The following is a 72,089-nucleotide window of genomic DNA, read 5'->3' on the forward strand; positions in this document are numbered from 1 at the left end:
CCTGTCTGCTCCCCATATACCTTCATGCACTGATTAATCACGAAAAATTAGCCTCTGCCTTGAATATGTCCAGACTTAGCCTCCACAGCTGCCTGTGGTAGCAAATTCAACAGACTCTCTACACTCTGCTGAAAAAAATCATCCTCATCTCCATTCTAAAAGGAGCCCCCTCTATTCTGTCCGTCCGTCTTAGTCTCGCCCACCATCCTCTCCACATCCACTGTTATCAAGGCCTTTCAACATTTGATTGGTTTCAATAGGGTCACCACTCATTCTTCTGAATTCCAGTGAGTACATGAAATGCTCTCCATATGACAAGCCTTTCAATCCCAGAACCATTTTTGTGAATCTCCTTTGAACTCTCCCCAATGTCAGCACATTCTTTCTCAGATAAGGAACCCAAAAGTGCTCACAGTACTCCAAGTTGGGCCTCACCAATTCTTTCTAAAGCCTCAACATTACATCCTTGCGTTTATCTTGTGTTCCTCTTGGAATGAATGCTGACATCACATTTGCCTCCCTCACCAGCGACTCAACCTGCAAACTGACGTTTAGGAAATCTCACACAAGGACTCCCAAGTTCCTTTGCACTTCAGGTTTTTGAATTTTCTGTCCATTTAGGAAACAGCCTGCCCTTTTATTTCTTCTACCGAAGTGCATGGCCACACAATTCCGAACATTGTATTCGATCTGCTGCTTCATTGCCCACTCTCCCAATCTGTCTTAGTCCTTCTGCAGCCTCTCTACTTCCCCAAAACTACCTGCCCCCCCACTCATCTTGATTCATACACAAACATTGCAACAAAGCCAACATTACCATCATCCAAGTCATTGACATTTTTCGTTAAAAGAAGCAGTCCCACTGCTAGTCATCGGCAGCCAACCAGACAAGGTTCCCTTTTTTCCCATTCCTTGCCTCGTGGCAATCAGCCACTGTATCCATGCTAGTGTTTTCCTTGTAATACCATGGGCTCTTAACTTGTGATGTAACCTCGTGTGCAGCGCCTTGTCGAATGCTTTTTGAAAATCCAAGTACACAATGTCCACTGATTCAATTCTGCTTGGTAAGTCTACAAAGAATTCCAACAAATTCCTCAGGCAAGGGTTTCCTTGAGAAAACCATGCTGACTGTGGCCTACTTCATGATGTGCCTCCAAGTACCCGGAAACTATAACCTTAACAATCGACTCCAAAATCTTCCCAACCACTAAGATCAGAATAACTGGCCAAGTAATAGGGAACTCGATAGTTAGGGGGTCAGACAGGTGTTTCTGTGGACATGATCAGGAGACCCAGATGGTAGTTTGCCTCCCTGGTGCCAGGGTCCGGGATGTTTCTGCTTGCATCCAAGATATCCTGAAGTGCGAGGGTGAGGAGCCAGAGGTCGTGGTACATGTAGGTACCAATGACATAGGTAGGAAAAGGGAAGAGGTCCTGAAAGGAGAGTATAGGGAGTTAGGAAGGCTGTTGAGAAGAAGGACCGCAAAGGTAGCAATCACAGGATTACTGCCTGTACCACACGACAGTGAGAGTAGGAATGAAATGAGGTGGAGGAAAAATGCATGGCTGAGGGATTGGAGTGGGGGCAGGGATTCAAGTTTCTGGATCCTTGGGACCTCTTTTGGGACAGGTGTGACCTGTACAAAAAGGATGGGTTACACTTGAATCCTAAGGAGACCAATATCCTGGCAGGTAGGTTTAATAGAGCTGTAAGGGAGGGTTCAAACTAATTTGGCAGGGGGATTGGAAGCAGAATGATGGAGCGGAGGAGAGGGAAAACAGAAATAGATCTAAGGTAGTGAGCAGTAAGGATGTCAGGAAGGACAGGCAGATGATGGAGCAAATTTGCAGCCATTGGGATGAGTTGCAGAGCAATCAATGCAAAACGTAGCAAATACTGGACTTAAAGTGTTATTCATAAATGCACGCAGCATAAGGAATAAGGTGGATGATCTTTTTGTTTGGCTACAGATTGGCAGGTATGATTTTGTGGCTTTCACTGAGATGTGGCTAAAGGATGCATATCCCTGGGAGCTGAATGTCCAAGGATATACGGTGTATTGGAAGGATAGACAGTTAGGTAGAGGGGTGGCGTGGCTTTAATGGTAAGAAATGATATTAAATCATTAGAAAGAGTTGACATGTTTTCCGGTGAATTCATCGTCGAGAGTGGCAGCTTAAGTCAATAGCTCCTCTGGAAAAACGTGTATTAAGCCCCATTAACCCATCAAATGTAGTATTTTTTGAAAAATATTTGAACTGAAAAGAGGGGCAAGAATGGGGGAAAAGAATGGAAATAAAAAAACGACACTGTGGAGCCTGCGGCCGAGAGGAGTGCAGCGAGTGGCTCTCCAACCCAACCGTGTGCTAGCAAGGCAGACGCCGGGCCTCGTTCAGGCGAAGCGGCAAATATGATCGAAATTTTGAAGGAGACAAGGGAGTTCCAGAAAGATATAAAGCAGCAGCTAAATGATATTAAGTGAGAGCTCGCCAACGTCAATCAAAAAGTAGTGGTGGCAGAGAATCGAATTGAGAAGGTGGAAGATCGCTTTCAAAACGTAGAACGGATACTGAGAAAGACGATAAAAATATTAAATCACCAAGAAGGTAAACTGCTTGACCTGAAGGGAAGAGCATGGCGGAAAAATATCAGAATATACAACGTTCCCGAAGGAGCAGAGGGCTTGTCTATGACGGAGTTCATCAGAAAGTTGCTGGAGCTTCCCTCAACTATGGAGCTGGAAATCGAGAGAGCCCATTCTGCGCTTAGCCCGAAGCCTACCCAAGATAGAGCAGATAAGCCACGCTCAACAATAATTAAATTCCTTCGTTACAATACCAAGGCGGAGATTCTACGAAGGGCCTGGGGTAAGAAGAGAGTGCTTTTCGATGATAAATTAATATATTTCGACCGAGATCCACCCCCCCCCCACCCCGCAGTCCTGCAGAAATGTAAGGAATACTCTGAAGTAATGTGAATCAAACCGAGGGAAAGCTTGGCAGAGGAGTTACCCTGCTCCGCTTGGGAAATAGTGTGAGAATCGAGAAGGCAGGAGATGGGAGGAGGCCGAGAGAAGTATATCAGGAAGAGACCGGGAGTTTTCCAAAGACAGCCCTCATCCCCTCCAGAAGAGCCATAATGTTTGGCTAACTGTTAAAAATGTTGAGAAACTAAATGGAAGCAAAAGTAGATGGTGATATACCTATCTCAAGAAATACTTATTATAATGTGGATTTTATATTACCTAGTTGTTATTCTTTGTTCGCTCACTCCTTTTCCCCACCAAAATGAGAATATATATATGTGTGCATATATATGTTTGTTTGTAGAAATTGTGTGTGTGTGTAGGAGTACACAGGGAATTATTTTCTGTGTAATGGATTTGTTCTCTGACTTTTATGAATACTGCAATGGGGGCCCTCAACTCACAAGTAGGAGGGGTTATCCCCCACAGCTAGACATTTCCTCTCGCTCAACGCAGGGTCATCTACTAGAGACCTCAGCCTTGGAATCACATGTTTGTTTGCCATTTTTGTTAGTATTTGCCTTTCTTGGTTCTTATTTGCTCAGGGAGTAGATTGATTAAGTTTTATTCTGCTAATTTCAAGGATATATTGACAGATAAATACAGATGGCTAAGGACAAAGTAAAATTCATTTCTTTTAATTTCAATGGGCTATTAAATCCAATCAAATGAAATAGAATTTTATCCAAAATGAGAAAAGAACAAGCCCATGTAGTATATTTACAGGAAACTCATTTAAGTGATAATGAGCATGGAAAAGTAAAGAGAATCGGCTTCACTAATTTGTTTTTCTCATAAAAATCAAGACATAGGAGAGGAGTAGCTATTCTTATCTCAAGTAAGCTAAATTTTGAAAAAGTATTCGAAATGGGAGATAAAGAGGGCAGGTATATTCTGGTAAGGGGGAATATAGACAGAAATTCAGTTACTCTATTGAATATATATGCACCCCCGGGAAGTGATATTGTTTTCTTTCAGAAAATTACTGATATTATGGTAGCGGAAACAGAAGGTCTCCTGATATGTGGGGGAGACTTAAATTTACAATTACAACCAAACTTAGACTCTTCTAATAGAAAAACCTATTCCAAAATCCTTACATAAGAAAGTTAATACACTTTTTGAGGATGTTTGTTTCATTGATATATGGAGGGACCTTTTCCCCGACAGAAGGGATTACACTCATTATTTTGCTCCTCATTCTGTATATACAAGAATAGATTATTTCATAACATTTGGAAAAGACAAAGACAAAATAAACACCTGTGGAATTGGGACAATAAATGTAAGTGACCATGCACCTATAAATCTGTTGATTTTGACCTACAACCAAAGAATACTATTTGGAAACTAAATTCAAGTCTACTCAATGATCCATACTTTAAGGAACAAATTAAAAAAGAAATTGGTCTCTACTTGGAATCTAATGATAATGGAGAGGTTTCACTTCCCATTCTATGGGATACTCTGAAGTCTGTCTTAGAAGGGAAAATTATAACGATATCTTCATACAAGAAAAAAATAAGGAATAAAACATTAGAGGAGTTACAAAATAGGCTAAAGAAAATAGAGCAAAAAATGAATTTGGGACAGGATACATTAGGGGAAATTAAAAAAAAAGTTAGGAATGAAATTAGTAGTTTGGCTACGCAAGAAATCAGGAAAAATGTAATGTTTCTGAAACAGAGACATTATAAAAGTGGATCAAAGTCTATGAAAATACTGGCGTGGAAACTGAACAAAAGATAGCAGAAAATACAATTCATAGAATTAGGGACCCAAGAACGAAAATGATAAAATAATAAGGTAAGTGAAATTCAAGAATCTTTTGAAGTGTTTTACAAAACTCTATATTCCAAAGTTCTAGGGGGAAGCATAACCCAAATTGACACCTTATTGAATTCTCTAGAGTTACCCACTTTAAGCGAAGAACAAAATACTTTGTAGAACGATGACTGCTGACATAACTGAAGTTGAATTAAAAGCTGCGATTAGTAGGCTTAAATTATGCAAATCACCAAGATCAGATGGATATATGGCAGAGTGATACAAAGAATTTCAAAATGAGTTAATTCCTGTTTTACTCCCCACACTGAACTGGGCTCTAAAAAAGGCACAAATGCCACCCAGTTGGAAGGAAGCAATAATCTCAGCTATACCGAAAGAAGTCAAGGATAACATGGAATGCGGGTCATTTAGACCAATATCCTTTCTTAATGTAGATTATAGATTATTTACCTCTATCATGGCCAAAAGCTTAGAGGAGTTTCTACCCATGCTGATACGTAACGATCAGACAGATTTTATACGACAACAACAAACACAAGACATTATACAAAGGATATTTCACATTATGGATCATATTCAAAAAAATAAATCGAAGCAATAGTGATAAGCGTGGACGATGAAAAGGCATTTGATTCGGTTAATTGGAATTTCCTTTACAGAATTTTACATAGATTTGGTTTCCAAGACACAATTATTAAAACAATACAGAAACTATATGAAAACGCTACTGCTAGGATTTAAAAAAATGGATATTTATCAAATAGTCTTACCCTAGAAAGGGGCACGAGACAAGGTTGTGCATGGTCACCGCTACTCTTCGCATTATATCTGGAACCATTAGCTCAATACATCAGACAAAATGAAGATTTCAGGGGAATTTCTATTAAAGGGACAGAGCATAAATCGGCTTGTTATGCTGATGACATTTTGATCTATCTATGGCAACCAACATACTCTTTACCTAAATTGATGCAATCCTTTGAACAATATGGTCAATTATCAGGATACAAGATCAACATAGATAAAACCCAATTACTTTCATATTACTGTAGCCCACCAAGGGAAATTGAAAGTAGATAACCCTGGGCATGGCAAAAAGAGTCTTTCAAATATTTGGGCATCATTATGCCAAAAGATTTGACAAAATTATCAGAATGTAATTATTAGCCTTTATATAAAAAATTAAGGAAGATATGGCAAGGTGGAACCTGATTCCTCTTTTCAGTCTCAGTTCAAGGATTGTGTCTATTAAAATGAATATACTGCCCAGACTGTTATATCTCTTTCAGACCCTACCAATAGAGATTAATCAAAATCAATTCAATGAGTAGAACAAGAATTTATCAAGGTATATTTGGCAGGGTAAACGGCCCAGAGTTCATCTCAAAACTGAGCAATCAGCCAAGGAAAAGGGGGGATGGGGCCTACCTTCTCTTAGAGATTATTATTTTGCTGTGATATGTTGGTGCAACCTATCATATGATGCTCAATGGAAAAACATTGAGGAGCAGGTACTTCCCCATACAAGCAATTTTGGCTGATAACAACCTGCAAAGGTACTTAAGTACTATAGATAATCCATGGGTGAAATATACTCTTAAAATAGGGAAAACTACTATAAAAGAATATAATCTAGAGGGAGATATTGTAATTCTTAAATAGTGTGCATATGACTCAGATTTTACACCAAATAAATTGGATGCTAGATTTAAGGACTGGACAGCTAAAGGAATAACAGTTCATTGCAACTTAAAGAAGGAACACTGTTCAGTTTTGAAATGTGTTACAAAATTCCCATAACTGGATCACTTACCAGCAAAGATAGAGAGGTCCGTTGAAGTCTGATGATACTATTTTTAAAAGTTTTTATTTATAAAGGGGCACAAAATAAGATTAATACAGACATTCAGATAATATACGTCATCAATACTCAATCTGAAAACGTGGGTATAATAAAAATCATCAATTAAGCAATAGCTCTATCATTTGTCTAGGGGATATTGTATTGTCCGATGGAAAGATAAAAGTCACTGCCCTTTCAAGCTGCAGCTCTTTGGGTTTAAGAGAGAGACGGTTTGAAACTTGCCCGGGTCTTTTGTGAGGCCAATCCGTTGAGTCGGGGGGAGTTGGTTCCCCGTTGTTAGTTCCAAGTCATTTTCCGTGGTACCAGCCACCAGGCAAGGGAACCGAACACACGTGGCTTCCTTCAAATGGTTTCCCGCTATTATGGGATCGCTAGCGTTTCTTCTGATGCATCTGAGGGGCAGTCCCTACAGCCCCTCTTTTATCTTAACTCGCAGGGTAGTAGATGTCAATCAGGTTGGGGTGATGCAATCTCTCTCACAACCAGCCCACTCTGCCCGAGGGCTTGCACGTAGCATAGTCCCCAGTCCACAAACATTGTCTCCAGGAGACAATGGCCATGTCTCTCTCTCATTTCCTGGGTCCTCTGACCCAACCCAATAATGCTCTTGTTATTCTCACAAAGGAGGGGGCTACCCCGCACCCTTTGGCCCCTCAGAACTGTGGTACATTTATAACACCCCCTTTCTTCAAAGCGCTTTCACCAGCGGTGAAACGAAATAGTACAGAGTCTTACAGGGTTTTAGAATCTAACACAATACAAAAGTTTTTTTTTCTCTCTACAGAGTAATACAGTGATACATTCAATTCAGGATCTAAACAGTTAACGATTTCAGTGTCACTTTCTTTTAATATTTTAACATCTTGTACCTCACTAAAGTCTTGTAGCATCAGACTTCAACTTAAATACCAACCATTTTCTTTTCTTCAGCAACAAAACTAAGGAGTTGTGATCTTAGCTTACGTGCATCTACAAAAGTTTATGTGCATACTAATCTTTTCGGTCATTTTCAACTTAACAGGCAGGCTTCCAAGGGGGTTGTCTTTATTATTCACAGGCTTTGGCAAAATCCCGTACAACCTGCTTTGCTATTTAAATTGGCATCCCCATTAACCGTCGCCCCTTTTCCAGTGAGTTCGCATGTGGGGAACTTGAGTAATCTGGCGAGGTAACCTCCCACCCGCCTTTTTCATAGGGGTTATTTTATCAACACCGTGTCCCAAACTTAGACCATTTCCACCCAATTCTTTAATTTTACACAGATGGCTAGCCCTCTCGTCAGGACCCTTCAGGCTATTGGTTTTTAATTCGAACTGTTTGTTCAAGCAGCATTTCGAATTCGGCCTCTTCACACCACATCCTGGCATAACAATAGAGTGGGGGGCCCACTATCTCCCGGCTTACTCTGTAAGCGATCTGCCGGGTTTAAAATTTCTTCATTCGACTTGGGAACTACAGATTTTCTGTTTCCTTCAATAATAGTTCTTATCTCCCCATTCTTAAATTCTGCATTAACTTTGAACACACCTTCAAGCACAAACACCTGGGAACTCTCACTTCCCACTGTTACCAAGGTTAACCCTTTTTTCACTGAACCAAGTCTATCTGACCCACAAGGACGGCCGCCCCGTTCCACTGAATCAAATACCTCAGACTTTTTCTGAGCTCCGTTAGTAGGTTCAGTACCACATGCATCCCCATCTTGGACACACTCAAATGGGACATTGACCTCTTCCAGGCTTTCAATACCCGTTCCCTTTTCAAATTCTAAGTTCCCCCGTTTCTCCCAGGTACTCTCTGGGCAACTCCATTCCGGAGTAAACTCAACCCTGCAGGCTGAAACAACCTCATCTGCCAACCCAGCAGACTTCTTCGAGGTAATGACATCCTTTTCCTTTAGAACTGCCCTCATTTCATTATCGGCAACACCTTTAGAATTTTCAACTTCTTCAAACAGTTCTGCCAAACCAGACAGATCATCCTTGTCCAACTCTGGACCTCTTAACCGCTCTATCGGTTCCTCATCTTTATTTTCTGCCTTTAGGACCTTTCTCTTCGCTAAGGGCAGATCTACCTCCGCTCCCTTACCCTCTTTCACTTTACTACTCTTCGTTTTCCCACCCTCTAAACCCTCGTGGTACAGGGTCGGTAGAAACATCTCGGCCAAATCAAAACTGGCCAGATTTAAACTGCTTTCGTTCTCAGCTGCCTTTCTCGACAGGCTGCGAGTGACCATGCATGCAGGATAGATCTGGGACTCGAGGGGCGGAGCCTCAACACCGGCCGGCTGGTCCTCGTCATGGCTGCCCAAACCTTACCAGCTGCTAAATCGTTACTGAGAAGGACGTCTGCGTCAGTACTCGGGAATTCTGTTGGCACCCCTATTTCAACGGGTCCAGACACCAGCTCACAATCCATAATGACCTCATGTAAGGGCACCATTTCTATCTTTTTATTTATTCCCCTCACTGCTACCATTCCCGTTTTCTGACCAAATTCTAGTACCTTTCTGCTGATCAACGACAGCTCAGCCCCCGTGTCTCTCCAGATTCGTACGGGAATTGGTGGGTCCCCCTTCCTCAAAGACACGGTTCCGTGTGACAGACAAGTCTCAGACCCTTCTTGCACTCTGTCTACCCGGGGCTCTCTTGTCAATTTACTGATAACCACTGCACATCCGAGAGGGACTGCTGCTTTCCCTTTTCCCGTCTCCCTCCTCAGAGCAAAGCACCGAGACGCAACATGCCCGCTCTTCCCACAACTAAAACAGGTCAAGCCCTGAAATCTCTGGCCGTCTGGCCTTTTCCCTTCACCTCTAACTCCTTTAGCTGGCGCGCATGCTCCCTTTGTTTGTTGGCCCTTTCTCTCTCTCTCTCTTTCTTGGCTCTTTCTCTCTCTCTCTCTTTCTCGGCTGCTTCCAGCTGCTTTAACTTAATTTCATGTTCCAACCTTAATTTCTCCAACTCTAACTGAGCCGTCCCACTAGCTGGTACTTTTTCAGGGATATTTTCCAATACCTCAGCTGCAAACACATTCTTCTCGATGTAATACTGAGTTATGGCCCTTCGCACCTCCCGCTTTTTCATTGACGACCTCACCTCTGCGAGGCTTAACCCCTTCGCCAAATTTACCAAGTCTGATTTGGTGGCCGCCTCTAGCGCCTCCAGAGTTGGGTTTTCTATAAATTCATCCACGTCCATCTTTGCTGGTTTCCCGTCTGGCTACCCGCATACCAGATCCAAGTTTGGACTTACAAGCCCGATTCACTGGCTCCCCAATTTGGTTTCAAATCTCGAGACAAGAACCCCAATTGTTACGAAATTCTCGTAACTGGATCACTTACCAGCAAAGATAGAGAGGTCCGTTGAAGTCTGATGGTACTATTTTTAAAAGTCTTTATTTATAAATGGGCACAAAATAAGATTAATACAGACATTCAGATAATATACGTCGTCAATACGCAATCTAAAAACGCAGGTATAATAATAATCATCAATTAAGCAATAGCTCTATCGTTTGTCTAGGGGATATTGTATTGTCCGATGGAAAGATAAAAGTCACTGCCCTTTCAAGCTGCAGCTCTTTGGGTTTAAGAGAGAGACGGTTTGAAACTTGCCCGGGTCTTTTCTGAGGCCAATCCGTTGAGTCGGGGGGAGTTGGTTCCCCGTTGTTAGTTCCAAGTCGTTTTCCGTGGTACCAGCCACCAGCCCCCAGGCAAGGGAACCGAACGCACATGGCTTCCTACAAATGGCTTCCCGCTATTACGGGATCGCTAGCGTTTCTTCTGGTGCATCTAAAGGGCTGTCCCTACAGCCCCTCTTTTATCTTAACTCGCAGGGTAGTAGATGTCAATCAGGTTGGGGTGATGCAATCTCTCTCACAACCAGCCCACTTTGCCCGCGGGCTTGCACGTAGCATAGTCCCCAGTCCACAAACGTTGTCTCCAGGAGACAATGGCCATGTCTCTCTCTCATATCCTGGGTCCTCTGACCCAACCCAATAATGCTCTTGCGATTCTCACAAAGGAGGGGGCTACCTCGCACCCTTTGGCCCCTCAGAGCTGTGGTACAGTCATAACAAATGCTTAAAGAGAAACACTATTAGAAAAACAAGATTTTTATTGATATTTACAGATGTGACAATATGTTAATAAGACATTTAAAAATGTAACCAAGGCAAGTACATACTTGAGCTATTTTGAAAAACATATAATTCAGATAATGGTTGTAGAATCATTTCAAGCATGTATAAGGGGTTATCAAATTTTAAAACACATTCGACTTCATACATAAAACAAAATGGTAGAAGGAAGGAAGGATAATTATATCTGAGGAAGAATGAACAATAATATGGAGTTATAAATGGAAGTGTACCAGTTCACAGAAATGGAGGGAGTTTGGATGGAAAAACTTCATAAGATATTTTATTACACCTCTCAGAAATCCCATTATGATAGTAACCTCTCTGTTTGCTGGAGAAATTGTGGAAGTCAAAATGCAAATAATTATCATATTTTTTGGGACTGCCCTGTTATCAAAAACTATTGGAGGGGGACACTCAATGCCCTACAAGATATCTTTAAATGTGAAATACCCTTAGAGAGTAAGACCATATATTTTGGATATATACCTTAAGAATGGTTGAAAAGAGATAAATATTTAATGAATATACTGTTGGTGGCTGGGAAAAAGACGCTTACTAGGAAATGGTTCTCGCAGGAGAGCCCAATTTTAAATGCATGGATGGAAATTACAATGGACATTTACAAAATGGAGAAGATAACAGCATCTGTTAATCATAAGCTGGAACAATTTGATTCATACTGGGAAAAATAATTTAACTACATAATGCCTCATAGGCCTGATTTTATTCTCATAAATCAATGAATATGTTGTAAAAAAATCACTCCCTACTTGTACATAGTTTTTTCCTTTTGCTTGTTTTCTCTTTCTGCTATTTTCTATAAGTGTATACCTCAAGTAACTACTTTCTGGGGATTTGTGCTATATTTGATTATATGATATATATGTACAATGTCTGAAACACATCTTATGGAAATGTTTGATGATCTTCAATATAAAAAAATAAATTACAAAAAAAACAAAAGAGTTGACATAGGATTGGAAGGTACAGAATCTTTATGGGTTGAGCTAAGAAATCGCAGGGGTAAAAGGACCCTGATAGCTGTTATCTATAGGCCTCCAAATAGCTGCAGTGATTTGGACTACGAATTACAATAGAAAATAGAAAAGGCTTGCCAGAAAGGGCAGTGTTATGATAATTGTAGAGGATTTTAACATGCGAGTGGATTGGGAAAATCAGGTCAGCACTGGATCTCAAGAGAGAGAACTTGTAGAATGTCTACGAGATGGCTTTTCAGAACAGCTTGTTGTTGAGCCCACTAGGGGATCTTCTGTACCGGATTGGGTATTGTGTAATGAACCAGAGGTAATTAGAGAGATGGAAGTGAAGGAACCCTTAGGAGGCAGTGATCACAACATGATTTAGTTCACTGTGAAATTTGAGAAAGAGAAGCCGAAATCTGATTTGTCAGTATTTCGGTGGAGTAAAGGAAATTACAATGGCATGAGAGAGGAACTGGCCAAAGTTGACTGGAAAGGGACACTAGCGGGAAGGATGGCATAGCAGCAGTGGCTGGAGTTTATGCGAGAAGTGAGGATGGTGCAAGACAGAAGCATTCCGAAGAAAAATAAATTTTCGAATGTAAAAAGGATGCAACCGTGGCTGACAAGAGAAGTCAAAGCCAAAGTAAAAGCAAAGCAGAGGGCATAAAAGGAAGCAAAACTTAGTGGGAAGACCCAGGATTGGGAAGTTTTTAAAAGCTTACAAAAGGAAACTAAGAAGGTCATTAGAAGGGAAAAGATGAACTATGAAAGGAAGCTACAAATAATATCAAAGAGGATGCTAAGAGCTTTTTCAAGTATATAAAGAGTAAAAGACAGGTGAGAGTAGATATAGGACTGATAGAAAGTGATGCTGGAGAAATTGTAATGGGAGATAAAGAGATGGCGGAGGAACTGAACAAGTATTTTGCATCAGTCTTCACTGAGGAAGACTTCAGTAGTATACCAGACATTCAAGGGTGTCAGCTAAGACTTTTACTGGAACAAATTATTGGAATACAACTTCCACATAGCCCAATATTATTTTTATTAGGCGATATTGAAGGGATAATATTGAAACCTAAATTGAATAAATATCAGAAAAAAATTCTAAAAATTGCATTGGCAGTAGCCAAAAAAGCTATTGCAGTTACTTGGAAATCAGATTCATACTTAACTATGGACCATTGGAATAATGAAATATATAGCTGCATTCCACTTGAAAAAATTACTTATAATTTAAGAAATGAATACGATATATTTTTGAAAATTTGGCACCCCTATCTACAAAAGATAGGACTAAATATATAGGTCCGTTGAAGATAAAATTATTAGTTATTTGGGGGAAAAAGATATATACTAAAGTTATTTTGAACTCCATTGAGCATGTGGGGATCCTCAGATATCCAGGCAATCCGTTTTTTCTTCTTTCTTTTTTTCTTTTTTCTTTTTTTTTAGACAGGGATGTTAAGGGGGGAAGGGTTAAGGGGAGAGGGAAGGCTAATATTAATTTTCATTACTCTGTTATTCTATTCATTTTATGTAATTAAAAATTTAATAAAAATATATATAAAATTAAAAAAAATTAAAAAGGGTGTCAGGGAAGAGAAATATGTGCAGTCACAATTACGACAGAGAAAGTACTCAGGAAGCTGAATAGTCTAAGGGTAGATAAATCTCCTCAACCAGGTGGAATGCACTCTCGTGTTCTGAAGGAAGTAGCAGTGGAGATTGCAGAGGCACTCGCAATGATCTTTCAAAAGTCGATAGATTCTGGCCTGGTTCCGGAGGACTGGAAGATGGCAAATGTAACTCCGCTATTTAAGAAGGGGGCAAAGAAGCAAAAAGGAAATTATAGACCTGTTAGCTTGACAGCGGTGGTTGGGAGGTTGTTGGAGTCGATTGTCAAGGATGAGGTTACGGAGTAGCTGGAGACATACGACAACATAGGCAGAACTCAGCATGGTTTCCTTAAAGGAAAATCCTGCCTGACAAACCTAGTGCAATTTTTTGAGGAAATTACAAGTAGGCTAGACAAGGCAGATATAGTGGATGTTGTGTATTTGGATTTTCAGAAGCCCTTTGACAAGATGCCGCACATGAGGCTGCTAAACAAGATAAGAGCCCATGGAATTACAGGAAAGTTACAAACGTGGATAGACCATTGGTTGATTGGTAGGAAACAGAGAGTGGGAATGAAGGGATCCCATTCTGGTTGGCTACCGGTTACCAGTGGTGTTCCGCAGGGGTCCGTGTTGGGGCCGCTTCTTTATACATTGTATGTCAACGATTTGGATTATGGAATAGATGGCTTTGTGTTAAGTTTGCTGATGAATCAAATATAGGTGGAGGGGCCGGTATTGCTGAGGAAACAGAGAGTCTGCAGAGAGCCTGAGATAGATTGAGGGAATGGGCAAAGAAGTGGCAAATGAATTACAATGTTGGAAAGTGTACGGTCATGCACATTGGTAGAAGAAATAAATGGGCAGACTATTATTTAAATGGGGAGAGAATTCAAAGTTTTGAGATGCAACGGGACTTGGGAGTTCTCATGCAGGATGCCCTTAAGGATAACCTCCAGGTTGAGTTGGTGGTGAAGAAGGCTAATGCAATGTTGGCATTCATTTCTAGAGGAATAGAGTACAGGAGCATGGATGTGATGTTGAGGCTCTATAAGGCACCATTAAGACCTCACTTGGAATACTGTGTGCAGTTTTGGGCTCCTTATTTAAGAAAGGATGTGCTGACGTGGGAGAGGGTTCAGAGAAGATTCACTAGAATGATTCCGGGAATGAGAGGGTTAACATATGAGGAACGTTTGACCGCTCTTCAACTGTTCTCCTTGGAGTTTAGAAGAATGAGGGGGGACCTCATAGAATTATTTCGAATGTTGAAAGGCAAACAGAGCGGATGTGTCAAAGTTGTTTCCCATTGTGGGGGAGTCTAGTATGAGAGGACATGAATTGAGGATTACAGGGCGCCCACTCAGAATGGAGATGCGAAAAAAATTTTTTAGCCAGAGGGTGGTGAATCTGTGGAATTTGTTGCCACGGGCGGCAGTGGAGGCCGGGTCATTGGGTGTATTTAATGCAGAGATTGAAAGGTATCTGAGAAGTCAGGGCATCAAAGGTTATGGTGAGAAGCGGAGGGGAATGGGACTAAAGGGGAAATTGGATCAGCTCATAATGAAATGGCGGAGTAGACTCGATGGGCCAAATGGCCGACTTCTGCTCCTTTGTCTTTTGGTCTTATGGGATGCAATACCCACTTGTACTTGTAGGCAGGTGAAGTCACTGCAGTGATGAGGGAACTAAGATGGGATGAATGGCTTCCCTCAGTTTTATCAACTCCAGACACTTCATTTTCTCATTGTCTTTGTTTATAATTAATACAGTTTCAAATCATGAAATAAACTCCAGTGGAATAATGCAAGAAGTGCTACAGGCAATGACCTCCGTAACGTCTGATTTACAAAATATGACAGAACAAGACACTGACCCCACCCTCCACCACAATCACCCCCCACATCAATTTCTTGCTCCTTAACAATAATATCCATTTCCTCACCTCCCTCTTCTCCTTCACTCATAAAGCTCCCATCCCCTGTTTCCCATTCCCAAGGCTTAATGCTGCCTTCCTCTCCCCTCCTTTATACCCCCTCCAGTGTCACATTATCCTGCCATTTTCCCAATGTATCATCCACTGTTGTCCCTCCACCCACCTAACCGGCTCCGTGCCCCCATTTTCCATCTGGCATCCCAGGAGCATCTAGAGGTTTATATTCTGAAATGAGCAGTTGCAGTGCAGTAGCCTCGGATTGCCGAGTGAGTGAGATGGAGTCTCCATTTCCAAACATCGCAGCCACACGGGGATTTCTTGTCTGAGTGTGGGGCGTGTGTCTGCTGGTCACTGCTGAACCTGAAATATAGACAGGAGAGTATGATATTGTGTGTGACAAGGTGCAGCATAGACCTTAACCTGTGAGGACATGTGAACAAAATAACAGACGGTCTGTCCTCATTGCAGGAGATGTAATCCCATGAAGAGATGTCTGTCATTATTCTCTGAGGTCACTCCAAAACAAAAATATGAATACCAGTTCAGACCTTTAGGGTGATCCACCGTTGGGCTAATGTTTCATTTCCTGAGTAAAACCATAAGATAAGATATAGGAGCAGAATTATGCTATTTGGGCAATGCAGTTGCTGTACCACTTAGACAAATTGGAAGAATGGGCAAAAAGTGGCAGATGAATTACAATCTTGGGAAATGTATGATAATTCATTTTAGCAAAAGGAGCAATAGTGCAGACTATTATCGAAATGGGAAGAAGGTTCAAACATCAGAGGTGCAAAGTGACTTAGGAGTCCTTGTGTGAGTCTCACAGAAGGTTAATTTACAGGTCGAGTCTGTGGTGAAGAAAGCAAATGGAAAGTTAGCATTTATTTCAAGGGGAATAGAGTATAAAAGCAAGGGGATAGTGTTGAGGCTTCGTAAGACACTAATCAGGCCACACTTAGGATACTGTCATCAGTTTTGAGCCCAATATCTCAGAAAGAATGTGTTTTCATTGGAGAGAGTCCAGAGGAGATTCATGAGGATGAGTCCAGCAATGAAGGGGTTAATGTATAAGAAGCATATGGCAGCTTTGGGCGTGCAGTCACTGGAATTTAGAAGAATGTGGGGCAATCTTATTGAAACCTACCGAATGTTGAAAAGAATAGATAGGATGGATGTGGAGTCGATGTTTCCTCTGGTGGGGGTATCTGGAACAAGAGAGTACAGCCTCAAAATTGAGGGGCAATCTTTTAGAACAAAGGTAAGGAACAATTTTTTTAGCCTGAGAATGCTGAACCTGTGGAATGCTCTGCCACAAACTGCAGTGGAGGCTAAATCGTGGATATATTTAAGGTGGAAATGAATAGTTTCCTAATCGATCAGGGCATCAAAGAATATGCTGAGAAGGCAGGTGTATGGGATTGAGTGGAGTCCGGGATCAACCATGATAGAATGGCAGGACAGCATTGATGGGCTGAATGGCCTAATACTGCTCCTGTCTCACGGTCTTACTTCTGATGTGGTCTTGCCAGAGAAAAGGTTAATACTTCTTTGTTCCTGTCTAATGCCCTTGTAAGTTGCCCTGTGTCAATTTAAATCTCTTCCACAAGGACCATACCTATCCTTGTCGACAGCTATCCTGAAAGTTAACCAGTTGTGGTCACGATTCCCGAACTGTTCACCCATTGAAAGGTCAGTCACCCGGCCAGGCTCATTCCCCAAAACCAGGTACAGTATGGTCCCTCCTTTCACTGGACTGTCACACATTGATTTAAGAAACCTGCTTAACAGATTCAAAACCATCTGACCCCTTACACTCAGAAGCTCCCAGTTTATATTAGGGAAGCTGAAATCCCCCATGACAGCAACCCTATTATTATTACACTTCTCCTTGATCTGATTACATATCTGCTCCTCAATTTCCCAGTGGCTATCAGGGGGTCCGTAGTACAATCCCATCAGTGGGATTGCACCCTGTCTATTCCTGAGTTTCACCCAAATGGACTCAGTTTCTGACTCCTCCATTATGTCTTCTCTGAGTGCAGCTGTGATATTGTCCCTGATAAAGAGTGCACCCCCCCCCCACCCCACCACCCTTACCTACTCCTCTATCTTTTCTAGAACTCCAAACACCTGGCACATTAATCACCCATTCCTGCCTGCCGCTCTGTCAACTAAGTTTCACTAATGGCTACAACACCGTAGTTTCATGTACTGATCCATCACCCTTACCCATAATACTCCCAGCGTTAAAATAGACACACCTCAAACTATCCGACCCATCCTACCCGTCATTTCAATTTTGCCTTTCCATACCTTCTCTGATGTCTAACTTCTGGTCAGATCCATTCCCTGCTGACCTGGGACTCTGGTTCTCAGCCCCCTACAAAACTAGTTTAAACTCTCCCAGGTAGCATCAGTAAACCTCACAGCCAGGATACTGGCTCCTCTCCAGTTCAAGTGCAAACCAGCCCAATCTATCTGCATATTGAAATTCCCGATGACTCTTTTAGCACTGCACTGTTGACTTGCATTTTCTATCTCTCATTGTAACTTGTAGACCACATCTTTGCTACTGTTCGGAGGTCTGTATATAACTCCCATCAAGGACTTTACCCTTACTGTTTCTTAGCTCTACCCACAAAAATTTTACACTTTCCAATCCTTTGTCACTTCTTCCTAATAATTTGATTTAATTTTTTCCCAACACAGCTGCACCATGTCCTCTGCCTACCTCCCTATCCTTTCAATACAATGTGTATCATTGCGCATCACCCAAATTTTCATCACCCTTTTCGATTTTGTCCCCGTTTTACATTTCAACTTATCCCATTGACTGCAATTTTGCCCTATTATCAGCCTTTGCTTACTAGCAGACTCACTACACACTGCCTCTGTTGTTAAACCAACGACTGGAAGCTCAGCCCTATCACTCCATTTCCCATCCCCTGTCAAATTAGTTCAAACCCTCCTGAACAGCTCCAGCAAAGCTGCCCACAAAGATATGTATCTTCCTTGGATTCACGTGCAACCTGTGAATATTCTTCCACCTTTTCCTTATCAAGACCCAGACGACCCAACATATTGATGCAGCTTCAGAGAAGGCACAAAAGCTGCTATATTTCTTTAGGAGCTTGAGGAGATTTGGTGTGTCACCGTGGAGAGCAGTCTCACTGCACACTGCCTCTGTTTGTAAACCAACGACAGAATATTATTACTATCATGATAAATGATATATTTTCCAATAGAAATACTAGTATTGGAATATCTTTATTTGTGGATGATGGAGCTATGTGAAAAAGGGATGGGAATGTGCAATTTATAACACGGAAACTTCAAGAATCATAGGTTAAGGTGGAAGATTGGGCATTAAAATGGGAATTCAGATTTTCAGCAGAGAAATCCAAAATAATGTTTTACACTAGGAAGAATACAGAACAACACTTGAAACTAAAACTTTATGGTACGGAATTAGAAGGGGTGGATACATTTACATTTTTAGGAATTTGGTTTGATAAAAGACTCACATGGTCAACACATATTAAAGAAATAATAACCAAAAGTAAGGAAGTGCTAAATGTTATGAGGTGTTCAACTGGAAAGGAATGGGGAGCTGATAGGAATCCCTTGAAAGCAATATACACAGGATTAATAAGATCAATACTGGACTATGGAAATATGGTATATGGATCAGCATCACATTGTGTGCTCAATAAACTGGGTATAATTCTAAGTCAAGCATTAAGGTTAATCAATGGGGTAATAAAGACAAAACCAGTGGAGGCAATGCAGGTGGAGTTGGGAGAGACACCTCTGGTACTGAGAAGAGCTCAGCTTGTGTTACCATATTGGCCTGGAGAAAATCATCCAACTCAACAGCTTTTAGATCCATGCTGGGAAAAGGAAAGAAGGAAATTCAGAAGTTTTGCATGGACTATTGAAGGAAAAGCAGGAAGGACAAGAATTAGTAATAAGGCAGTGAATGATACAGTGTCTTTTACTGGGCTGCCTCCATGACTCTGTAAAGCACCAGAGGTGGATCGTAAATTATTCAAAAAGAGACAGCAAAATAGAGAAGTGATTTTAAATTAAGATATAGTAGAAGCCCATGTAAATAATGATCATTATGTACTGTATATTTACAAATGCAAACAAATGCTTCAAAAATTGCAATGGTAGATTAGTGTAGGATTGGTAGTGCCTGATTTGAACATGAAAAAGCAGGTGAGGAAAAATGATGATTTCTCAGTGCATACAGGGGAAATGACAGCTGGACTATTCACATTGCAGTAGGTGGAGGAGGTAAGACCGATGAGAGTTGTAATATTGTCTGATTCAAGGACAACAATCAGGACTCAAAAAGATTTACATTTTGAGGCAAGATGAGACTTTGTAAGTAAGGTAATACAAACCTTATTTCGACCACATAATAATGTCCAGAAAGAAATGGGATAGTTGAGGAATGCAGGAAAGAGCAGGAGGTGATAACATCAAGATTGAGGTTTGGGCACAGATTTAAAGTACATTATTTTTCATGAAGAAACACAATACAGGGAGTTGTGAATATTGTAATCAACAAGACATAATCAAGAGAGGGGTTGATTGATCTTAGAGTTATCACAGAATAAAATTAAATTTAAAATTAACAGCATTTTGCAGAAAGGACTGCGGGATTATTGCATTAAATAAATAGTGCAGTTCCTTAAGAACACAGGACTTTTTATAAATTTGATACAAATATAAATATGGGGTCAAATTTAAAAATGTGTGTCATGATATGATGACCCCCACGCTGGTTCTGTAGTACCGATAATGCACCTTAAAGCTTTTGCCAACTGCTATAAAAACCTCAGAACATTATCAACTAGTGAAAAGCCCAGATGGGGTTGATGTGGAGGGGATGTTTGCGAGAGCGTCGGGATGTAAGTATACACAGGCTATTCCCGCTATAGGCTGTTTGCCGAGGGAAGACAGAGAAGGGAAACACCAGAGAAAAAGTCAGGCAGACACAGTAAACCAGACCTCCCACTTATCTGTTTCTGTCCTTGCTGCCATCGGTTAAAAGGCCCGTCTCACATCTGGCTAGAGAAATGCAGACCATCTACCTCTATTGGTTGAAGGTCTGCAGGTTCCCACTCTCCCTTTTTATCTCCATTGGTTTGCACGCAGATCCAACATATGGCTTGCCTTACCAGTGTTCATGTTTTTTAAAGTTAGGGGTTGAATCACATGAAAATTTTTCAGAAAGGTTCAGTTCCTCAGCACAGAGTCATCCTGCAAATTAACCATGAGGGAATCCTCAGAATTTTGTATTTTTTGTCCATTTAGAAAAGAGTCAACCGTTTCATTTCTTCTACCAAAGTGCATAACCATACACTTTCCAACATTGTATTCCATCTGCCTCATCTTTGCCCAATCTCCTAATCTATTTAACTGTTTCTGTATCATCTCTACTTCCTCAAAACTACCTGCCCCTCGATATATAATATAATCAGTGTGTCCACCATTTTCTTGTCCCCAATTATTACCTCTCCAGCATTGTTTTCCAGTTGTCCTATACCCACTCTTGCCTCTCTTTTACACTTTATGTATCTGAAGCAACATTTGGTGTTCTCTTTAATATTGTTGAGTAGCCTCTTTAGTATTCCATCTTATTCCTCTTACTGACCTTTTTAGTTGCCTTCTGTTGGTTTTAAATGCTTCTCAATCCTCTAACTTCCCACCAATGTGAGCTCAATTATATGCCCTCTCTCTGGCTGTTATGTTGCTTTTGACTTCCCTTGTTCACCATGGTTGCATCATCTTGCCTTTTGAACATTTCTTCCTTCTCAAATCCCCGTCTGAATCATCAGTGAGGCATTACGGAGGGTTATTTCCCTCTTGGAAATAGACTTTGAGGTTCAGCGTAAAGGAGTCTTTTTCCTTCCTTCAGAACTGGTGGCTGGATTTCATAAGTTTGGCTGCAAGTTCCCCAGACTGTTCAGATATTTCCTTGGTCCTCGGCTGAACTAGGGGACTTGACTAGAGAGTGTTGGGACTTGCAGAGCATTGACTGAAGAAGGCTTGTTCATCCTTGAGGACAGTATCGAGAAGGTCTCAGTTTACCTCACACTGAAGGCTGCCCTCTTATTGGTTGTTGGTCACGGGAGAGTCTGAGTCTCAGAACACCATGGCACAAACAAACCCTGTTATGATGACTGGAGAAAGCAATGATTTTCCCCTCCCTCCAGTCCACAGCCTGGGACATTTGGCCCACCAGTGACATACTTCCCCACAGTAAAAGCAGCGATCTTGACTCTGACACTGGGACCTATCATCAGCAGAGAGTCCTGTACAACCGACCTGAATGAGTTTGACTGGATCTTGAGTAGTGATGGGCTGCTCATGGTCCAAGGTTGGGGGGGGGGGGGGGGGGTGAAACTGATGCGTAGGGACTAGAATTGCACCGACTCACTTTGATTTCCTGAAGTGGTCCCACTTTCACTCTGCCACACGATTATTGAGATGGATGCACTGATCACTGAAAGCTTCTAAGATCTCAGCTGGCTCTCCCAAGGTGAGGTGTCCTTCAGTTCATTTGTGGCAGTAGAACATGGCCACAGCCTCCCTATTCCAACCACTCTCCTGGGCTAAGATCCAAAATTCAACTGCATTGTTGGCCGTGGACCGTAGCCCGTGTTGAATCTTCATCAACTGATCTGAGGCTCGCTGGCTCTGGTGAGGTGATCAAACATCTTCCTCCTAGCAGCCATGAATTCCTCAAAATCCCAGCAGATCTCTGACCTATGTTCCCAATGCGCTGTGGCCCAAGGTAGAGCTCTTCCGGTCCGGAGAGAGATAATGAAGGCCACCTTTCCTTGATCTGAAGGGAACTGGGAACAGCTGTTGTTCAAACATGAATGAGCATCGGGTGAAGGGCCACAGCAAGAACCCAAGTCACTGTCAAATCTCTCTGGGGTTGAATGATGTGCTGGCTCTCCCGAGCGACCTTGGCTTCCTCCTTGTGAAAGTTGTTGAATGGCGACCTGGAGTTCGTGAATCTCTGGGCCTTGTCTGGTAATCCTCGTCACCACAGAAGACAAAAGATTTTGATATCCCACTGGGTCCATGTTGGCTCAATTGTAATGTTACAAGAGTCCTTGATGAGGATGATTTGGACCCAGTTGCCGGGGTAAATGAAGCAAGGTTCTAAATGTGGTATCAAACTAGATCTGAACACAAAACAAATGCTGGATGATATCACCAGTTGGCTCACGATTGAGCACCAAACCTTTGTTCAACTGTTCCTTAAGTACTCAATTCGTGGTGCTCATACACGATTATCAATTAGCAGGACCATCATGAACCCTTAAAGGGGCCATGACAGATATCCGTTCCCTCGGAAACTGGTGCAGTTTGGAATGTCTTGTAACAAAGACTTCTGGATGTCCACATTTGCAGTTGAGAGTGCCATGGACACGATCTGTGACATCCCTGTTCCTGGCAGCAGAGATGAAACATATCAAGCTCTATCAAGCCCACAGAACCTCGTCCCTGTTCTTCTGAGAAAGGAATCTCCTATCATCACTGCATACTCTTAACCTCTCTCCTCTTCTGAGCCACATCACCAGACTCAGGGCCAGAGACCCAGTCATTCTGGATCCCCCTGGTAGGTCGTTTCCTCTCTGTTGTATCTAAAGTTAAATATTATTGAGCGGAACAGCCACAGGTGTTCTCTGCACTGGTTGTGCATTTGCCCTCCTTTTCCTGACAGTCACCCAGCTACCTGTCTCCTGAAGCCTTGGGGTAACTACCTCCCTGTAGCTCCTGTCTATCACCTCCTCAGTCTCCTGTAAGAGTCAAAGCTCATCGAGTTGCAGCTTCAGTTCCTTAATACATTCTCTCAGTTGCTGCAACTCGGTGCACCTGGTACAGATGTGTTCACCTGGGAGACTGGAGTCTTCCAGACTTCCCACATCACACACAGAGTGAAAAACACTGCCCCTGGAGCCACTCACTAAATTACTTTGCCATAATAGATGAGGAATGAAGAAATGAGAACAGAAAGGGAGAAACCTTATGGTCTTATGGAAGGTGGTGCAGGGATGAAATGGAGGAAATTCATGAGACATAATCTCCCACACACAGAGCCTTGCTGACTAATCCTAATCAACCCCAGTTGATTTGAAATAGCTCTTAACCCTCAGAACTTCTCCATTAAGACAATAAGTTATAGCAGTAGAATTAGGCCATTTTGCCCCATCAAGTCTGCTTCACCATTTCATCATGGCTGATCCATTTTCCCTCTCAACCCCAATCTCCTGCCTTCTCCCTGTACACGTTCATGCCCTGACTAATCAAGAATCTATCATCCTCTGCCTTGAATATACCTAAAGAATTGGCTTCCACAGCTGCATGTGACAGCAAATTCCACAGGTTCATCACTCTCTGCTGAAAAAAGTTTGTCCTTATCTCCTTTCTAAAAAAGGCCCCTCAATTTTGATGCTGTGCTCTCTGGTCCTAGACTCTTCCACCATAAGAAGCTTCCTCAACTCTGCCTGCCCCTCCACCTATCTTTCTATCATTTGCAACCCTGCCATACAAGCCATCAATTCCATTATCCAAATTATTGATATTTTACATGAAGAGATGTTGTCGCATATAGTCACTGGTCACTGGCAGCTAACCAGAAAAGGCTCCCTTTATTCCTAATCTTTGCCTCCTGACAATCAGCCAGCATTCTAACCACCCCAGTATCTTTCCTGTAGTATAATGGGTTCTAAGGCAACACCACAAAATGCTGGTTGAGCTTAGCAGGCCTGGCAGCATCTGTGTAAAAGAGTCAACAGTCCATGTTTCAGACTTGATGAAGGGTCTTGGCCCGAAACATCTTTTGTTTACTCTTTTCCATAGATACTGTCTGGCATCATCTGGCCTGTAGAATATTTCTTCTTTAGGATAGATCTATTTTGTGCATTCCAATTTTCTCCCAGAATCTCCAGCTATTGCTTATCTGCCATCATCCCTGCTGGTATCCCCTTCCAATCAATTTTGGCCAGCTCCTCTCAATGCCTCTGAAATTCCCTTTACTCCACAGTAATACTGATAAATATGACTTTAGCTCACCTTCTCAAAATAATTGCAGGGTGGATTCTATCATATTATGATCACTGGCTCCTAAGAGTTCCTTTAATTTTAACTCCGATTCATTGCACAACCTCAAATCCAGAATAGCTAATTGCCTAGTGGGCTCAAACACCAGCTGCTCTAAAAAAGAAAGCTAGTAGACATTCTACAAACTCATTCCCTTGGGATCCGGCACCAAAACGATTTAGTACTGCACAGGACATTCAGCCCACAATGATGTGCTGAACCAGCTGTAAAGCAAATCAAAACCATCCAGACATCAGTCCCTCCTACTTACACCATGTCCACAGCCCTCCTACTTCCTTAGAAAAACTGGGAAAGAAATACTTTCTGTCCACTCTATCTATGCCTCTCATAATCTTGAAAACCTCTATTAGATCCTTTAGCTCTGATGCTCCAAAGAAAACAAACCAAATTTATCCAGCCTCTCATGATAGCACATGCTCTCTAAACCAGGCAGCGTCCTCATAAACCTCTTCTGCGCCCTCTCCAAAGCCTCAATATATTTCCTATAGTGGGGCAACCAGAACTCTACGCAATACTCCAGATGTGATTGAACCAGAGTTTTGTAAAGCTGCAACATAACCTCCTGACCTTTGAACTCAATGCCACAACTAATAAAAGCAAGCCTTCCATAAACCTTGTTAACCCCCTTATTGACCTGCGCGGCCACTTTCAAGGAGTTTGAACTTGCATCCCAAGATCTCTCTGCTCAGCAACACGGTTAAGGACCTTACCCTTAAAGGTGTACCCTTGTTCCCTTCATAAATAGAGGCACAACATTAGTACTGAGGACTTATGTATCTTAATTGCTTTTTGGAGGCCCAATACTCCCTCCAATTTTACCTCAAAATGTCTGAATTTATTTATACACTCAGCACTGATCTCTTGATCCTCCACATCCTTTACTTTTGTAAAGACTGAAGCTAAGTACTTATTAAGTACCTCACTCCCATTCTCTGCATCCAAGTAGATATTTCTCCCTTTATCATTGAGTGGTCCCACCCTCTCCTCAGTTATCCTCTTACCATTGACATATGTATAGAATGCCTTGGGATTCACCTTATCCAACTTGCCAAGGATTTTTCATGGCCCATCCTGGCTTTCGTAATTCCCTTTGGTTCCTTTCTGGCTTCTTTGATTTTGTTTGATTTTACCCTCTGAAGATTTACATACATTATCTTTTTCTTCTTGACTAAATTCATCACCTCTCTGAACATCCAGGGTTCTCTTATCTTTCCATCCCCATCCTTCCTTCTGACAGGAACATACTTTTCCTGTACTCTGTGCAATTGCTCTTTAAACACCCTCCACATGTCTGATGTGGACTTGCCAGAGAAAAGGTGTTTCCAATTAACACTTCTTAGTTCCTGCCATATGTCCTTGTAAATTGCCCTATGCCAATTTAAAATTGTTCCACAAGGATAATACCTATCTTTGTAGATAGTTATCCTAAAAGTTAACGAGTTGTCACTCGTCCGTCACTGTTCACCCACTGAAAGGTCAGTCACGTGTCCAGGCTCATTCTCCAGTACCAGGAGCAGGGTGGCCCGTCCTTTCATTGGACCGTACACATACTGATTTGAGAAACCTTTCTGGATATACTTAACAAATTCAGCCCTATTGGAATCCCCTAATCTCTCCCATGTAGCAAGAGCGAATCTTGAAGCCAGGATAATGATTCCCCTGAGATTCAGGTGCAATCTGACTCAATCAACCTGCATTTTGAAATTCCCGATGATTATCTTAACATTTGACGTGCATTTTCTGTCTCCTGTTGTAATTTGTAGACCACATATTTGCTATACTGTTTGCAGGTCTGTTTATAACTCCCATCAGTGTCTTTCACTCTTGCAAATTCTACACCATCTGATCCTATGTCACTACTTTCTTGTGATTTAATTTTTTACCAACTCAGCCACACCACAACTTCAACCTATATTCCTGTCCTTTTGATACAATGTCTATCCTTGGGCATCAATCTTCTTTCATCCACAATTCAGTGATGCCCACAAGTTCATACATGCCAATCTGTAGCTGTGCTGCAAGTTCATCTAGCCTACTCCATATACTATGTGCATTCAAATATAACACCTTCAGTCCTATATTCATCACAGTTTAAAATTTTGTCCCCTTTCACATTGCAACTCATCCTATTGAGTGCAATTTTACCCAAACATCATCTTCTCTCTAGCAGTCTCACTACACACTGCCTCGGTTTGTAAACCAACAATTTGATCCTCATCCCTTTCACTTCATTCCCCATCCACCTGCCAAATTAAACCCTTCTGAATAGCACTAGCAAACCTGTCTGCAAATCTGTTTGTCCCCCATGGATTCAGGTGTAATCTGTCCCTTTTGTACACCTCATAACTTCTGCTTATCAAGGCCCAGAGGCTCGGAGTGAAGAGGAAAGGTGTAAAGTCCGAGCGGTTGTGAAAGGCCTCAGACTGCATTGTCTGTTGATTGTGCTGTCGTTGGGGTTGCAGTGTCAGAGAATGCAATGTGGTGAGACAAGGAAGGTGAAAGTTTGGGTTTCAGGGATGCCTCCATTAGTCAATTAGTTACCTTGACAACGGTGACGAAGGTGCTGTAGAGGAAACTGATGATGAACAGAATGGCAAAGGCAGCAACTGTAGGCAGATTGTCATCTCCATCCACGCGTCCCTGTTCTTCCTTCCCCTCCTCCCCTGTCAAGTCTGTGCAGATTTCTGAAAGATTTGAGAAAGTGAGAGAGTTAATTTCTCGTCAATAATTCTTGAAGATCAACATGGCAATAAACTTGAGTAAACTTGAAGACTTGGTTGCTGCCTATTCATTTCATCGATTATTATCTCTGTAGTTAAAACCTTCCAGATGCTGACAGATCTGCCAGCCATGTGTGAGTGGCAAAGGTGGTCATGTGTGTTTCTGCCCAATATCTAAACCATGAATAAATCCAGTGAATAGTGTCAGCACTCAACACATTGCTGCAGGTGCCAGGGTATCACTGGCTACATATTGTCCCTTCTTTCTCTAACTCTCCACTTTCTGAATGAATTCACCAAATGTCTTCACAGAGTTGATAAAGTACCTTTCCCTGTCAATTAACTTTGTATATTTGAAACAGTAGACCAATCCGGAATGTTTAGCCTCTCAAGTAGTCTATACAAGTTTCCAACAAGATCAAACCTGACACAAGGAAGTGTTAACAAGAACTGCAGGATCTCAGAAGTGTTAGTAATTTATTTTCATGTATTTAATCATGAAATTAGTCTGAGTACAGAGAGGAAATTAAAAAGCTGGTGGCATGGTGCGAAGACAATAACCTATCCCTCAAAGTCAGCAAGACAAAGGAATTGGTTGTTGACTTCAGAAGGAGTAGCGAACCACACAACCCCATCTACATCGGTGGTGTGCAGGTGGAACAGGGCAAAAGCTTTAAGTTCCTTGGGATGAATATCACAAATGACCTGATTTGGTCTGACCAAGCAGAGTCCACTGCCAAGCAGGCCCACTAGTGTCTTTACTTCCTGAGAAAGCTGAAGAAATTTGGCCTGTCCCCTAAAACCCTCACTAATTTTTATAGTTGCATCGTAAAAAGCATTCTTCTAGGGTGCATCACAAGCTGGTATGGAAGTTGTCCTGTCCAAGACCGGAAGAAGCTGCAGAAGATAGTGAACATAGCCCAGCACATCACACAAACCAATCTTCCATCCTGGGACTCACTTTACACCAGACGCTGTCAGAGCAGTGCTGCCAGGATAATCAAAGACAAGACCCACTCAGCCAACACAATTTTTGTCCCACTTCCCTCTGGGAGAAGGTACAGGAGCATGAAGATTCGTACGGCCAGATTTGGAAACAGCTTCTTTCCAACTGTGATAAGACTGCTGAACAGATCCTGACCCAGATCTGGACCGTACCTTCCAAATATCTGGACCTGATCTGCAATACCTTATTTTCCCTTTTCTATTTTCTAATTATGATTTATAATTTAAATTTTTATTATATTTATTTTGACTTGTACTTCAGGGAGCTTGAAGCACAGAAACAAATATCACTGTGATGATTGTACGCTCTAGTATCAATTGTTTGTTGACAATAAAGTAAAGTAATATATATGTGCACAGAGTTAATGAGAAGGGTCTTGCAGGTAGTCTTGCTTGTTTCAGTGATGTGAACTACACTGTTGTAGGATCAACTATCAATTGAAGGTTGACAATTGGAGTTGTCAGCCACTCTGTCCATGGGAATCTCTGCTGCAGAGAACCCAGTGACCCAACTTCTTTCCATCTCATCTGGTGGGGAAGGGTAACTTTAGAGGGTTCCTATTGGGAATGAACTTTTTTTTATATGATGTTTACTGGGAATATTCTGTTCCTACACCATCCAGGCCAATGTTTACATCACTTGAGATCTCTCTGCATCTAAAATATGAAGGATTTTTTCATTTGGAAATGAAAGGGAAATTGTGGAAAGTATTCAGCAGGTTAGAGAACATTTATGGACAGATAAAGGGATAACATTGAGTTAGCATCACAAGTGTACTGTGTACCATTGCTTCAGCACTAGTTCTGTGCCTGGTTGAGTACTGTGCATCTCTCTGGTTTACTGGAACTCAGCAACTGTCTGGTGTCCAGTTACATTCCACAATGCCTGCTCCAGTGAAACTCAGTTCCTCCAGTTCTGCTGACAGATAGAGTTGCTTCATGTCTCTGAGACACTGGTGAGCAAACGTTGATCCTGCAGTCATTATTTCATCATTCCCTCACTGACAAGGCCTACTGTGATGCTCCAGTAGGTGGATCACAGAGCAGTGAAGAGTTTGGTGTGGGACTGATGGATATGGGTAAACAGGGTAGGATGGCCAGTGTCCTTCACCAAAGAATTTCAGAGAAATAGTTTGTAATCTCAAACTAGAATCCAGCACAGTCACCTCTGGTTGTGTGTTCACGCCGTTGTCCTGAGGCTTGGGAACAGACTGCAGGTCAGTGATCCTGGTACTAGTACTGAGGGAGTGCTGCACTCTCACACAACTGTCTGAGATGTGACAGACGGGCCCAGACGGACACTTACTGATGGACAGACAGACCTTGTGTTGGTAGTTTGGAATAGAGTCAAGCTTTGAAAGCATCGGATGAACTCTGATTCTTTCCCACTCTCTGCCTCTGCATTATTAATCCACTCACACAACAACAACAATGCCACACTTGCCATTACCTATTGACCTTGCTTGGCCCTGAGTTGTGGCTGTGGCAGAGGATGTCAACAGTGGAGTGAATCTCAGAATCATACCTTGAATGTTTTTCACATCCAGCCTGACGCTGGTGTTGGAGGGGGGATGAGACACTGTGCATCTGAAAACTGAGCCTTCCTTCCACTCCTCTGTGCTCACGGTCAGGACGTAGCTGGCAATGAAAGTCCCCGCCTGTTCCAGAGCAGCTGGTCTCACACTGATGTTGGAAGAGATCAGAGAGTCCCCTTTCTCCCAGGTGATGGTTATTTGGTTTGGGTAGAATCCAGAAGCAATACACTCGAGGGTGACCGTGTTCCCACTCTTGGTCTCTCCCTCTGGCGGGGGCAGCAGTCTGACTTTGGGACCTTTTGTCTCCACTGGAACTGATGGGCAAACAATGGAAATGTCAAACATTTTTACTGAGGTAACAACGTTGTCCATTTTAATCGCTGACCTCTTGCCCACCTTTGGTACTTTTTGTCCGTGCTGATACTGGTGAGGTTGAAGAAGGTTGTTGGGCAGAGCAAGTGTACTCCACCCCACTGGCCCACTCCTCCACACTGGTCTGGAGTTGGCTGATCACTGTGCCTCGGGTTCTTTCCTCTCTCGGTTTTTTGGTCATGTTTGTTTTGATTTTCCCCCACTCGTTCACCTGCCAGTGGATTTGGACCTGGCTCAGATCAGTACCCACAATCATACACACCAGAGTAGCGGTCTGGTTGATCCACATCTCTTCAATGGAGGGGTTTTGGATAAAGACAGACAACTCTGCAGATGAGAAATAGAAAATTTACAAACTGGACAATATCTGCTGTCAGCTGGCTTGACAACTTCAGCTCAGACTTATCCTGAAGCTCAATTTGTACAGAATAGTACATTGGAATGAAATCAGGTTTGTTTGCAGAGTAGGTTGCTCATCTCTGCTTACAACCTTTGACTAAGAAAACAAAATCAAACATTAAGGATCTGATTTCCTCGGGACCCAGTCGGGTCACAACAGAGACTATAGGACAGTTGCCCAGCTACGTGACATTTAGCTGCTGGAATGCCAATGAAATATGCTATTGGAGCTGTGAATTGCAATGAGAGATGCAGTTTCTCATCAAAGACAACACTTTCTGCAATCTTCTTGTCTCAATGCATATGAGAGTCTGTAGATCCACTTATGACATTGATCTGAATCAATGAGCTGCCTCATATCTCTTTGGATAGAGCCTGGGATTCCTCCAGACTGAAAATTCTGATGCTGACTTTCGAGTCTCCCATGAAAAATCTTTCCTTTCATCTCTGTAACTGGTTTGCCACAGTCAATGATCTCACTTTGTCCCAGTTGTCCTGTTCACTTCATCTGTTTCCATCTCTACACTTTAAACCTCCCTGCCATTCTATTCACCATGGAGTCTGCTTTTCATTTGCTGGACACTCATAGACATGGCTTTGTGTCCCATCATCCAGGTCATCAGTAATATCAGTGAATCATTGCAGGGCCAGCAAAGATCATTGCAGGACACAGCTCATGATTAAATGCTGCTGGTTTCAGTCCCCTGTCAGATGACACAGTGATAATGGAGTTGTCGATGAACGATTGCAAACAATTTCAGTCAATTACTCTACAGCAGATCCAGGCGTGTGGGGGCAGCCTCCTCAGGCCAACATCGGGCAGTCACTGGAAGAGCTGAGCACCGTGATCACTAAACATGAAATAGCACACCGGGATTTGAACCAGGACATCTTGAGGAAGTCTCTGAACAACGACCACTAACATATCACCTGTGGAAACAGTGGAGCCAACACTTTACCACTGTTATACCACCATCAACAATGGTTACCGTGCCAGCCTATGGCCAAATTTTGGTAAGGCCGATCACCTGGCTGTTCTTCAACTCCCGGCATATAGGCAGAGACTAAAGTCCACAGTGCTGGTAGTGAGGATTAAGAAGATTTGGTCAAGGAAGGCAGAACTGCGCCTTCAGGACATTGAGTTGGTGAACTGGATAATATTCAGAGACTTATCTTCAAATCGGAATGAATATGCCACAGTTGTCACCAATTTCATCAAGACCTGTGTGGATGAGTGTGTGCCCTCAAGAGCATACTGGACATAGCCAAAGCAAAAGTTGTGGATGGACCAGGAGAGTTGTCGTCTGCTGAGGTCTCGATCTATGGCTGTCTAACCTGGTGATCCTGCATTAGACAAGAAGCCCAAGTATGACCTGCAGAAGAGTAAATAAACTCATCTTGGTCAAGATGATGCCAGAGTGCAATACTCCCTCGGTCAACCTCTTCCAGATAGCTCATGAGAATATCATTTTTTGGTCTTTTACGTCTGTCTTTCTCCTTAAATATGTTTCTGGGACTGTTAGAGTTAGAGACTGTGATTTTGCTTGGACATTGTTTCAGTGATCCAGCACTCTGCTGTCTTCGTGAAGAATCCGAGCATGTACTCAGATGGCTTCGATGTAATGAAACTTCAAGACAATGATTGACTCCATTTCAGCATTTAAACCGTACATTAAGCGAGCGAGAGTTTCAGTGCCGATTGCCTGTCTTCTGATCGGTGCTGGAGATGGATTCTGTGAGCTGCCCGTTGCTGTGTGGCTCGCTGTGACAGGCGGGTCAGCCTCTCTGCCTCGTGTGGTGTCCCTCTCTGCTCTTACAATGAATGTCAGTGATATCAGAGAAGGTGTTGTGGCTCTGTGTTTATGGACTGTGGACATTTTCTGACTTATCATTTTATATTCTGTGTTTTTTATTGCCCATTCATTCCTTTTTCCATTTTGTTGTATGAGGGAAGGGTGTTGGGGTCGGTGTTCTGTTAGTTTTTTGTGTGGGGGAGGGTTTGTTTTTTGGGGTTTGATTTTCCTGTTCCATTCTGTGAAGGGAAACGAGGATATTGCGGGGGTGAGAGTTTAACGGTCAGGATGCTGATTTTGTCGGTGTACAGGGTGGGTTTGATGTTTCCCTCTGAATGACCTTCATATTCATTCTTGTTTTCATGGCAATCTGGAGAACACAAATTTCAAGTTTTACGTGGATACAGGCTTTGATAATAAATGAACCTTTGAACAACTCCAATTGAACTTAGAGAAGGAATCAGATGCCCTTCAGCTCTGGCAGTTTTCAAGCCATTACTTCCTACAAGATGAAACCCAACTACATGAATGGCAGTGATGCTTCATTCCCAGATGAACTCAATGCCATTTAAGCACACTTTGAAGGGGAGAATAAAACTACATGTGTGAAAGTCCTAGCGGTGTCTGACAACCCTGTCATATCTGTGTCGGACACCAACGTCAAAACAGCTTTCAAGAGGGTGAACCCTCACAAGGAATTAGGCCCTGATGGTGTACCTGGTGGGGAATTGAAACCCTGTGCCAACTAACTGGTAGGAGAGTTCGGGGACATCTGCAATATCTCACAACTGCAGTCAGAATTTCCACCTGTTTCAAAAGAATGAGAATCATACCAGTGCCCAAGAAGAGCAGGCTGAGCTGTCTCAATTACTGTTATCCAGTTGCACTCACATCTACTGCTTTGAGAGGTTGGTCGTGGCCAGATTCGACTCCTGCCTAAGCAAGGACCTGGACCCACTGCAATTTCCCTATTGCTACAATAGGTCTATAGCAGATGGAATCTCACTTGCTCCCCATTCAGTCTTGGATCACCTGGACAATAACAATACCTGCAGTATGTCAGAATGTTGTTTACTTATTACAGCTCAGTGTTCAAAACAATCATACCCTCAGTTCTAATCTACAAGCTCCAAAACCTGGGCCTCTAGACCTCCCTCCACAACTGGATCCTTGACATCCTCACTGGGAGACCACAGTCAGTGTGGATCTGAAAGAGCATCTCCTCCTCACTGACAATCAACACTGGGGCACCTCAAGGATGTGTGCTTAATCCACTGTTCTACTCTCTCTGCACCCACGACTGTGTGACTAGGTACAGCTCAAGTGGCATTTATAAATTTGCTGATGAACTATTGTGGGCAGAATTTCAGGGTGATGAGGAGGCATACAAGAGCAGGATAGATCAGCTGGGTAAATGGTATCTCAATAACATCCTTGCATTCAACGTCAGTAAGCCGAAGCAATTGATTGCAGACTTCAGGAAGGGGAGGTTGTGGGACAACACATCAGTTTTCATTGAGGGATCGGCAGTGGAAAAAGTGAGCAGTTTCAAGTTCCTGGATGTCAGTATTTCCGAACATCTATCCTGGCTCCAACATATTGATCCAATAACAAAGAAGGCATGACACAAGGTTAATTTTATATTTTAATTGGAATTTGAGTAGTCTGGGTACAATAGACAATAGACAATAGGTGCAGAAGTAGGCCCTTCGAGCCTGCACTGCCATTTTGAGATAATGGCTGATCAATTACTATCAATACCCGGTTCCTGCCTTGTCCCCATATCCCTTGATTCACCTATCCATAAGATAGCTATCTAGCTCCTTCTTGAAAGCATCCAGGGAATTGGCCTCCACTACCTTCCGAGGCAAGGCATTCCAGACCCCCACAACTCTCTGGGAGAAGAAGATTTTCCTTAACTCTGTCCTAAATGACCTACCCCTTATTCTCAAACCATGCCCTCTGGTACTGGACACTCCCAGCATCTGGAACATATTTCCTGCCTCTTATCTTGTCCAATCCCTTAATAATCTTATATGTTTCAGTCAGATCCCCTCTCAATCTCCTTAATTCCAGCGTGTACAAGCCCAGTCTCTCTAACCTCTCTGCGTAAGACAGTCCAGACATCCCAGGAATTAACCTTGTGAATCTACAGTGCACTTCCTCTACAGCCAGGATGTCCTTCCTTAACCCTGGAGACCAAAACTGTACACAATACTCCAGGTGTGGTCTCACCAGGGCTCTGTACAAATGCAAGAGGATTTCCTTGCTCTTGTACTCAATTCTTGTATGTTGTTAAAGACTCGCGGAGTTCTACGGATGTACCATGGAGAGTATTCTGATTGCATTACCATCAGAAAAAGCTGCAGAAAGTTGTAAACTCAGCCAGCTCCATCATGGACACTAACTTCCCCAGTATCAATGACACCTTTAACAGGCGATGGCTCAAGAAGGCACCATTCGTCATTAAGATCTCCCACCACCAAGGACCTGCCCTCCTCTCATTGCCACTTTCAAGGAGGAGGTACAAGAGCCTGAAGACACACTCAACATTTGAGGAACAGCTTCTTCCCCTCCTAAATAGACAATGAATCCATGAACATTACCTCACTATCTTTTCTTCTTGTTTTGCACTACTTATTTAATTTATTTTTTATATTTATTTCATATACAAATTTATTGCTTTTTATTATTAAGTATTGCAATGTACTGCGGCAGCAAAACAACAAGTTTTATGACAAATGGCAGTAATATTAAAGCTAATCCTGGTAGAAGGGGTTGGTCACCATGGACTCAAAATCACCAACCACACCTCACGTCTGTACTTATGAATTACTGTCTCTCTAAACACACCAACATTGTGGAATACTCACAATTATACCTTTTTGTATTTCCTCTATTCATCTTGGCTTGGTAACACTGACACTTCCACACACTAATCCTCTCATTGGGTCGACCTGGGAGGAACATCTGTACTCAATCACCATCCGGGAATAACAGCTAATCTCTGACCCAACAATGAAGCTGCTGTGTTTGGCTCAAGTGAGAAATACAAAACACTCTACACTGAATCAGAACTGGTGTCACGGTTCCAGTCGCTTGAGCACAAACGTGTATAAGGAGTACAAGAATACAAGAGCAAGGACGTGATGCTGAGGCTTTATAAAGCACCAGTGAGGCCTCACCTTGAGTATTGTGAATGGTTTTGGGCCGCTCATCTTAGAAAATATGCCCTAGCATTGGAGGGTGTCCAGGGACGGTTCACAAGGATGATTCCAGGAATGAAAGGGTTATCATATGAGGAACATTTGCTGGCTGTGGGTCTGTACTCACTGCATTTCAGAATGATGTGGGGGATCTCACTGAAACCTTTCGAATGTTGATAGGCCTAGTCAGAATAGATGTGTTCCCCATGGTGGGAAAGTCTAGGACAAGAGGGCACAGCTTCAGGATAGAGAGGCGCCTTTTCAAAACAGAGATGTGGAAAAATTTCTTTAGTCAAAGTGTGGTGAATTTGTGGAATTTGCAGCTGTGGAGGCCAAATGGTAGGGTATATCTAAGGCAGAAATTGATAAGTTCTTGATTGGACATGGCATCAAAGGTTATGGGGAGAAGGCCGAGAACTGGGGTTGAAAAGGAGTTAAAAAAGGATCAGCCATGATTGAATAGTGGAGCAGAATCGATGGGCAAGATGGCCTAATTCTGCTCCTTTCTCTTATGGTCTTTTCGAATTCTGCAGAAAGTTAGGCACCTTGTGGATCACATAACATGTTCTGTGTCCTGCAGAGTAAGGGAGATTTTGTTGAGACACACTGAAGGTGAGGTCCTGTTTGAAGGGCACCGATGCCAATGATCCTTTTGAAGGTCTCCTTGTGACTCTCTCTGGGTCTGTCTGTCTCTGCTTTAGCCACTCAGATTGTCCTCTGCCTTCCCTCTTCAAACACTTGCACAGTTTCTTTATTTGCATAGTTCTGAATTTATCCTTTGTCTCTTCTTGCAATTATCTCTGTCTCTGTCATCACTGAACTCACAAGAAGAAAAGAAAACAGGAGAAAATGTAGACCACCAGATTCCATGCTCTGGGCTGAGATTTCTGGGGATTTTTTCCCTCTGAGAGAAGAAATTTCTCTGCACCTCAGTTTCAAATATCCGGCTCCTTATTTCTTAACAATCTCCCCTTATTCATTGCTCTCTGACAGATGACAATCTCTCAACATCAACCCTCTTGTGCCCCTTTTGTATCTGATATGCTTGAGTCCAGAAATCCTGGATTCTTCTAAACTCTAAGGAATGTAGACACAGACAGTCTTGTCGCAGTCACTGTCTGACAGTCACTTCAGTTACAGAAACAGGCCCTTCGGCCCATCCAGTATTTAAACTGCCCAGACACATTGACTTGCACCCAGAACATAGCCATTCATGCCCCACCCATTCATGTACCTACACTCCAAATTTATCCTCAGGAATGTCTTATACAACTTCAACATAACATCCAATCTCCTGTACACCATACCTAGATTTGTGAAGGCCAATTGCAACACATCACACTTAAATTCCATCTGCCATTTTTCTGCCCATTGAGTTGTAGAAAAGTACAGTCCAGAGACAGGCCTTTCAACCCATCTAGTCTGTGCTGAGTCATTTAAACTGCTAAGTCCCACTGACTTGCACCCAGACCATCACCCTCCATACCCTTCCCATCCATCTAACCATCCAAACTTCTCTTAAACATTGAAATCAAGCTTGCAAGCATCACTTGTTCTGGCAGCTCATTCCACACTCTCACAAATCTCTGAGCGAAGAAGTTTACCTCATGTTCTCCTTCAACATTTCACCATTCACCCTTAACCTATGACCACTAGTTGGCATTCTTCCCAACCTCAGTGGAAAAAGCCTGCTTGCTTTTATGTATCGATACCCCCGATAAATCTGTACTCCACCATCAAATCTCCCCTCAATCTTTTATGTTTCAGGAAAAACAGTCCTAAACTTTGTAATCTTTCCTTATAACACAGTTTCTCCAGTCCTGGTAGAATCCTTTTAAACTTTCTCTGTACTCTTTCAAGCTTATTTACATCTTTCCTGTAGGTTAGTGACTACACACTGTAATCCAAATGAGGCCTCATGAATGTCTTATACAACTTTAAGATAACTTCCCATCTCCTGTACTCAGTACTTTGACTTATGAAGACCAATGTGCCAGAGATTTGTTTATGACCCTATCTACCAGTGTCTCCACTTTCAGTGAATTATGGACCTGTATTCCCAGATCCCTTTGTTCTACCACACTCCTCAGTGTCCTATCGTTCACTGTGTAAGTCCTACCCTGGTTGGTACTACCAAAGTGCAACACTTCACACTTGCCTACATTAAATTCCATCTGCTATTTTACCATCTGGTCCATATCCCACTGCAAGCTCCGATATTCTTCCTTGCTGTCCGCTCCACCCCCCAATCTTGGTGTCAATTACAAATTTGTTGATCCAGTTAACTATATTACCATCTAGATCAGGGGTGGCCAACCTTTTACATTCCATGCATCAATTTTTTCACGCACGAGTTCAGATGCGCCATACAACTTTTGTACCCCCATTCATTTCTTGTAAAAATATGTTAATATAGACATATTTAGCATTTTTATATGATATATTGATTTAACATAAAAACAAGATAAACATTATTTACCTTAATGAGACTTTTGAGTCTGTTTTGATTTTGCCAAGATTTTAATATTTGGAGATAAATTAATTACTGAGAGCAGCAGAGAATTCTTTAAATTAGAATCAGTCAGTCGTGACCTCATTTTGTTTTTAATCAATTACTTGGCTGAAAATGCTTGTTCATATCTGTACGTCTTTCCAAAATGACAGATATAATTCTGGGCAAATTTTCTTAGCTCTGGAAAATGTTCACAGGGTAATGATCGCCAGAAATTAATCATGTCAGAAGCATTTGGGACTGAGGGAAGCTCATCAAATTTCATGTTCAATAATGAATTTGGTTTCAAGTCAGTAAGTTCTATACTTGTGTTACTAGGCATCTTCATGATCTTTGTTCAAGTGAAAATGGGTTTATAAATGCAAGTATGCAGTCTACTTCTTTAGCAAAATCATGAAAACAAATTTCAAAAGACTCTTGCAATAACCTGATTTTTTCAATATATTTTGTAAAATTGCCGTTAACTTCAGCACATTCACTCTGCTCTTTTAAGTGTGGAAACTGGCTCAAATCCTCATTTTCTAACTGAGAGGTGAACAGTTTTAACTTCATCTTGAAAGCATCGATTTCATTTATTAAGCTAGGAAACAATTTGTTCTTACCATGGAGTTTCAAATTTAGATCATTGAGATGCTTTTAACATCAACTAAAAATCCTAAATCAAATAGCCAATTGTTAAAAGGGCTCTTTCCTCAGGCAGCTCTTTTTTTTTCTAGAAAATTATGAACAGTATTTTTCAGTTTCCAAAATGTACTCAGAACCTGTCCTCTAGAAAGCCAGCACACCTCGTAATGAAGGACGAGATCACCATATTCCACATCTAACATTTCACAATATTCTCTGAATTCCCATCTGTCTAATCCTCTTGCTTTAACTTTATTCACACATTTCACAACCAGTAGCATACCATGCTGCAAATTTAAAGTTTTTCCACACAGTGACTCGGTGTATAATGTAGTGGTATTTTAGTAGAGGACAACCTAAAAAGTTTTGGAGCAGTAGTCCCAGCGGCTTTACCTATCATTACCGGCGCTCCATCAGTACAAACACCAATGAGTTTACTGGAATCTAGTTGTAGATTTTCTAGGCATGATTTCACTTTGTCAAATATGTCTGATCCTCTTGTTTTTCCATGAAGAGACTGAAGACCAATAAGTTCCTCAAAGACGCTAATATTATCATCAATTCCTCTTATAAAAATGCTTAACTGGGCTACATCACATACGTCAGCAGATTCGTCCAAAGCTGAAGAAAAGAAAGTACAAGCATGGACAAGGTCTTTCAGTTGCTCAGATACATCATGACAGAGCTCCTCAGTGCTTCTCGTAACTGCTTTGACAGAGCAATTTCATCTACAAGTACTTTCCTTTCGATACTTTTATCACCAAGACATCTTGCAAATATTTGCAGGCAAGGCTTAATAATTTCTTCTCCATCAGAGAAAGACTTCCGTTTTTTGGCCAACGCTAAAGTAATTTCGTAGCATGCTTCAGTCATTGCCAAACTTTAACAACTTCCATTAACAAATATATTTTCTCTCCTTTTGACTTCTTCCTTTTTATTAATCACTTATTCTTTCTGTAACTCAGACCCAAGTAGTAGCTTCAGTTTTCCTTCTATTTCAGTCTGATGTTGTGTTTTATAGTATCTATTAAGACCATGTCTTGTATTAGGTGAGAAAGTGTTTTCACAAACAATGCACAATGGTTTTCCTGACAGACCTGCTATAAATAAGAACTCATTTTCCCACTGTTCATTGAATTCATGCTTGCTATCACTTTCTGTTTTCTTTTGCACTATGATGGGTAACTGAATGTAAAAACAAGGCTTAATTTTCGAAAAAGCACACAACTGCAAATGTTCACAAAAGACAAACAAAGCACAACTCCATAGCACATTAGTGTCAATTGTAAACTGATTGGCAAGAGCCTGAGATGCATCACTGGTGCAGACGCCTGGCGACTGAGGATCAAATGAGTATCAAATGTGTATTGAACAGTTATGGAACAACTGCAGAACAAAAGTCTCTCTTTCCTAGTTTGACTCATTGAACATTTTTTTTTAAATTGAAAGCAGATTTAATGTCAAAGAAGATAATATTCACCAAAAGATGTGCACAAAATAATAAAATCACTAAAAATAATCGCTAAGTTTTAGATTTATTCTCAGTAAATCCCATTTCTAGATCTAAGCTACTTGAATTCCAGTTATAGTTTTTTTTCTGCAAATCAGTTTTTGGTTAATACTTTTTGCATGAGTGGGGTTACTTTTTTATTATTATCACTGCGGTAAAATGCGCCACTGGTTGGCCATCCCTGAACTAGATCATTGGTACAGATGACAGACAACAATGGACCCAGCACCAATCCCTGCAGAACTCCACCAGTCATAAGCCTTCAGTCAGAGAAGCAACCATCTGCTACCATCTCTGGCTTCTTCCACAAAGCCAATATCCAATCAAATTTACTGCCTTTTCTTGACATATCTGTCCAATCCCATAGGATTCTCCCTCACTTTGCCTGCTAGGGCAACCTCGTCCATTCATTTAACTCTTCTTATTTCTTTCTTAGGGTTTTTTCTGCAATTCTTATACCCCATAAATACCTGATTTGTTCCTACCTGCCTGACCCTGCTGAGCACTTCCTTTTTCTTCTTCACCAGGGCCTCAATATCTCTTGAAGACCAAGGCTCCCTAAACCTGTCATCATTGCCTTTTATTCTGACAGGCACAGACAAGCAATGTGCTCTCAAAATTTCACATTTGAAGGCTTCCCACTTACCGAGAACACCTTTCCCAGAAAACAATCTGTCCCAACTCACACTTGCCAGATCCTTTCTGATACCATCAAAATCGGCCTTTCTCGAATTTAGAATCTGAACCTGTGAACCAGATTTATCTTTTCCATATTTCTTTTGAAACTAATTGCATTTTGATCAGTAGATGCCAAGTGTTCCCTTACACAATCTTCTGTCAGCTTCCCTTAAAAGGCATCAAGTATTCCACACACTCTCGGTGGGATTTCTCCATGCCGATTAAGGAAACTTTCCTGTGTACATTTCACAAACTCCATCCCTTTTATAGAATAGGAGTCCAAGTCAATATGTGGAAAGTTGAAATGATCTACCATCACAACCTTATGTGTTTTGCAACAGTCTGCGATCTCCCTACAAATTTGTACCTCTAAATCCTGTAGACTGTTGGTTGGTCTTTAATATAGGCCCATTAACGTGGTCATACCTTTCTTATTCCTCATTTCCACCCATAAACCTAAATAGAGGAGTTCTCCAGTCTCTCCTGACTGATCACAAATAACACCATTCCTCTCCCTTTAATCCCTCCTGCATTGACATGTCTGAAACAATGGAACTCTGGAATATTGAGCTGCCAGTCCTGCCTCTCCTGCAACCAAGTCTCACGAATGTTTACGGTATCATAATTCCTTATGTTAATCTATGACATGAGCTCATTTGCCTCGTGTTTGCCCTGACAGACAGATGCTTAACTGCACCATTGCAACAGAACAGTTTCCAACAATGGTATGTTTCATTTAGTTAGCGTCACACATGAACCAGATGAGGAGCAGCAAAGTTAGTGGGGACAAGGAGCCCTCAAACAGTGATCCGACATCTTTGACACAAATATATTGTCTGGTCAGTGGTTGGCTCTCTCACCTCTTTGTCAGATGGCCGTAGGTTCTAATTTCTCTGACCATTAGTTGACAGCTGATCACTGGGACTCCTGGTGTAGGAAGGATTTAGACACCATAGATACAAAGACACCTATTTCGCCCCAAGTGTGCGTCACCTACCACACCTCATGTCGAAGATTCCTAAATTCTTGTCTCCAAAAATCACAGCTAAAACATTTTCAAATCATATTTATTGTACTTGGATCGGTACATTGACACAAACAGAGATTTAATACATTGTGCAGTCCCACACAGGGTTGAAATCCATTCAAACATGGCAGAAGAAGGTCTTAGGATGTACGTACAAACTCAGAGATTTGAGGTGAATCATGTTTGTTCCTTAATTTTGTTCTTGATCTTAATTTTATTCTTAGTTATTTCAAAAGGTCCAGATCTTAAACATGTTTTAATCAGCAAAATAACCCTCTGTGATAATTAATAATCGTAAAACTAACAAAACTAGGGTTTCATGGATTGAATCACACAGTGTTACACACAAGATTTAAAACTATCAGTCAGAACAAGTGAGACATTGACCAGAGTGGGTTTGCTGTGAGATTTATTGATGCTTCGGAACAGGTTGGTTGTGAGCGACTCATGACCCACCACACAGGAGAAAGTGGTGCCGCTCTTCCACTCCTCAGGAGAAACCTTCAGCTGACTGGTCATTGTGTTCCAGCCTTTTCTGGGGTCCTTGGTCACCGGCTGGTTCACAAACCCTGTCTTCAGGAGGGTGTCATTGGCCATCCAGGCCACATAGATCTCTGCGGGAGAGAACTTGGTGACCAGACACATCAAGGTCCCAGTCTGATCGGTGTCTATCTCATCCGATGATGGGGGGAGGAGGTAGACCTGAGGATGAGTCACAACACCACCTGGAACAGAGAGAATCTGTTAGAATGAATCTTCCAATAATTCCCTCCCTACCCAACACATTCTGGTCTTGTACCAACATGAACAATTTCTAAATCTGAGAGGCTTCACTTTATCTGAAACTAAAGGCTTTTCCCTTTCTGCTCATCATTGGGATTTGTGGAGTGGAAATCTTGAACCTGCTGCATTTTACAGCTTCCAGCGAGGTTAGTCCATTCAGTTCAATCAATGGGAGTCACCGAACACAGCAACTCGACAGAAAGTGGAACTCAGCCCCTGGACTTGCATTGTTACGCCCGTGGCCCCCTCCTTTTTGAGAATCGCAGGATCGCTATTGATTCGAGTCAGGAGACCCAGGAAATGAGAGAGAGACACACAGATTCCTCAATGGTTGGAATGTTTCCTTGGCCTCCGAGATAAAAAGCCGCGGAACAGGTCATTGTCTTTTGGAATTGTGTATTGAAAGCTGTACAATGCATCGAAGCCCCCCCAGGCAATGAACCGAGGGGGGGGGAGGTTGGTGGAGGGATTGCATCATCCCAACCTGATTGACATCTGAGACCCCGTGAGTCAGGATAAAAGAGGGTCTGTGGGCACAGCCCCTCAGATTCACGAGAAGAAATGCTAGTGATCCCATTTTAGCAAAAGCCGGTGGGAAGGCCAAATGCATCCTTTTCCATTTGCCCCGGAATCGGTGGGCCTTTACCATGGAAGAGCGGTTTTTAGCTAACAAACGGGGAAATCAACTCCCAACGACTCTCGAAGGATTGACATCATAAAAGGAATGGGCAAGTTTTAACCCGGCTTTCTCTCCAACCAAAAAGCTGCAGCTTGAGTGAACTAAAGTGACTTTTATATTTCCATCGGACAATACAATACCCCCTAGACAACGATAAAGCTATTTCTTATTGATTATTATTATACCCGCGCTTTTAGATTTAGTATTGACGACGTATATTATCTGTATGTTTGCATCAATATTATTTTTGTGTATTTTTATCAATAAATACTGTTAAAAATACTACCATCAGACTTCAACGGACCTCTCTATCTTTGCTGGTAAGTGACCCGGTTACGCGGTACGTAACAGCATCACCCTGTGCTGTTTGTTCCATCTCCCCTGGTGCAGGGGTGGCAGTCTCAGCTGTGTACGTGTGAGAAGGAGTGAGAACCTATGGAACTCTCCCCACAGAAAGCACTTGAAGAATTAACATGTAATATATTCAAGGATGGGTTGTATGTACTTCTTCATGTGAATGGGTCAAAGGATATCTGGAGAAAATAGGAATAGGGATTGAGTTTGGATGATCAGCTGAGACCAGACTGAATGGTTCAGCAGATCGAGAGACCCAATGGCCTGCTGCTGTACTCATTTTCTATCGTCTATCACAGTGCTGGATGGTGATAAATCTGTCAAATTGCTGAGATTAGACTCACACTGAATTCTGTCCACACGTACCTGTGTCCTTCCTGATGGATTTCTTCACTGGTGTTGGCAAACTCTCATCCTCTATCACACACGAGAACTCAGCCCCACTGTTCCACTCTGCAGCAGGGACTGTCAGTCTGCTGGTGATCATGTCTTCACCTCCGCTGCTGTCTGGACCCAAAGTCCTCACCCCATCTTCCCTCTTCCTTCCGTCCACCTGCCAGGTTACACTGAATCCCAGTAAATCACTGTGAACCACCTCACACAGAATGGTTGCTGTCCTCTTCGTCCAGATCTCTTCGAAGGAAGGTTTGCTTAAAGTGACTGAAGTGTCTGAACATTCAGCTGGGAGAAACGTCACAATTATTATTTCCCCATTCCCCAATGGATGAATTTCTCACTGTCAAGACCAACATTTCTGTTCATCTCTGCTCAATGATTTGCCAGTCCCATCAAGAGGAGATGAGACCAATCTACATTGGTGAAGAAAGGAATCTTCCCTAGGGTAGACACCCTGAGGGAATGTAAATGAGCAAGATTGACCCTTGCATTGTTCTTGCAGTTTCATGGTCACTTAAACTGTTTCCAGCCACTTATTAAAACAAATACAGAAAATTCCCAGTATTTCAGAGTGCGTTGGTGGAACAGGAAACAGAGCAAAGTATCACGTGAAAATCTTCCAGAAAATACACATCATATTGCAGAATTTATGAGAAACATTTAGTTTTTGTGACTAATATTAAATGCACTCTTTTTCTCTGTTAGATGTAACTAACATTTGCTGCTGCTTTGTCAGAATATTGTGTGTTCACGCTGCCCTCCAGAGGCTTCTGCACATTGTCCAGGCTGACTGTTCCCACACAGGAGCAGAGGGAGAGCTGCTCTGCTGGAAATTCAGTCCCAACTGTGGCACTAATCAGGGGCTGGGATTATGTTCAAAGGCAGAGGGAGGGAGCATTTGGATGATGAGTATCAGTGATTTCCAGAGTGTCTGTCCAGTGAAATGATCTGGATTCTCCTCCAGTTCTGAAAGTATTTTCTGGGATAGTATTGTGTCTATGGTGAAAATGTGGATTATGTTGGTTGAGAGCAGAAAACAGACCAATGATTGGCCAACTTAAGTGCCAAGCGAGATTAAAAAGATGAAGACATTGAAGCTGAGTCAATGGACAAACCGGTGTTCAGCTCACTACTCTATGAGGCTTCCCTCACCTCAGCACTGAACTGACTCTGCAGCTGCGGCCTGCAGCCATCGGCACTCACCTCAGCACTGAGCCTGGCTCCGTGGCCGTGGCCTGCAGCCATCGGTCTCCTGGACCGGTTGCAGTGCTGAACTGGTGACGTGGTTGTGGATTTACTTTAGGGGACTCTATGGTTCAGGTTCTGTGGATTGTTTGTTTGAATATTTTATTGTTTACACAATTCGTTCTTTCTTTTTCATACATTGGAAGTTTGACTCTGAATTCCATTGTGTTTCTTTGTTTTGTGACTGCCTGCAACAAGAGAATCTCAAGGTTGTATATGGTTCACATACTTTGATAATAAATATACTTGGAACTTTATCAGTTCCATCAAATAACTATACCAGAACAACACTGTGATTTAGTGCTGACCTTGAATTCATAGCACAATGTAAACAATTTCACAAATGGGGTGAGTCCCAGGACCCTACCTTGGATATTCTTCACTTGCTTCTTGATACGTGTGTTGGAGGGGGGATGAATCACTGTACAGCTGAAGACTGATTCTGATTCTGTCTCCCACTCCTGTAAACTCACGGTCAGGAAGTGTCTGGCACTGAAAGTCCACCCCTGCTCCAGAGTGGTCGGTGTAGCGCTGGTGTTGGAGGTGATCACAGTGCTGCCTTTCTCCCAGATGACATTTATTTGGTCCGGGTAGAATCCAGAGACCACACACTCCAGTATGGCCGTTTGTCTCTTCGTGGTCTCTTCCTGAGGTGGAGGCAGCAGTCTGACCTTGGGACCTCTTATCTCGACTGGAATAGACAAGAAAACAGGAAATGTCAAACATTTTGACTCAGGTAACTAATGCTGGACATTTAATCGCTGGTCTCTGACCCACCTTTGGTACTATTGGTCCGTGCTGACACTCGGGAAGATGAAGGAGATTCCTGAGCAGAGCACTCGTACTCCACCCCACTGAACCACTCCTCCACACTGATCTGGAGTTCGCTGAGCACTCTGTATCGGGACCCGTCCCTCTCCGCTTGATGGGTGTGAATTCCTTTAGTTTTCTCCTTCCCGCCCACGTGCCAAGAGATGTGGATATCTTCGGGATCTGTACAGAGAACCGTGCACTTCACGGTAGCAGTCTTGTAGTTCCACATCTCTTCAATGTCAGGATTTTGAATAAAGACAGACAATTCTGTGGATTACAAATGGAAATGCTCAGAATCGGACTGGAGATATTTCTTTTGGTTGTGTTAGGTCAACACAGATCATCAGTATATGACAGCTGCATTTAATGTAAACAGAATAACAGAAACACCCAGGACTGTATCGCGTGTCTTATATTCCTGTAAGTTTTGATTCAGAAAAGAAAATCAGAACAAAGGATGTGCTAATCGGTTTTGAATCCCTTTCTAATAACTGTACCAATTGGTTCACTGTGAGACAGAGAAGCATGCAGATTTCTCAGCAGAGACACAGCTCAGTATATTCTTTGCTTGGAGACTCAGTGCCATTGATCAGTAACAATGAACACTGAATCAATGAGAATCCCTTTCTCCATCTGGGCTGAGCCTGGGATTCACTCAGTTTAATAACTTCACATCCTGACATTCCAGTTTTACTGTGGCTGTGCCTCTCCCCATCTCTGCAACCTTCACGGCCAACACAAGCTTCAGAAGACATCATATTCTTTCAACTCTGCTCCCTCATACACCTGCACTACTTCTGCTGGTGCCTGTGGTTTTAGCATTCCTGCGTACAAACACTGAAGCCTCTGTCTCTCTTGAAATGAGCAGCCATGGTCAGAGTGTGTTGTTAAGTTGCTGGGCTGATGAACTGGGAAAAAAGTTTCAAATCCCAACCTGGTGGATGGGAGTTTAAATTCAATTCAACAATGCTTTTTGGAATTGAAAGATGTCTATGGAGGTATTTGTAGTGTCATTCCCTGTGATAACTTCCGGAGAGTCCCATCTGGTCCGGCTGGTCTGTGACTCCAGACCTGCAGCAACACGGCTGAACCTGAATCACCATCAGGAATGAGGCAGCAAGTCCCTCAGTTCCAGAGCAATCAGTGATTGATAGGAAATGATAAATGAATAAAACAGCTCTTTGATCAAGTGTTGGGTCACCTGTCCTCTGGGTTAGTGTCGGTTTTGTGTGAAGTTGTTGAGGCCGTCTCCCAATGCACGATCATCAGTTCACGGACATTGCAGCTCTCTGCACTTCGTGTACACCATTTACACACTCGGTCCCCTTTTGCTCTTTGACATTTAGTGTGGAGGCTGATTGTGTTTGTGTCATGGTTGAGACCTTCAGTGAGACTGTGAGTCAGTGTCTTTGTCTGAAGGAAGAGCAGATGTAACACACACTGTCCAGTCTGACTGGGACGGATCATCTGACAAAGTATGATGTGGAATTCTTAACCTATCTCATGTCAGTTAGATTATGAGCAATTTTCTTTTAAAACAGAAAGTCCATTGTGTAGTCTAGATGATCATTGCTGTTGTGTAATATCACAAATCTGTAAACCTTGGTGTACACTGAAGGGTCACAGAATTGTGAATCCCAGTTTAATCAGCACTGTGATGTTGTTAAACGTGTTTTGACAGGTTTCTTGATGTATCAGCCTGGTCTTGATGTTCAGCAGTCCCTGGGAAATGTGATCCTCTCATAAAACCTGACAGAGTCAAGATCGCTCCACTTATTGCTGGTGTTATTCCACAAGAAGCATGTATATCTGTGCTTGTGTAATTCTAACAAAACATTGTCCTTTCTGACATTCTTTGGGATCACTGAGTTTCCCTCTTGGACTGAATTCAGTGTCCTGCATGTGGATCAAAGTAACTTTAACAATTTGTCTGATCCAGGATTTATGCACAAAGCATATCAGATTGGACAGGAGACTGGTTAGAAGACTGTGTCTTGTCTCGCCAATTTGTCTTGTGCCCAACTTTATCAAAGGGTCATCCGTCCTTTGACTGAATCGATTTTGAATTTCAGCCCCGTTCACCTTCATCACCTCGTGCCTCAGCCACTGGGTGAAAAACAGGTTCCAGTTCTTGTTGACTGGAGTCAGACAGGAGGGAATCTGGCCAAGGAAACTGGAATTGGGATCTGAGTCACACTGAAGCAACAATGTACACAAATGAGTGAGTGTATGGACAACCAGAAACACAAGAGATACTACAGATGCTGGAAATCTTGAACAACGCACACAAAATGCTGTAGAAACACAGGAAGTCAGGCAGCATCTATGGTGGGAAATAAACAGTCGATCTTTCGGGCCAAGTGACTTCACCAGTACTGGAAAGGAAGTGGGCAGAAGCCAGAATAAGTGAGTGGAGTGGAGAAGAATACATTCTGTCAGATAAGAGGTGAGACCAGGTGAGAGGGAAAGGGTGTGTATGGGGAATGGGTATGAAGTAGAAAGCTGGTAGGTGATAAATGGAAGAGATAAATGGCTGATGCAGAAGGAATATGAGAGGACAGTGGACCATGGAGGAAAGGTTCAAGAGGAGGGGAAACAAATGTAAATGATGGGCAGATGAGGAGAGGTGATAGAATGAGGTGGTATCTAATATGGCGATTAGAAAAAAAAGGGAATAGAGAACCTGGGGGAGATTACTGGAGGTTGCAGAAATTAGAACTCAAGCTACCAGGTTGGCAGGTATCTGGATGAAATATGAGGTTTTGGTATTCTAACCTGACTTTGGCCTCACCAGGGCAGTAGAGGAGACCATGGACAAACATGTCAGAATAGGACTGAGAAGTCAAACTGAAAAAGGTGGCCACAAGGTTAATAGAAAGTCGAATAGAAATGTGATTGGAGAGGTAGTCAGTTTGAATCATGTGTTTTCTTCTCTCTTTGTTAAATTTCCATCCCAATGGATACCAGGGGCAGGTCTGGAATCCAGTAAATGGATTGTTATGAAATTCAATGACGAATTGATTACACAGCCAATCACTTTATTTCACACTTTCCTTCAGAACAATGATACTGTAGGGTAGAACCATCGGAGTATGTTGCATTGAGATTACTCTGGTAAAAGAACATTGGCACAGGCTCCAAAGGACAGTTTTCATCTGAAAATGGAAGATTCATAGATTTAAATGTTAGATATTTTCAGCTCTTTTCCCATGCTTGGAAAAAAGGGAGTCCCACATATTCCCACTCTCTATCCTCTGTATATCGCATCCTATCGAGATGAGGTTGTGTCAGCCATGATAAATGCATGTGCTCTCTGAACCAGGTCGAGGATCTGAGGACACAAGGTCACAACATTCACTGGAGGATTGGGCAACAATTCAAAAATAATCCAGACACCTACATTTCAGTGAGTGGACAATCGACAGAAGAGTCTCTCAGGAAACACTGGCAACAGACTCTGAGGACTGAAGCAAATACAAAATTGCAGAGATAATTTTTAGGAACTAACACTGATAAGACAGTGAAAAGGGAACAGGGAGGTTTTCTCCAGATGGTAAATCATGGGGCGTGAGCTTTGCTCACTAACTTATTTTCATTATAACTACAAACAGATACGACTAAAATTATTGAGACAGAATGGACAGGTGACCTCATCTAACACCTTTCCTGCCCAGTAGATGGGGTTAAAGCTGCTGGTGATATGATTTGATTCAAAGTGCAAAGATCATCTGTATATCACTCAACAAGTGACAGTAGGGACAGGAATTGTGTGGGAGTATCAGTTAGGTAGTTTAGTGCTATAAGTTAATTAATTTTTCTTCGAACATCACTCACCTTCTTGATACGTCATGTTGACCTGACCACTGAAACCGGAAGGTGTGTGATTCACTTCACAAGTATATTTCTGTTTCTTGGTCCATTCCTGCACAGGCACTGTCAGATAAGCGATTGTTTCAAATCCACCACCAGATCTCCGAGTGGAAGGGAGAACGATGCCTTCTTGGGCAGATCCAGCTTTTTTCCAGGATACCTGAACGTTGTCGGGAGAGAATCCAGATATCACACAGCCCAGGACAGCATTTGCTTGACTGTGGATCATCTCCCGGGATGGAACAAGGGAGCTGAGCTTCGGAGCTGTAACACATTTAATATCTGTCAGTACATGATTGCTTGGTCCATGCTTTGGACTTCATTCCCCCTCATCCCGAGCAAGTTCCCCAATTCCAGCCCTCTCAAGTATGTTGTTAATTTACAGCTGATCTGATGATCTGATGGTTCACACCAGTGAGTGGGAGGGCTGGGTGTATCACTTGGGCCTCCCAGCAGCGTGTCCCACTATGCTATGATATTGCAGAGAGGTGGGTCATGGGGTTGAGGTGCAGACCTGCCGTGATCTAATTGTTTAATGGAGAATGACTGATACCAGCTCCTGTGAGCAGGAGTACATGGTGTGGTACTGTTTCCACTGGTGAGTTTGGGAAAAACAATTTTAGGTTCAATGAGAAAGAAGAACAGATGGACAGGAGGGAATTATTTTGTTGTATCTGCAATGTTTGTTCAGATCTGTGAAGAAGATGGTTAAAGAAGGGCAGTGGAGTGGATTTCTTCATCACATTCACCAGGGATTGCTTTTATCAGAAGAGGGGCAGCTGCAGGGTGGAGGGGAAAGTGCAGGAGGAGTGGGGTAAAGTTTAAATTGTTGTTCTGTGTGCAGGGGTACGATGGGCCAGCGGTCTCTGTATGTGTACAGGAGCTGATCTGTAGGGAGGTTTTTGTGGGATGGGATGGTGGAGAGGTTCCTGAAAGGAGTGGATACAATGGAGGCAGATCAGCACAAGTTGTTTCCTCCACCCTCCACTGATACGGAGTTTCATTGAGTTCAGGAGGATGTTTCCCCCCATATCAATTCCATACGTTTTCTCACTGTGATTTTGGTGAGGAGTCATACTGCCATTGTAAGATTAGAGTAAAGGAGTTAATTGCCGTGCCGAACATTATCTGACAAGGGTTCGTGTTCCAGATTTACACTCTGAGATCAATGCAGCTTTTAAGAGAAAAATATGTCTCATACTAACATTGAGGTTTCTGTAATGGCTGGAACCCCACTGTCACCGTCCCTGCCTTGCACGTGTAGACTTTATTCTTCTTCCAGTCTGCCGCAGAGACTTCGAGCAAGCTGCTCATCGTGTACTTTGAATTTTGCCCCAACACCGCCGGGTATTTCTTGATTCCAGTGGTGATGTCCCCACTGTTAGTGGACCATGTCTGACTGATGCTCTCAGGCTGATAGTCCTTGACCAGACAGAGGAGCCTGATGCCTTGGTCAGATTCTGTGTTGCAGGAACTTGTGATGTAGACTGATGGTGTGGTCTTGTCCTCTGAAATGGAAAGAAATTCACAGATGTTCTGTAAATAAATGCATGACTAGCAGACAAAGGAGACATGTTATACATTATCATTACTAACTACTGTGCTGAAGTCTGAGATACATAAGCTGGGATCCCCACCCGACCCCTCCACTGTACTGTAGTAATTTTATGTACTGCACTGTACCTCAGCCACTAAAGAAAAACAAATTTCATGACAGATGTGAGTGAGGATAAACCTGATTCTGATGTGGGTCTCTATTGTGGACTGAGAGTGGGAAAGGGAAGGGAGTGAGAAGCATCAGAGAGACATTCTGGAAAGATCAATAAACCAATTGTTTTGAATCAAGTGACCTTGCCTGTTGTCTCAGAGCTGGTTGGAACTGCACCCATGCCAACTGCTGCCCCTGCTCTATCACATGTCCCACACCCCTCCCATGATGCTCCACCGTCACTGTTCCCAACATGTGTTGCTCTCGCCAGATTTACAAACTCACTCTCCACTCCACTTTGACAAATATGTTACTACGGAAAAGTCTTAGGCACGCTAGCAATATACATGTGTCCAAGATTTTTGCACAGTACTGTTTATAAATGAGTAATTTCCAAAATTATTCACCCCATGAAACAAAACTCTCAGCACTTCAACACCCAGCTGGGAATCTGTGTCACTGAGCTCAGAGGCTATGGGTCAGTCTCACAGTGGAGGCTTGAGCCCACAGTCACAAGTGTGCCCCAACACCCCGCCCAGAACCGTACTCATCCAATGTCCGATGTGAAGTTGATGCCAACATTGTGTTTGCCTTCTTTACCACAGACTCAACCTGTAAATTCACCTTCTGGGAGACTCGCACGAGGACTCCGAAGTCTTCCGCACTTCTGATGCACCCTCTGCACTCCTTGATGCATCTGACACCGTTCAAAATTCAACCCATGCAACTGAGGAAGAACTTCAACCGCACCGAGCCTGTGGAAATTACAAGCCAAACGCCTTCCCAACACACCAGGCCCAGAATCGCACTGAGATGAATGGTGACTGTGATCCTTTGACAAGTCTAGTCTGCGAGGGAATCATGGAGGTGGAAACCCCAGTTTAATCCAGGGAACTCCAGCAAGGTCCCGTGTCATGTGGTGGAGTGTGGTGACAGTTCTGGTGGCATCTGTCACTCAGTAAATCTTGGGGCACAGTGGTCTATGGAACTGTGAGACTGACTCCAGTGTAAGTGGCTAGACACTGGTAAATGGTTCACTTCGGGAATGCCAGCTACAGCCAGCACCATTCAAACCACAGTATCTTCAGTTTCCCTTGTATTGAGCAGCAGGGGAAAGAGATGTCAGCTGCGGTCTGAGGAACCTTGCTGCTGTTTATCAGCGTCAACCCTTGACAACAAGGGAGTTATGGGATCAAAGACCTGGGACCATCAGGACAACCATCAGTAATCTGTGACTATCTATTCATCTACCACACAGTCAGTAACTTTAAATTCCTGGGTGTCACTATCTCAGAGGACCTGTCCTGGACTCAGCATATAAATGTAATTGCAGAGGAAGGACAGTGCCCCTACTTCCTCAGGAGTCTGTGGAGATTTGGCACGATGTCTAAAACCTTGATAAACTTCTATAGATGTGTAGTGGGAAGTGTATTGATTGGCTGCTTTACAGCCTGGTAAGGGAACAGCAATGCCTTTGAATGGAAAACACTGCAAACGATAGTGGATACAGCCCAGTAAATAATGGGTAAAGCACTCTCAACCATTGAGCACATCTACATGAAATGCTGTCGTAAGAAAGCAGCATCTATCATCAAAGATCCTCACCACCCAGGCCAGGCTCTTTTCTCACTGCTGCCATCAGGCAGAAGGAACAAGAGCCTCAGGACTCACAGCACCAGTTTCAAGAACAGTTACTACCCTCAACCATCCGGCTCTTGAATAAAAGAGGATATTTACATTCATCTATTGAGATGTTCCCATAAACAATTATCTCACTTTAAGGACTCTTTACTTTGTTATTTATCGCTATTTATTTAGGGTTGCATTTCAACAGTTTATTGTCTTCTATGCTCTTGCTGTTTCATTGATCCTGTTTACAGTTACAATTCTATAGATTTGCTGAGTATGCCCACAAGAAAATGAATCTCAGAGTTGTATGTGGTGACATATCTGTACCCTGATAATAAATTTTACTTTGAATTTTCAGACTTCAAATGAAGATTTTCCAATGGCGGGGAGCTTTAGGAATTGTAGGCTAAAAGTGACCATTCCCTTCCAACATCACCCAAACAGACTAGATTGCCATGTTGTAGTTCAGCTTGTGGACAAGTGACACACTGCAGAAGTACTTGCTGGGTTGGGAAAGGCCCTGGGATGTTCTGGGGTTGTAGAAGCCAAAAAAAAACAAATTGTTTTCATCAAAATAGGAAAGGTACGTTGCATCCGGAGTTTCTCTGGTTAGTAGATTATTTCCCTCCACGTCTCTCTGAATTCAGTAAAAGAAAACTGGGAACGGTGTAGTAGCCAGAAACCAGACTGACGGAGTTTGGTGAAAGGTCACTGATGTGAAACATTAACTCTGTTTCTCACCCCACAGATGTTCCCTGAGCTGCTCAGTGTTGACAGTGCAGGAGGCACAATAATGTCAGCTGAGGATTGCAGCTGAGGATCTTTTACATCCCGGGACCAGCAGGTGGTAAGTACAGTTCTGTCTGGATCAGTGTTCCTCTGGGTCTTTATAAAAACACCCATCAAACTGATAGCAGGGTGCTGGGTGAAGAGGGGAACTGGATCTGGGTGGGTCACAGGGTGCTGGGGTGAAGTGGGAAACTGGATCTGGGTGGGTCACAGGGTGCTGGGGTGAAGAGGGGAACTGGATCTGGGTGTGTCACAGGGTGCTGGGGTGAAGAGGGGAACTGGATCTGGGTGGGTCACAGAGTGCTGGGGTGTAGAGGGGAAAGATCTGGGTGGGTCACAGGAGCTGGGTATTTGTACAAAACGATCGATGGTGAATCAGCAGATTGGTGGAGGTTCAGTCTGATTTCAGTCTGTATTGTAGTAAGTGGATAGAACATCGGGGAGTATGAACAACAGATGGGCAATTTTATTTATTCATTCGTCTTTTGGGATCTGGGCTTTGCCGGTAAAGTCTGAATGAATTGCAGCTGAACCCTGTGTCCTCTTGTTGCAACCATTTCAGCCCTGGGAAAAAGCCTCTGACTCTCCACACGATCAATGCCTCTCATTATCTTTTTCAACTCTATCATCCTCCATTGCCCCAATGAGAAAAGGCCAAGTTCACTCAATCTATCCTCATAAGGCATGCTCCCAATCCAGGAACCATCCTTGTAAATCTTCTCTGCACCCTTTCTATGGCTTCCACATCCTTCCTGTAGTGAGGTGACCAGAACTGAGCACAGTACTCCAAGTGGGGTCTGACCAGGGTCCTATATTGCTGCAAAGGGTAAGGATGGTGAGGATGAGACATCTCCTTCCCTGAGGGACATCAGTAAAACCGAAGGGTCATCATTACTAATGACTAGATTTAAAAACAATACCAATTATTAAGATGATGGAAATCTGACCACAGATCCAAACCTGTTGCAGATTATGATGAACTGAGTTTAGATTTGTCAGTTTTGTTGTGGTGGTAACCATGGACTGTTCATCCATCCCTCTGCACTACTCATCTGCTTTGATGTACTGCCCTGTTTCCCATCACTCCGAATCCAACTTTCTGCCTGTCCATTGGATCACTGTGTCCACGGTGTCCTGGACAATATTTCTCCTTCAATAACATCTCCAGAACAGACTGTCGGATCGTTCTCCCCTTGCAGTTTGTGGATTCTGCTGTGTGCAGAGTGGCTCCACATTCCCGACTCTACAACAGGGCTGTACTTTGAAACTACTTCATTGCCTGTGAAGAGCTCGGGGACACCATAGAAACATAGAAAATAGGTGCAGGAGTAGGCCATTCGGCCCTTCGAGCCTGCACCGCCGTTCAGTATGATCATGGCTGACTATCCAACTCAGAACCCTGTATCTGCTTTCTCTCCATACCCCCTGATCCCTTTAGCCACAAGGGCCATATCTAACTTCATCTTAAATATAGCCAATGAACCGGCCTCAACTGTTTCCTGTGGCAGAGAATTCCACAGATTCACCAGTCTCCGTGTGAAGAAGTTTCTCCTCATCTCGGTCATAAAAGGCTTCCCCTTTATCCTTGAGCTGTGACCCCTCATCCTGGACTTCCCCAACATCAAAAACAATCTTCCTGCATCTAGCCTATCCAATCCCTTTAGAATTTTATACGTTTCAATACGATCCCCCTCAATCTTCAAAATTCCAGTGAGCATAAGCCTAATCGATCCAGTCTTTCTTCATATGAAAGTCCTGTCAACCCAGGAATCAATCTGGTGAACCTTCTTTGTACTCCCTCTATGGCAAGAATGTCTTTCCTCAGATTAGGGGACCAAAACTGCACACAATACTCTCCATACGGTCTCACCAAGGCATTGTACAACTGCAGTAGAACCTCCCTGCTCCTGTACTCAAATCCTTTTGCTATGAATGCCAACATACCATTTGCCTTTTTCACCGCCTGCTGTACCTGCATGAAAAGTGCTCTGTAAATGTCAGCACTTTATCTCGCAACCACTTTTACTGAATCACCAACAACACTGGTTAATGCAGGAAAACACTTGTTAAAAAAACCGAGTTGGGGGATGGAGGAGGGCAAGAAATTAGAGCAGTTGTTCTGTCTGTGAACTGAGAATAAGCAGTTCATTTGAACAGTGAAGTTCAACTCCCCCATGAGTGTGTGATGGGACAGGTTGGGGGAAGCTTCACTCTGTGTCTGACCTCTGCTGCCCCTGCCCTGGGAGGGATGGGACAGTGCAGAAGGATCTTTCTATTTAATCCGTGGCTGCCAGGACAGGACATGGGAGCTGTAATCTGCATTTAACTCATGCCCTGTGTATCCTTGGGTGATTGTTGGAATCCCTTTGAGGAAGAATTTCCCAGATTTACAAGATAAATACTGATTCCATTGAATGACAGAGCAGAGAGTGAGGCCATTCATCCGATAGTGTCTGTGCTTCCCTTTAGCTGAGCAAACTCAATAAACCCATTGGTCTCTCTGCTCTTCCCTGTATCCCTACAAAAGGCGGATCTCCTCCTGTTCCCTCTCTACACTCACTATTGGCCACCACCATTATTCAAGCAGTGTGTTCCAGATCACAAACGTTTATCAACAAACCTTCCCTTAAATGCTCGCCTACTACACATTATTGACTGAAACGCTTCCTCCCCACCCCACCTGCACCACTCCCCTCTCCCCCGCCCACCAATGCAAGGCTGCCCGGAATGTGTGAAGGAATTGTGATTTCAATTCCCTGCCTTACCCTCTTGCACCACTTCCCCACTGCCTTCCCACTCCAAAATTCTTCCCCACCATACCCAGCCTCCTCACCCATCAGGGAATAAAACTAAAACCTCAATCCCATCAATTTATCCTGGGATATCGCCGATACTTTTGCTGTATCCCGGGACGGACCTCAGGCCGGACATTACATGATGGGACTGACACCCACCTGTACCCTGGGGATATTGAGCCATCAACCAGATCATACATGTGTAACCATTCCCTCAGATTATGTCTCAATCCCATTACCTTCAACATGAAAGCAGCCGACAGTAAAACCCGATCCCAATAACTTGACACGGAACAGATCCATTGTTGTCACTGACAGGGAACGAGTTCAACTGCAGTGAAACGCTCAGCCCCTGAACGTGGCTTCAGTTGGTGCTGAGGATCAGAAGCCAGACTTGAACCAAACACTGAGCTCACTCAGCACAACCGGCCGGTGTCAAGGCACAGTCTGGTGACAAGATCCGACCCCATTCCCCTGAGCCTGTTCCCGGTCTGTGGACAGTTCACTGGTGCGGTGCGGTATGTACTGTTACTGGGCTCTAGAGAAACCCGCCGGTTCGGGGAGATTCATGTACTCGCTCTAAATATCTCACTGATATCAGGTGAATCACCGAATTCGCCAAAACCGTAAATAAATAAAATTCTAGTGCGTGAAGGTACAATTGAGAAGTTGGTCTTACCTGAAGTCACTGTCAGCGAGGTTCCTCCGCCCCAGTAGTCAAGATAGTCACAGTGCTCCGTCTCCCCATTCACCCAGTGCAGTAACTTCACTTGCCCGTCACATCCAATAATCTCAGCAAAATGTCAACATGATCCCTGTCCGGACCGGGAGCAGCCGCTTCCTGGATTTCCATCCCAAACTCCGTCCTTGTCTCTTCCTGGCGTGTCAATAAAACAGGCATTTTCACAGTTTTCCTGTCTGCGGACATTGGCTCCCGCCATCACCCAGAATCAGAGTCGAATCCTTTTTGGGCTTTTAATTGTCCGGAAATGGACATTTACACCCAGCAGTCCGAGTCAGGCTTCAGGGACTTGACTCTGGGAAGCAGCAATGCGGAATCCGTGGAGACAGACTGCGCTGCAGACGCTCCTTTGTCGGGGCCAGTTTCTGTTCAGCTCCCCGTCACCGTGTTCCATAGTCACAGTGCTTCACCGCAGGTCACAAACCGCCTTCATCACATCCAGCCCGAAATCCAGTGGATCCCAGAGCCGGCCGGCGGATTTATTAAACCCTCCCTCTGTGTCCGGGTGTCCCACACAGCGGGTCTCAATCTCGGCCACCCCAGTCCTGAAGTGGAGATGATATAACCCACCGGGACCTTTCACTGGGCTTCCACTGACAGCTCCTCCTCGGTGGTCCCGTTCCCTTCCAGACACTTCTCCAGTGGAATTTGTACCCTCTCGCAGATTATCCACTTGGGATCTGATTGATATTCACGGATCCCGGGGTAAAGGCCGGTGGAGGCGCCCGAAGAGCGCCATTTAAAGAGGGTTTTTTGCAGTAGGTTTGTGTATGGAGGGAGCCGCCATCTCTCACACTGTGCCACCCAGTTATAGTCACAGTGATACACCGCCGTACGATAACCTCCGCCCCTCTCACTGTCTCCCAGCACAGTCACTCTTCAGTCAAACCGCACTAGAACACCAAAGTGTCTCTGATCATTAATGTACCTCATGGCCCGACCATTTACTGTCACGTGTGGACGAAGGACCGACACCTGACCAGGTCGATCGGTGACCCCATTCCCACTCACGGCGCTTGGGTCCGAGCTGCCCTCCGAAGTGATCCTCTGAGCCCCTCGGCCCATCCATCCAGCATCTCTTCTCGGGAATCCCCGCTGACAACCCGCCTTCCATTTCGTGGACGAGCGGATGTGGCCCAGAACGACCGGCATACGGCTGTGGCGATCACTGCTGCCCTTTCCTTCGGCGCCCGAAAGGCAGGCGCTCTCGCTTGGTTTTTGTCCCGGTCCAGTCCCGGTCTCTCTCACTGTGTCTCTCGCACAGTAATAGGTGGCCGTGTTGTCCAGTCTCAGGCGCCCGAAGAGCGCAATTTAAAGAGTTTTGTTGCGGTAGGTTTGTGCATGGAGGGAGACGCCATCTCTCACACTGTGCCACCCATAGTCGTACCCTCTCGCACAGTAATAGGTGGCCGTGTCGTCCAGTCTCAGGCCGGTCATTTGCAGGAAGGCGGTGCTGCTGCCCTTGGAAGCGGTGAACCGGCTCTGGACTCCAGGCGCGTAATACTTGTAGCTTTCACTATAATACGCGACCAGCCACTCCAGCCCTTTCCCGGGGACCTGTTTCACCCAGTGCATCCAGTAGCTGCTGATATCGAACCCTCTGACCTCACACGACAGTCTGAGGGACTGTCCGGGCTTTGCCACCGCTGACTCGGGCTGTGTCAGCACGACTTCGGACCGCACGCCTGTCAATAAAAAAGAGCAGAAATTAATAAAATGTTCCACGGACAGAGGTTCACAAAGCCTCCGAGAAACAGCCGGTCGCGGGTGGGCGACAAGTCGCGGGACACCCACCTGCCAGACAAGACAGGAGGAGACAGAGATAAGGAACGACCCCCATCGCCCTGATCACTGAGCCGGACTTGGACACTGTTGAGATCGGCGGCTTCAGCTCAGGCCGGCTTTGTCCGGAGCCGCAGTGAGCGCTGTTTAAATAGGGACGTGGGCTGTGAGTGAGAGAGGGAGCCGCGGTTTGAACAGGCTCTCACACACTGAAACCAGAGGCGCAGCTTCCTGTCCCCGCCCACAGCAGCGATTTCAATTCCCCAAAAGGTGTTTGTCTCTGCAACAGGCGGCAGGTCAGCGGCAGTGACCAGATCCGGATTAAAGATCTGTCACACTCTGCTCGATTCATCAATTTCAGTGATGAACAGTTTGTGTAAACTGAAGCACACAGATTCCCAGCGAGAGAGAATGAGAGACAAAAGTCACTGGACAGATATCCCCCTGAGAGACAGGGACTGAGAGACACCAGTCTGTGGACAGATATCCCTCTGAGAGACAGGGACTGAGAGACACCAGTCAGTGGACAGATATCCCTCTGCGAGACAGGGACTGAGAGACACCAGTCAGTGGACAGATATCCCCCTGAGAGACAGGGACTGAGAGACACCAGTCAGTGGACAGATATCCCCCTGAGAGACACCAGTCAGTGGACAGATATCCCCCTGAGAGACAGGGACTGAGAGACACCAGTCAGTGGACAGATATCCCTCTGAGAGACAGGGACTGAGAGACACCAGTCAGTGGACAGATATCCCTCTGAGAGACAGGGACTGAGAGACACTAGTCAGTGGACAGATATCCCTCTGAGAGACACAGACTGAGAGACACCAGTCAGTGGACAGATATCCCCCTGAGAGACAGGGACTGAGAGACCAGTCAGTGGACAGATATCCCCCTGAGAGACACAGAGTGGGAGACACCAGTCGGTGGACAGATATCTGAGAGACAGGGACTGCGAGACACCAGTCAGTGGACCGATCCCCCTGAGAGACACCAGTTAGTGGACAGATCCCCCTGAGAGAAACCAGTTAGTGGACAGATCCCCCTGAGAGACAGGGACTGTGAGACACCAGCCAATGGACAGCTGCCCCCAGAGACACCAGTCAATGGAGAGAACTCCCCCTCAGAGACAGGGACTGAGCTACATCAGTGTGAGGAAAATGTCTGAAGTAAATAAAATAATTTACACACAATATTCTGTCTGCACCCAGAATCAATAGCAAACAGAAGGGGGTGGAATATACACTGATCTGAAATCTTCTCTCTCAGGGACCTGACAACAGGAATCTCAGAACTAAGTCCTGGAAAGATCTCCCTTCACCAATATTAGAAGACTTTAACCTGTTTCAGCCTATGAGAGGGGCAGGACATTTGATGGAAAGTATTTCCCAGCAGAAGCCAAACAGCAGGAGAAACATTTGTGTTTGGAAACAGAATGGTTGTGAGTCAGGTGTGCAGACAAGTGATATGGGATAGGTCGCTGAGATAGGTGGAAGAAATCCATGGAGAAAATAGTCTGTTTCTATCAAAATTACCCATCCTGGTAATGGCAATATGGTGTGTCCCAAATTTCGCATTCCACTCAAATATAACTATATTGATTGAATTACTTATCAAACCAAGTCTCATCCTGTTAGCAACCCCATTCCATAAAAACTCAGTGTTACAGAAATGCCAACAGAAGCTCCAAAGATCTCATCACTGGGAGAGAAAGGATACATCAAGAAGATGGGTTACACCTGGGGACAACTTGAAAGATTGACCCAGGACTGAGGAATCTGACAGCTACTGCCAATGGCCTATGCCCCAGTTGGGATGATGGGCTTAATCAGCAGATTTCATAGCTTCAGGACAAACCAGAATCATTTTGCAGTCAATGAAGTAATTTTTGAAGTGGAGTCACTGGTGTCACTGAGGGAAAGTGGGACCCAAATGGCATAGAGTAAGCAAACTGAAACAGCAATGGAGTAGAGAGATTCAGACATTCTGTGATGCTTGTTGAGGGCAGACAGGCAGTGGAGAGCTTTCCAAATCTTTTACCTCCACTGGAAAGGCAGTACTTCACCGTTCACTGCCTGGCACGGCCAGCCTGCACCAGGGGCTCCAATCTCTGCAGAGGAACCATAATCCACAAAGAGTGGCACAAAACTGACAGTGATCCCACTGAGATGGGTAAAAATACCATGAGTGTCGGGAAAGGCTCCAGGATATCTCACTGTCACATCCTCACATCCCACTGTGGTAGCAGTCGATACAGGGCAGTGACAGCTGTCAGAAAATGAGGAATAGATGTAGGAGGAGGGGCCTTTTGACCCGATTCACCTGCTATATCATTCAATAAGATCATCACTTATATTTTAACTCAAATTAAAATCATATCAGTAAAATAGCTGTTGCCTTGAATGCTCTCAGGGACTGAGACTCTACAGCCCCTTGAGTCAAGAATTCCATAGATTGAATGTCCTCTAGGTAAAGACATTCTCTCCATCTTGCTCTTGAATAGTAGAACTCTGAGCATGTGCCCCTTGGATCTAGACATCCAGGCCAGCAGAAACATCCCCTCAACATCTACCCTGCCATCACTCCAGAATGAGATAGATTTCACACCACTCTTCCAAACTCTGGAGAGTGGAGTGTAGTCCACCTCACCTCTCCTCACACAAGCTTGCTGTGCCAGCAGTCAAACTGATGAACACTGTCTGCACTACCTGTGTCACAAATCTATCCGTCCTCAGGTAGGGAGGGAACCAGATTTGTACTCAGTACTGTAGAGGTTGTTTCCCCGTGGCTCTCTGTAATTGGAGGTACATGTCTCTGCTCTTCTACTCAGTGTTGCCACACCTTCATGTTAACTTTAGTGATTCATAGACAAGGGACAGAGTTACCTCTGAACAGCACTCTTCAGTCTTCCAATCTGAACACAGTACTCTGTATCTTTGTAATGTTTTTAACAAAGTTGGTGACCTCACTTATTCCCAGATTATATGCTATCAGCCTTGTCTGGATCCATTCAGTTTTCCTGCCTGTATCCCTGGAAGCCTCACTGTCCACTTACACACAGCACACAATGATTCCTACCATGTTATATATCAGTGCATGTCTGTCCTCCCTTCTCCCTCATGTCCCTGTCTCATCTCCCTGTAAATCCATCCCGAACAGTCACTCTACCCACCTCTTGTGGCAGTGAGTTCCACAGCCTCACCAAGACAGAACATTCTTCAGAGTTCCCTGTGACATTTCTTGCTAACTATCTGACCCTGATAAACAATTCAGGAAACTGAGTTCCCCACTTCACCCCTGAAGCCTGGTTTATCATTCCATGTGATCATGGCTGATCTGACCATAACCTCACTCCGACATTCCCACCTGCTCTCAGCTACCTTTCAAATTTTACCTTCCAGGAGTCCATCTCCCTCTACTTTAAATATGCTCGGAGATTCTGCTTCCCTGGTCTGGCAAGGAAGACAGTTCCAAACACATAACTCTGCAGTCAAAAATATTACCTCATCTCATTCCCAAATAGTATCCAATTGTTATTAAATAATGCTCCTTTGTTTTAAATTCTCCCACTAGAAGAAAGATGCTCTTCATGGCCACACTGTCCAGACCTCTCAGGATCTTCTATACGTGGTGTCCACTTTAATAGGTACAGTACCTCCGGTACCTAAACAAATGACCACTGAGTGTATGGTCGTGGTTTTCTGTTGCTCTTACCCATCCACATCAAGGTTTGATGTGTTGAGTGTTCAGAGATGCTCCTCTGCACACCACTGTTGAAACGCATGGTTATTTGTGGAACTGACACCCTCCTGTCAGCTTGAACCAGTCTGGCCATTCTCCTCTGATCTCTCTCATTCACAAGGAGATTTCACCCACAGAACTGCCCCTCACTGCACGGCTTCTTTATTTCACCATTCTGTGTAAACTCTAAAGACTACTGTGACTGAAAATCCCAGGAGATCAGCAGTTTCTGAGATACTCAAACAACCCCGTATGGCACCAACAATTATTCCATGGTGAAAGTCACTTAGATCACATTTCTTCCCCATTCTGATGTTTAGATTGTACAATAATTGAACCTCTTGACCATATCTGCATGATTTTATGCATTGCGCTGCCACATGATTGGCTGATTATGTATTTTTGTTGACAAACAGGTGCACAGGTGTACCAAAGTAGAACGGAACCATTGTTACACCAAATCCAATGCAGCACAAAAAAAGCCACAAAATAACACAAAAATAATAAAAAAAACATTATCAATATAAGTATGTAAGAGTGCATATAAATAGATTAATTGTATCCTTAAGCACAGGAGTGTCTCTACATAAGGTGACTGACAGGTAGTGGAGGCAGTTATGATAGAGTCTTTTAGGAGACTCCTGGATATGTATATAGAGCTTAGAAAAAGGAGGGCTATGGGTATCCCTAGGTAATTTCTACAGTAAGGATATTTTTGGCACTGCTTTGTGGGCCAAAGTGCCTGTATTGTGCTGTAGGCTTTCTGTTTCTATCTTTCTAAAGAATAATGTACTTGTGGTTGGAGACCTGGAGGTAATGGTTAGTGAGTAGAGGTAGTTAGTAAGGGACTTCAGGTAAGACGATGGAGGGCAGGGTCAACTAAAGGTGTTATTTTTTATGAGTACAAGACCGTGCTGGACATTAAGAACTTAAAGTACTGCAGGTCTACCCCATCAGAATCAGAATCAGCTTTAAAATCACCAGCATATGTTGTGAAATATGTTAATTTTGTGGCAGCAGAGCAATAATTCCAGTAAGTATAAATGTATATTAAATAATTAAATTAAGATAAATAGCACAAAAACAGAAGTTATTAAAAAAGTAGTGAGGTAATGGACATGGGTTCAATGTCCATTTTGAAATCAGATGGCAGAGGGGAAGAAGCTGTTCCTGAATCACTGAGTGTGTCTTCAGGCTTCTGTATCTCCTTCTTGATGGTATCAATGAGAAGAGCACGATGAGAAGAGGGTGATGGGGGTCCTTGATGATGGAAGCCACTTTGCTGAGGTCCTTCTCCTTGAAGGTGTCTTAGATACTATGGAGGCTTGTACACATGATCAAGCTGACTAATTTTACAACTCTCTGCATCTGTCTATGATTCTGTGCAGTAGTTCTCCCCCCGCCTTCCACCATCACCAGACCAGATGGTGATGCAGCCAGTCAGAATGGTCTCCAGCATACATCCATAGTAGTTTTCAAGTGTTTTAGGTGACAAACCTAATCTCCTCAAACTCCTGATAAAATATAACCTCTGGCTTGCCTTCTTTATTGCCCGGGAACTTGAAATTGCTCACTCTCTCTACTTCTCTATGAGGATTGGTATGTGTTCCCTCATCTTACCCTACCTGAAGTCCAATATCAGCTCTTTGGTCTTACTGATGTTGAGTGCAAGGTTGTTGCTGCGACACCACTCAACTAGCTGGTATATCTTGCTCCGATACACCCCCTGATCACTATCTGAGATGCAGCCAACAATGGTTGTATCATCAGTAAATTTATGGATGGGATTTGAGCTAGAATAATGCAGTGGGTTAAGCCCACATCCCTGAGCTGCACCAGTTTTGATCATCAGAGAGTACGAAATATCTGCACAGACTGTGGTCTTCTGGTTAAGAAGTTGAGGTCCAGTTTCAGAGAGAGGTTCAGGGGCCCAGGTTCTGTAACTTCTCAATCAGTTCTGTAGAATGATGATGTTAAATGCTGAGCTATAGTTAATGAACAGCATCCTGACATAGGTTCTCGTATTGTCCAGATGATCCAAGGCCACATGGAGAGCCATTGAGATCGTGTCCTCTGTAGACCTACTATGGCAATAGGCAAACTCTCGTGGGTCCAAATCCTTGCTAAGGCAGGAGTTGATTCTAGTTATGACCAACCTCTCAAAGCCTTTCTTCAGCAAGTTGCTCGTTGGGGGAGAAAGTGAAAGAGTTGGAGTTGGTACGAACTATGCTGCTGACTGTGTCAGAGAGGTGTAAAGGAGTTGGTGTGTGAAGGCGATGTGTAGTCTATCTGTGAGTGTTCATCTTAGCCAGTTTCCTTGTGATCGCATGACCCTGTTGGACATTGTTAATGTGGAGTGTTGCAAGTTGAATTCACTAATATATTGGTGGATGGCGGGGTAGCTGCATGGCTTTGAACTTAGCGGGACTTAGGCCTCAAGCCGTGGCCTTGCCTGTTTACAGCTGCCCAAGAGAGAAGTGTTGGAATCAGTGCACTCCATTGGAGGCAATATAGCATGGTATCCAAAGTGGAGTCAGTACTGGTCCCCAGTGTTGACTTGGCAGAAGGCAAGCTGTATTGTGGTTGACTGCAGATGGCTGCAACTTTCATGGAGTCAGTGTCTGGGACTATACTTTCTGTGACTATTTTACTGATATTTTATATGAGCTTACTGTCTTATATGTGCTCCTGTGCTATGTATGACTGTTGGTACTGTGTTTTATACCTTGGTCCCAGAGTAGCGCTGTTTCATATGGCTGTATTCTACCTCTCTACTTCTTTGTTTCTGTTTTTGCTCTACTACTTTAACTTAACTGTGTAATAGACATAGATATACTTAATGTAACTCAAGTTCTTTTTTCTTTGGTCTTGCTGACATTGACTGAGAGGTTGTTGTTGTGGTTCCACTCAGCCAGATTTTAAATCTGCCTCCTATACGTTGATTCATCACCACCTTTGATTCAGCCTCCGACAGTGGTGACATCAGCAAACTTAAATATGGTATTGGTGCTGTGCTTACGCACACAGTCGTATGCATAAAGTGAGTAAAGCAGAGGGCTAAGCACACAGCCTTGCTGATGGAGATTGTGGAGGAGGTGTTGCCAATCCAAACTGACTGGGGTTTGCAAGTGAGGAAATTGAGGATCCATTTGCACAATAGACAATAGGTGCAGAAGTAGACCATTCAGCCCTTTGAGCCTGCACCACCATTTTGAGATCATGGCTAATCAACTACTATCAATACCCAGTTCCTGCCTTGTCCCCATATCCCTTGATTCCCCTATCCATATGATACCCATCTAGCTCCTTCTTGAAAGCATCCAGAGAATTGGCCTCCAATGCCTTCTGAGGCAGAGCATTCCAGACCCCCACAACTCTCTGGGAGAAGAAGTTTTTCCTTAACTCTGTCCTAAATGACCTACCCCTTATTCTCAAACCATGCCCTCTGGTACTGGACTCTCCCAGCATCTGGAACATATTTCCTGCCTCTATCTTGTCCAATCCCTTAATAATCTTATATGTTTCAATCAGATCCCCTCTCAATCTCCTTAATTCCAGCATGTACAGGCCCAGTCTCTCTAACCTCTCTGCGTAAGACAGTCCAGACATCCCAGGAATTAACCTCGTGAATCTACGCTGCACTTTCTCTACAGCCAGGATGTCCTTCCTTAACCCTGGAGACCAAAACTGTACACAATACTCCAGGTGTGGTCTCACCAGGGCTCTGTACAAATGCAAGAGGATTTCCTTGATCTTGTACTCAATTCCCTTTGTAATAAAGGCCAACATTCCTTTGGCCTTCTTCACTGCCTGCTGCACTTGCTCATTCACCTTCAGTGACTGATGAACAAGGACTCCGAGATCTCTTTGTATTCTCCCTTACCCAACTCTACACCATTCAGATAATAATCTGCCTTCCTGTTCTTACTCCCAAAGTGGATAACCTCACACTTATTCACATTAAATGCCATCTGCCAAGTATCTGCCCACTCACCCAGCCTATCCAAGTCACCCTGAATTCTCCTAACATCCTCATCACATGTCACACTGCCACCCAGCTTAGTATCATCAGCAAATTTGCTGATGTTATTTTCTATGCCTTCATCCAAATCGTTAACCTAAATGGTAAACAGCTGTGGTCCCAATACTGAGCCCTGTGGCACCCCAATAGTCACCACCTGCCATACCGAGAAACACCCATTCACCGCTACCCTTTGCTTTCTATCTGGCAACCAGTTTTCTATCCATGTCAATGCCTTCCCCCCGTTGCCCTGAGCTTTGATTTTACCCACCAATCTTCTATGTGGGACCTTACCAAATGCCTTCTGAAAATCGAGGTACACTACATCCACTGGATTTCCCCCGTCTAACTTCCTGTTTACATCCTCGAAAAACTCCAACAGATTAGTCAAGCATGATTTACCCTTGGTATATCCATGCTGGCTCAGCCCAATCCTATCACTGCTATCTAGACATGCTACGTATTGGGTATTGGGACACCGTCTTGAAGGCAGTTAAACCTGTGAACCAGAAAATGAGCCTGCTCCCATAACTCGAGAATCACCTCATACTAGAGACATCGAGATCAAAGTGAAATTCCCCAAAGTCTTCAATGCCCCAGCACAGAAATGGATTGATGGAGGAAAAGAATGATTTTAAAATCTAACACAAAACTGCAGGTCTATCAGCTACAGTGACCTCTGTCCTTCTGTTTGCTTCTGAGACTTGGACTACCTGTACTCAGTGGTCACTTTATTCAGTTTACCTGTACACCTGCTCGTTAATGCAAATATCTAATCAGCCGATCATGTGGCAGTAAATCAATATATAAAAGCATGCAGGCATGGTCAAGATGTTCAATTGTTGTTCTGATCAAACTTCAGAATGGAGAAGACATGTGACATAAGTTGATACAAGAGAGCTATTGATAGTGGTGAACCCAAGTACACAGTTAACTAAATTTAACAGGCTCATACTCGAAATAAACAAGACAACACAAATAAAATCCAAAGGCGAATTCATGAACAGTAGAACAAGAATTGCATCTCTTACAATTGAGCACTGAGTGTTCAGCACAAGGCCTTTAAGTACAAACTTTCCATGATGGAATGTCGCAGGCAACAATTGGTAGTCTGAGTCTAAACGGGACAGTGGCAGCTAACCACACTCTGGGGAACTGGAGTGCCGAAACTCGGGCACATACCACTGTTCATTTGGGATCATGACACTAAGTGATTTTGTCCATGGAATGATAGTTGGTGCCAGACAGGGTGGTTTGAGCATCTCAAAAACTGCTGATCTCCTGGGATTTTCATAAACTCTAGAGATTACAGCAAATGGTGTGAAAAAACATTAAACATCTAGTGAATGGCAATTCTGTGGGTGAAAATGCTTTGTTAATGATAGAGGTCAGAGGAAAATGGCCAGACTGGTTCCAGCTGACAGGAAGATTCAAATAACCACGTGTTACGACAGTAGAGTGCAGAAGAGCATCTTTGAATGCACAACATGTGGAATCTTGAAGTGGATAGGCTACAGCAGCAGAAAACCACACGAGGTTCCACTCTTGAACTTAACGAAGTGACCACTGTTTTTTAATTTAGTTTTGGGATTTGTGGATTGTTGGGAAGGCCAGTCTTAATTGTCCATTCAGAGATGTTCTGGAGGTGGTGCAAAGTGGTGTTATTGAACTACTGTAGTCCTTTGGGTGAAAGACCTCACACACTGCTGTTGGGTGGGGAATTTCAATTTAGACCCAGTGATTATGAAGCATTGATAAAGTATTTCCAACTCTGGATAATGAATGATTTGCTGTTGATGATGTTCTTATGTACTTTGCCTTTGCTGGTTCAGCTGTCCCTTGGTGGAGAGGCTCATTGCCATGACTTGTCAAAGGCAGTCAGTCTGATCTCATCTCTGGAATTCAGCTCTTTGACCCATAATTGTATCAAGGCTGTTATCAAAGAAGAACCAACTGGTCCTGGCAAAGCCTTAACTGGTCACTGGTGATTAGGTTATTTGGTGAATAAGTTCCACTTGCTAACACTGTTGACTATTGCTCCCATCACATTACCAAACATTGAGGAGACTAGTTGGACAATTATTGGCTGATTGGATTTGTCCCATATATCAAGAGTGGACATATCGGGCAATTTGTCTCATTCTTGTGTATATGTCAGTGTTGCATCTGTACTGGAGCAGTTCAGCTGGAACCGCCAGTTTAATGGGATTGGGCCAGAGCACAAATTTACTGTTGCAGCAGTTTAAACACCAACTTCAATCTGAGTCCATCTCTGTTTTCTTCCCAGGAGAACTCAATATTTAAGTTGTTTCTTTGTGTTGTTTCTTTCCAAAGGACATATGTCCCCATGATTGCACGGACCCCTTCTCCCTTCAGATTTTCAGTCCCACTAGTCAATCCTGTTTTACAAGGATGTTGCCTGGTCTTAAGGATCTGAATTATAGGGAAAGGTTGAACAGGTAAGGGCTTTATTCCCTACAGTGCAGGAAAATGAGAGGAGATTTGACAGAGGTATACAAAATTATTAAGAGTATTGATAGGGTAAATGTAAGCAGACTTTTTCCACTGAAGTTTGGTGAGACTAGAATAGAGGTCATGGGTTAAGAGTGAAAGGTGAATTGTTTAAGGAAAACAATAGGGGGATCTTCTTCATTCAGAGAGTGATGATAGTGTGGAATGTGCTGCCAGTGGAAGTGGTGGATGCACGTTCGATTTCACATTTAAGAGAAATTGGGACAGGTACATGAAGAGCTATGGTCTGGGTGCAGGTTGATGGGACTAGGCAGATTAATAGTTTGGCATGGATTAGATGGGCTGAAGGGTCTGTTTCTGTGTTGTAGTGTTCTAGTTTCTATGACTCTAAAGAATTGTTTATTGGTATTGGCCCTTAAATTAAAAAAAAACTATATCATCAGTAGTGTGCTTATTCATTTTAGTAAGTCTTTTTCCTCTGGAAGTTCCCCTGTTCAGAATAAGTCAAGCTGACATCTCCTACAGGAAGCCTGAGAAGGATATTGCCTCTATATCACTGCTCAGTTTCATCCACCTGTCAAGAACGAAAATATGAAATGTGTTTCTGTCAAATCAACAGCTGCACACAGAGATTCTGTTCAAATTTATCCTGTGTATTGACTGTCAGAAGGAGATTGTTCAGCCCACCAGTCAATTCCCAATTAAGCTGACCTACGTCCAAGCTCCATTTACCCTCCTTGGCTCCACAGTTTTTAATAATCTAAATCAAACAAAATTCTATTGATTTTGAAAGTTTCAATTGGCAATCCCCAGTCTCTACCATTTCCAGGGAGAATTGTGAATACCCTGGGTCCTAAATATCCTAGCACTGGAATAAACAGAAGAAGCAATCTTTCTGTGATTCTTCTGTGCCAATCTTCAATATTTTTAAACTCCGCAATTACACTAGCCTTCAACGTTCCATACTTCAGAGAACAGAAAACCAGACTTAATAGTCCATTGCGGTCTCAAAAGTACTTCACTGTACCTCGTCCACACAACCCCCTCTCCAAGGAAAATACATTCTTCCTGAGGGGTGATACCAAGAATCACAGCTAGTGTGCCAGATATGGTCTAATTAGATCTCTACTCCATAGCAGTGTAATATCAACCCCACCCCCTTCCTATCCCTGTTTTCCCCACAAACTGCAGCACATTGAGACCTTAAGCTTAAATTCATCTTTAGGAATAATTTAGAACCCAAACTGCCAGTGGACTCTCACCCAAAGTAAACCTTCCACATTCCCTCTCTGTCCACTGGGATTTGTTATTTCCTTATGGAATCTGTGTCAGTCAGCTGACACAACAGAAACAAGACCTCTCTTGAAACACGAGCTCACCGAACAACAACCTCTGTGACTGTGGGCAGTTTACCTCCTTATGTTTCTCACCACACCTGAGTGTTTTCATTTGTACCTGCCTCGACCTACCATTGGCTTGTATTCATTAAACTAGAGTCATAGAGATATACAACACAGAAATAGGTTATTTGGCCCATTTGGTCCATGCTGAATATATTTAAACTGCCTACTCTCATCAAACTGGACCCCTGATCTTCACACCCCTACCATCCATGTACCTATCCAAACTTCTCTTAAATGTTGAAATTGAGCTCGCACCCACCATTTGTGCAGGCAACTCATTCCACTCTCTCACAACCATCTGGGTTAAATGGTTTCCCCTCATGTTCCCCTTAAAATTTCACCTTTCACCTTTAACCCATGACCTCTGCTTGTCATCACACCCAACCTCAGTGGAAAAAGCCTGATTTTCATTGATCCTATCTATAGCATAAAAATCTCACAGCTGGCTGTCCCATTCCAGCTCCCACTGCCTATTGCCCATTCGAAATTGAGACATGGGATATGGTCTGCTCTACAACATTGACTATGTGGCAAAGCAAGGCTCCAATTCCATCTACAAATTTGCCAATGACTCAACTGTTGTTGGCAGAATCTAAGATGGTGAAGAGGAGGCGTACAGGACTGAGATAGATTGCCTGGTTGAGTGGTGTCTCAATAACAACCTTGCACTCAACATCAATAGACGGAGGAATTGACTGTGGACTTTAGGATGAGGAAGTCGAGGGAACATATTCCACTCATAGTCAGGGGATCAGAAGTGGAAAGGTTTAGCAGTTTCAAGTTCCTGGGAGTCAGCATCTCCAAAGATCTTTCCTGGGCACAACATATTGATGCATTTACGAAGAAGACACCTCAGCAGCTACATTTCATTAGGAGTTTGAGGTAATTTGGTCGATCATCAAAAAATCTAGAAATTTGTACGGATGTAACGTTGAGAGCATTCAACTGGTTGCATCAATGTCTGGTATGGA

At 43.4% G+C, this 72,089-nt stretch overlaps 2 gene segments (V, D, J or C); both read right to left on the reverse strand.

The window, feature by feature from the left end:
- Nucleotides 1-14,099: 14,099 nt before the first annotated feature.
- Nucleotides 14,100-30,482, reverse strand: LOC132381348 (immunoglobulin heavy constant gamma 4-like). The segment is given in 4 exon segments: nt 14,100-15,719; nt 27,054-27,196; nt 29,763-30,086; nt 30,169-30,482. Coding segments are annotated over 4 exon segments (744 nt in total).
- An 11,435-nt stretch (nt 30,483-41,917) lies between these two features.
- On the reverse strand, nt 41,918-55,723 carry LOC132381346 (Ig heavy chain C region-like). The segment is given in 7 exon segments: nt 41,918-42,618; nt 44,076-44,390; nt 45,718-46,041; nt 46,128-46,430; nt 49,998-50,297; nt 51,239-51,541; nt 52,366-55,723. Coding segments are annotated over 7 exon segments (2,004 nt in total).
- Nucleotides 55,724-72,089: the final 16,366 nt, after the last annotated feature.

Source organism: Hypanus sabinus, chromosome 26 (genome assembly GCF_030144855.1).
Source record: "Hypanus sabinus isolate sHypSab1 chromosome 26, sHypSab1.hap1, whole genome shotgun sequence".
Classification (NCBI taxonomy): Eukaryota; Metazoa; Chordata; class Chondrichthyes; order Myliobatiformes; family Dasyatidae; genus Hypanus; species Hypanus sabinus.